Source organism: Castanea sativa, chromosome 3, assembly GCF_040712315.1.
Source record: "Castanea sativa cultivar Marrone di Chiusa Pesio chromosome 3, ASM4071231v1".
NCBI classification, from domain to species: Eukaryota; Viridiplantae; Streptophyta; class Magnoliopsida; order Fagales; family Fagaceae; genus Castanea; species Castanea sativa.
In genome coordinates this window covers 9,355,133-9,427,221 of record NC_134015.1, presented here as the reverse complement: position 1 = coordinate 9,427,221, position 72,089 = coordinate 9,355,133, and the positions used below count along the sequence as shown (strand labels likewise).

Here is a 72,089-nt window from a genome sequence, read left to right as displayed (position 1 = left end):
CTTTGGAGAGAAGATCAAAAGCATATTTAGCTTAGGAAAGATAGTATCCATCAGGGATGGAGGTAACTTCAAGCCCAAGAAAATAGCTGAGAGTGCCTAGGTCTTTCATCTCAAAATGCTGACTAAGGAAGTGCTGAAGAGAACGGATACCTGCAGAATCATCTTTAGTAATAATCATATCATTAACATAAAGAAGAATAAGAGTGATACCAGCAGAGGATCTTCGGACAAAGAGAGCAGTGTCATGAGGACTCGAAGTGAAACCCTGCTGAGTAACAACTGAGCTAAACTTTTCAAACCAAGCTCGAGGAGCCTGCTTGAGGCCATAAAGAGCATGGTGAAGGCAGAAAACTTGACGACCTGAGTGTGGATAGCCAGGGGTGGTTGCATGTACACTTCTTCTTGGAGGTCTCCATTAAGGAAAGCATTCTTCACATCCATTTGATAAAGAGGCTAGCGGCGAATAGCAGCCATAGCAATGAGACATCGGAAAGATGTAAGGCAAGCAACAGGAGCAAATGTTTCCTCATAGTCAATGCCATACTTTTGAGTAAAGCCTTTGGCAACGAGGCGAGCCTTGTACCGTTCAACAAATCCATCAGCCTTGGTCTTGATCTTGTAAACCCACCTACAACCCACTACAGATTGACCAGGAGGCAAATCAACCATATCCCAAGTGTAATTCTCATGAAGGGCATCTAGTTCTTCGTTCATAGCTTGCTGCCAAAGAGGGTCAGTATGGGCCTCACGATAGGTGTGAGGTTCATAGAGGGTGGCAAGAGCAAAAGAGTAGTGATAATCAGTGAGATAAGGGGGAGGAATGCTTACTCGAGTGGAACGGCGAAGTTTAGGACCAACAGGAGACTCAGGAGAGGGTTGTGCCATAGGATCCAAGACAGGAGGGTCATATACCGGGAATAGAACCAGAGATGAGTCGTCTGGAAAGGCAACCGATGTTGAAGAATCCTCCACAGGTTCAGGATAGAAAGGAAGGAAAAGATCATTAAAAATGAGAGACTCTGAGGAAGAGGACGTAGGAAACTGTTGAAGACTCATGAAAGGACGATGTTCCCAAAATTCAACATGACGGAAGACACGAAGACGATGAGAAATAGGATCATAGCAGCGAAACCCCTTTTGAGATACACCATAACCAAGGAAATAACAGAGACGAGCATGAGGCTCGAGCTTTGTTCGTTCATAAGGAGGAAGAGAGACAAAGTAGGCATAACCAAAAACCCAAAGAGAGGAGTAGTTAGGAGTTTGACCATAAAGAAGGTCGAATGGTGATTTGTTGTGTGCAGTTGGTGAAGGAATACGATTAATGGTGTACACAGCAGTGAGTGTGGCCTCACCCCAAAAATGAGAAGAGTGCAGACAACATCAAGAATTTGACGATGTTTTCATTCTGCACAACCATTTTGTTGAGAGGTGTAAGGACAAGATCGCTGAGGAAGGGTACCATGACTATCTAAAGAGGAAGGGTACCATGACTGTCTAAAAAGGATAGGAAAGATTTATCATTATATTCTTGAGTATTATCTGATCGAAAGACTTTGACGGTGCAATTGAACTGTATTTCAATCATTTTATGAAATGTTTGGTAAATCGACACAAGTTCAGACCTATGGTGAAGCAGATAAATCCAAGTATATCAAGAAAAATCATCCACAAATATGACAAAATATTTTGATCCCTTCTCAGTGGGAATAGGTGCAGGACCCCAAATATCATAATGTATAAGATCAAAAGGTGCAGAAGAAAAGGAGTCACTATTATTAAAGGGCAATTTTGTTTGTTTGCCAAAATGACAAGAAGTACAATCAAAACTTTGAAACTGAACTAGACCTAAATGACCTTGAGAGGCTAACAACTGAAGACGAGATAAGGATGGATGACCAAGACGAGCATGCCATAGATCAGGTGAGAGGGTAGCAGTGGTAGCAGCTGCAGAAACAACTTGTGAAGGAATCTTCAAGTCATGAATCTCAAACATGCAACCAACCTTACGGCCTGTCCCAAGTACTTGACCTGTCCGGGGATCCTGCACATCCACAGTTCCACACCATGATTAGTAAATAGAAGATCCACGCCTAATTCACAAAGTTGACCAACAGAAAGTAAATTGAGGGATAACTTTAGGATATGAAAAGTGTCACTAAGGGATAAACAAGGAGAATAGATTGTTCCTTTATGACTAACATGCATAGGAGTTCAATCAGCAGTGTAAATGGTGATTAGATGTGCTAAGGGCGCCTTATCAGAAAATTGGGATTCATCAGGAGTCATATGGTTACAACATGTAGTATCAAAAAACCAAGGTTGTTTACCTAAGGTGACAGAAAGAGTAGTGGAAGTGCGGGATAAAACCTGTTGAACAACTGCCTTTATATCAACCGTAGTAAGTGAGGAAGCTAAAGATGGACCTGTAGGAACTGATGGATCTGAAGGACATACAGCAGCTGCCCAAGGAAGAGGAGCTTTATTTTGCTATTGCACAAATTTTTGCAGTTTGAGACAAACTGAGATGTCATGGCCTTTGGCACGGCAAAACTCACAGCAAGTACCTTTGGAAGACTGAGAGGTGGAACATCCAGAGTTTATTTGTGGAGGAGCAGTGAATGTAGCAATGGGAGTCTGTGGAGATGGTGTAGCCAATACATGATCAGATGATGACATATGATGAGAAGGCCGACGGTTCTCCTCAGAAATGAGCTCCTTGACTGCAGCATCAAGAGAAGGAGTAGGCGACTAGCTAAGCAGAGAAGCCCTAGTAGGCTCAAAATCCTCATGTAAACCCATCATGAAGTGCATAAATTTACGACAATCTCGATAGTTGACAAAGAGCTCAATGTCCTTAGAACACACTAGTGGAGGATCTGCAGTAGAAAGTTGTTCCCATATAGTAGAAGTCTGAGAATAATAATCAAAAATAGACTGACTTGTCTCTTGGCGCATTTGATAAAGCTTTGTTTTGATTCAATGTGGAACTCCAAGCTTGAATCATTAGTACAATTATAGCGATCGGCCAGAAATTTCCAAGCAGCCTCAACAGTCTCAAGACGAGGAAAAAGATTATGAATGGAGGGAATAGAGGTATTGATAAACCAAAACAAGATCTTACTCTGAATACTCTCCCATTCCTCTAGGCGCTCTTCATAATCATTCGTTGTAATAGCAGTTTTGGAGACATCTTCAGCAGCTGTGGCTTTGGACTTCGGGTTTGGTACTGGCTTAGGAATTGAACCAGTCACATATCTCCATAGTTTATGACCCTTGAGGAAGATAGTCATATTTTGAGACCATGCATGATAGCTAATGGGACCATCCAACATAATGGTGATAGGACGTATGATATCTTGATCATTTTGTTGAGCCATAATGAAAAAAATGACCGAAAAATGGGATTTGGAGACCTCAAATGCAAAAACGGAGCCCAAAATCGAAATCTATGCGAAAAACTAAGCAAGACAGGTACTGTTGAAATTTTTTGACTTTGGTCAAAGTCAACGGTTTGGTCAACGTGTGCTGACATGGCAGTGTGATGTCACCCTAGGGCTAACGTGGCAGTTCGTGAAACGGAGCAGGCGTGTGGGGTGCGTAGAGGCGCGTGACGGCATTGTCCTAGCGCGTGACGACGCATGTGAGTGGCTGACGGTACGTGGAGCGCGTGCTCGTGATGCAGAAACTTCAGCCAGCGCGTGTGGGCGTATGGGAGGTGGTTTCTAGCAACGCTTTGTTGGGTTTTGCTCGGGATCGGAAGATCTGTCAATCTATGCCTTGACTTTGGCAGTTTGATCAACAAAACTCTCGAAATCCGAGTGTTCTAGGGGTTGTGGGCATGAAGGTGAGGGCAGCGGAAGAACGCCAGAGATGCCCATAGGAACCAGAAAGTCAGAGGAATGACTTTGATACCATGTTAACAATATAAAGTGAGAGAGAAAGACTGAATAGTCTATATATAGATGTGTATATAACAATGTACAATAGAGAGCCTTATATAGGCTAGGTATGTGTGTAGTACAAGTAATATGAGTGAACTACAAGTATAATATACTGGGCTAAGCCCAATGGGCTAAACTAGTCTAAGCTATACACTAACATATAGAAAGTGAAAAAGGAAAATGCAAGGTAGTAATCAATTTGGGCATAATTGACTATCAAACTTTGTTTTGAATTACTTTTTTGCAGGGTTATACACGTGGGTTCTTTGTTCTACTATTATCTTCTCATACTGGTAATCAAAATGACTACTTTTGTGCAGTGTTATTCACGTTGTCTCTATCTTTAGGAATTGAATTCTAGTTCACTGCATTGGAAAAAAAAAATTCAGCGTGCATGGCACGATTTTAATCATGGATTTATGGAATATATATATATATATATATATATATATATATATATATATATATATATATAAAGATAATATCTCTAAATGTTTCATAAATTGAACAAAAGTTGTGTATCAAGAACTGTTAATCAAATTCAATTGTAAAACTATTATAAAAAGAAGTGTAAGTGCACAATTGCACCTGGACCCAAAGACAACTACAGGCTCAGGCCCAATGAGCCTTAAACAATGAAATTTGTAGAGTGTGGGCTTGAAATCTAGGTTAGAGGTACTGAGGACTTGATAACAGGCTAAAAGTTACAAACACTTGTAAATGATAAACGACAATTGCAAATAGACCTCCTCGGACGTAAGCCGAGGACTTTCCCTGTATTATTTCTCTTTCTTTCTTAAAGATTACAATTCTTAATTTCTTTCTTCGTTACAGACTGCCCCCTTCTTTTTGGCCTTCGCCCCCCTTAAATACTTCTTTCCCTGATGCTTTTTTGAACAGTGACTAGAAGTTTCAGCCCTACTGTTTAGGGTCACTTCCCCATTAATGCGGCCAGGGAGGTAGGTGCAGAGTCTTTAATGTGGAGGTGGCAGCCTTTGCTCCTGATATTTTCTCTAACACTAGTGCCTCTAGAAGGTTCAGGGTTTCCCCCTTTTAACCAACAGTCCTTCCAGAATTCTGTCTCGCCTTTAGTAGTGAATCTCCAAGTTCTCTTGGATTTGTCTGAGGAGAAACTTGCCCTCGGCTGTATCCTCGGACTCTCGGCGTATGGGCCGATTCGTAGTACTAATCACTTCTTAGCTCAAGAGCAAATCGGCCCTCCTTGCTAGAGCCCAAAGGCCCAAATGCCCACTTAGGTCATTTTACTCCCCACAATAGCCCCTCAAAACTCTATTTTTCAACATCCGAGGAGAAAAAAAAGGGTTTTGATCCGACGAGAACTTACCCCACACGTTTTGTAAATAACCACGCGTGTGGAGATCGTTTCGCGTTCCATTCGATGCCACTTGGCGGTTTCACTTTCAAAAACGCGCGCATTTATTACCGTAAGTTACATCTTGTCCCCCACGTTCAACGGTGAGATGAGCATCCAATGGCCCTTGTTACTTCATGAAAATTTGGGCAGGACAAATGTAATTTCGAGCCCGCTTCCCGCACGTTGTGACGCTTCGGGAACCTGCGCCTTCATTTAATTCTTCAGAAGCTAATCCCATCAAAACATCAGTAATCATCTTTTCTCTGCAGAAAACCGTGGAAACTCGCACCACTTCAAACTTGTAAGTTCCTACTCTTTTTCTTTAACCCATTCTCCTCGGATCCTGTCCTCGGCTCTCATCTTAACCATTCTTTCTCTTCAAACTTAGTCTTTCGTTCCTTTCTGATGGGTAAATTTAAGTGTCTAGTTGACACCGCCGCTGGGATGGAAGGTTTTAGAGCCAAGTATCGCATTCCCAGTGACGTAGGTTTAAAATACTGCCCGGCGGAAGCCGTGGCTGGTTCTAGGAAAACCGGAGAGGTCATCATCCCAATGGTCGCCTTCGTAGAAGGTGGGATGACCCTTCCAATGAAACCCGTAACCAGGGAGTACCTTCGCAACCACCGGTTGTGTCCGATCAATGCGCCCCCAACGTTTTTAGAGTTTTAGGTAGCGTCGACGCTCTAAACGAGCAGATGGGTCTCAACCTTACCTGGCACGACATTGTTTTCATGTACGAGTGCCATAAACTTACCAATGTAGGTTATTACATCAAATCCCGTTCCAGCGTAGTTAGGTTAATCTCCTATTTGCCCAAATCTAATAAAGGCATGAAGGATGACTACCTCATCGTCTCTAGCAACTGGCACGACGGCCCCCACTACCCAGTTGAGTGGGGAGATCCAGGTGTGACACCTTAGGATTTAACTTCCCACCACATAACTCCCTCTAACATCTAGAAATGTGCATTTGCATTTACTTGAGTGTCGAACTTTAATTTATTACATGTTCTACGAATCTGACCATGTTTGTTTATTTTGATGTCTTTCTTTGCAGATAAGCAACTCATGCGCCCACGCTTAAGCCACTGCTACGTTGCAGATTTGAATCGCGTGTTACGCTCCGAGGTGTTCGTCAGCGAAGATTTACAACTTAGAGCGGCTCATCTGATACTAGGCTACGATCCGATATCCTCGGACTTCTAGGAGATAGAGAACGCCATCATTGCCGGTGACCGGCGGCGTAGGAGGATTCACGTAGCCAGACCACACTTCCTGGCCGACCACGACCTTCCTGACAGCCCTAACACCATACTGTACTCACAACCGATTGCTGCGGTCCCTCTTGCTACACACTCCCAAGCAACTGTTATCCCAGAGGAGCAGGTGTCCTCTTCGAACACGTTGGACGAGGAGATAGATCAATTTCAACTCGAGGACGCCCCACGACCTCGTGGAAGCCCGTTCGTTGTTCTTTCCGACGAGGACGAGGAGCCAGCCGAGACCTCTGAGATCGCGGGCCTAGTGATAGCACATCCAGAAGACAGCTCCATTGAGGAAGACATGGACGAGCTTAAGGGCCTCATGACCGCGAGAGGCGCGAGAGTGGCCAAAAAGGGCACGAGGGGGTCCCAAGTTCCCCTTGCCTTGTCACCACCCCCTCCTCCAGCCGACCCCAAGCCTCCAGCCGAAGACCCAAAGAAGAAAAGGAAAGTGGAAGCCGAGGGGGCGGGTGGTAAGGACCAAAAGAAGTTGAAACAACAGCCAGCGCCGGCCTAGTAGCAGAAGCTGGATAAGGGTAAAGGTCGGGCCCGCTCAGTTGAGAGTGGGGAGATCAGGGACCTGGCCGAGGTGCGCTGAGCACCGGCCACCTAGTATCCTAACTTGAGACTGGACGGCGCACCCATTCCTTGCCACTCCAGTATTAGGGCAATCCAACAAGGCCACGCCCACCACTTGGCCGAGGCGTTAGAGCATCCTCTTCTGCTGCCCAAGGATATGGAAACCTTGGAGAAGATGGGCTAGCCTCAGCTGTTCCTTTCATTAAAAAGGGATTTAGCTCTGCTAAGTTTCACCCCACACTCGTATTCTAGATTCTTTCGTAACCACTTTACCGTATTTAACCTCCTGACATCCTTTGCAGGCCATCCAAGAAGTTTTCGCGGCCGAGAAGTTCGTGGAGGATTCTCGGAAGCGCGCTGGGATGGAGTAAGAGCTAAGGCAAGAGGCATAAAGGTCCCTAAGCCAGGCCCTAGCAGAGAATGGGAAGGTCACATCGCGGCTAGCCGACCTAAAAAGAGAGAGGGATGGTGTCGAAGCCAGTTTGAAGACGATGGAGGGCCAAGTGGAGGGGCAGCGTAAGCTTCTCCGCCAAAAGGATAATGAGCTCGCCCAAGTCCAACAGGCACGCTCTGACTTGGAAAAGGAGCTTACGCGGGCGAAGGAGGAGGCTCGTACCCACAAGCACGCACTGGAGGCCGCGAAGAAGGCCAGTTATCAGGAGGGGTGATTAGAACACAAGAACAGTTGACAGAGGCTTTTGCGGCTTTGTGCTGAGAGTACTGTCAACAGGTTTGGGGAGAGGCCATGAATGCAGCAGGGGTTCCTCAAGCTTCCGAGCTGAGGAAGCCCGAGAACATTTGGCTTCCCCTAGACATACAGGAAATTGAAGACCCTCATGTTGTTGCCTTTCCTGCCCTTCCTCCTGTCGTGCAAGAGCTTGTTCCTGATCCTACAGAACCTGAAGGTTCCCATAAAGAGAAGGACGAGTGTGGTGGTGCCGAGAAGGAGCAGATTCAAAACGTGGAGCCCCTTATTCCTTCAACAGACAAAGGGAAGCAAGTCTTGTCTACCTTTGAGCTGGAACTGAAGAGCACTGAGGCTGGCAGCAGCTCCCTCCAAGACCCCCCTCCCCTAGCTTAGGGCCTAGTATAGGAGCTTTCTGTACTCCCCCTTTTTTCTTTGATGTATATAATTAATGAAGAACAGTTTTATTCAACTTTCATTCATGTTGTCTTTGTTTTACTTTATTCTTTTTGTGCTTGTCATGAAAGTTCTTACTAATAAATAGTTAAAGGGAGAACAGAATAAATAAGTCTAACTCCACTAATCAAACAACTATAACTTCAAAACAGCCGTATAACTTTTTTTGGATATTAAAAAATGCCTTAGTAAAAAAAAAAGAACTCATATGATGGTTAAACGTTGGTAATTTGAGATATCACTTTCAGTAGGATGTAAGGTCCGAGGACCATTCCTTACAAAAATTTGTTTAGTACTTAAAGATGTAGAACTTAAGATCCAAATTAATGAATGGTAAGATATTGATTTCCACAAAACGTGTAATATGAATAAGAACAGTGACAAGATATTAAGAATAGTAACTTCAAATGTTAATTTCCCCAAAGTAGGAGGTTCGAGGACCCGGCATAACTAAGGTTCTGTTTAACAAATGACAAGACATCAATTTCCACAAGGTTTGTGGTCCGAGGACTACACTTAACCAAGTTTCTGTTTGATTCTTAAGAATAGTAACTTCAAATGTTAATTTCCCCAAAATAGGAGGTCCGAGGACCCGGCATAACTAAGGTTCTGTTTAACAAATGACAAGACATCAATTTCCACAAGGTTTGTGGTCCGAGGACTACACTTAACCAAGTTTCTGTTTGATTCTTAAGAATAGTAACTGCAAGCCCCTGAGGTATTTATAACTTTGAACTGCTAACTAACAAAAGCACACTTTATTAATAATAATACCTTCGAAGGTTATTTACATTCCATGGGCGTGGTACAATTCTCTCATCTAAGTCAGCTAGCCGATACGACCCTATGCCTGCTACTGAAACAATGCGATAGGGGCCTTCCTAGTTTGGTCCTAGCTTATCCCAAGCTGGGTTCTTAGAAGTGCCCACAACTTTTCTTAGTACGAGATCCCCAGGCGCGAGTGGTCTTAGCTTCACGTGGGCATCATATCCCCGTTTAAGCTTCTGTTGATAATAAGCCATTTGGACCATAGCCGCCTCGCGTCGTTCCTCAAGTAAATCAAGATCTTTCTCCAGGAGGCCATCGTTATTCTCCGTGCTAAAAGAACTCGTCTTCAGGGTGGGAAAACCAGATTCCAGAGGTATGATCGCCTTGGCCCCGTAAGTCATAGAGAATGGCGTTTCTCCCGTGGACCTGCGCGGTGTAGTCCGATACGTCCACAGAACATGTGGGAGTTCTTCTATCCACCTGCCTTTCGCATCGTCCAACCTTTTCTTGAGCCCACTGACTATGACCTTGTTGACGGCCTCGGCTTGCCCATTTCCCTGAGGATAAGCTGGGGTGGAGTATCTATTTATGATGCCTATATCACCACAATATTTCCTAAAGGCCTTGCTATCGAATTGAACGCCATTGTCTGAGATAAGTGTGTGTGGTATACCGAATCTAGTGACGATGTTTTTCCAGACAAACTTCTTGGAATCAACGTCTCTGATATTTGCTAAGGGCTCGGCCTCAACCCATTTAGTGAAATAGTCTGTCCCCACGAGAAGCCACATTTTGTTCCCTGCAGCCCTCAGAAATGGCCCCACTATGTCCAATCCCCACTGTGCAAAAGGCCAAGGACTGGAGAGAGGGTTGAGAGCCCCTCCAGGTTGATGAATATTAGGGGCGAACCTCTGGCATTGATCACATTTTCGAGCATAATCCTGAGCCTCCCTCTGCATATTGGGCCACCAATAACCTTGAGTCAGAGCTCTGTGGGCTAAGGATCTTCCCCCGATGTGGCTCCCACAAATCCCTTCATGCAGTTCTTCCAGAAGTTCTTCCGTTGATTCAGGGTGCACACACAACAAGTACGGTCCTGAGAAGGATCGTTTATACAGTTTCTAGTCCTCGGACAACCAGAAACGTGGCGCCTTTCAACGTATCTTATTTGCTTCAGACTTGTCCTCAGGAAGGATGTCGTTCTTAAGAAAAGATATGATCGGGTCAATCCAACTAGGCCCGGGCCTTATCAGATGGATGCGAGCTGCGTTGACAACGGTAAGAGTTGGCTCTAGCAAATCCTCGACGAGGACAATCCTGGGCAAACCCTGAGCCGAAGACGTTGCCAGTGTGGCCAAGGAGTCTGCATGGGTGTTTCCGCTCCTAGAAATGTGAGCTAAGACAAAGGAGTCAAATTCAGTTTGCTGACGCTTGACCTGGGCCAAATATTCCTGCATTCTTGGGTCCCTAGCCTCCATGGTCCCCGTGACCTGGCCGACCACTAACTGAGAGTCCGAGAACGCATGGACTTCCTTTCCACCCATCCTACGTAACATGTTCATGCCCACCAAGACTGCTTCGTACTCGGCTTCATTGTTAGTAGCCGAGAATGACAGCCTTAGAGATTTTTCGAAGACAATTCCCTCAGGGGATATCAGGACAAGTCCAATGCCAGACCCTCTCTGATTAGCTGCCCCATCAACATACATTTTCCAAGTCGGAAGTGCTGCGGCTGTAATAACACCAACTGATTTTCCATCCATGTGTGCTTCTTTCAGAGTTTCTTCTAGCAATGGTTCGGTAAACTTTGCCACCAAGTCAGCGAGGACCTGTCCCTTCACCGAGGTACGAGGCTTGTATTTAACGTCAAAGGCTCCCAAAATGGTTCCCCACTTTGCCACCCTGCCAGAGTAATCGGCGCTGCGTAACACCGCCTTGAGAGGCAATTGGGTCAGAACCATCACAGTGTGAGACTGAAAATAATGAGGAAGCTTACGCGTGGCATGAACTATGGCCAGAAGTGCTTTCTCCAAGGGTAGGTAGCGCACCTCGACCTCATTCAAAGACTTACTAACGTAGTAAACCGGTCTTTGCACCCTGCTTTCATCCCTTATAAGGACCAGGATGACCACATGGACGGCCACTGCCAGATAAGCAAACAAGACCTCGCCCGTCTCGGGGCGAGACAAAATGGGTGGCCGAGAAAGATATTGCTTAAGCTGTTGGAAAGCTAACATGCAGTCCTCGGTCCATTGAAACCCTTTCCACTTGTTCAACAACTGGAAGAAAGGACGGCACCGGTCAGCTGACCGAGATATAAATCTGTTCAGTGCGGCAATCATTCCGGTCAATTTTTGGATTTCCTTCGGGTTCCGAGGCGGCTGTAAATCCTGAATAGCCTTGACCTGCGCTGGGTTCACCTCTATGCCTCTATGGGTAATCATATATCCCAAGAACTTTCCAGATCCCACGCCAAAAGAGCACTTTGAGGCGTTAAGGCGCAGCTTGTACTTCCTCAGCACCTGGAAGGTGTCGGCCAGATCTTTCACGTGTGAAGGTATTGTCTTACTCTTCACCACCATATCATCCACATACACCTCAATAGTCTTCCCTAATTGCTGTTCGAACATTCTGGTCATCATTTTTTGGTAGGTAGCCCTAGCATTCTTCAACCCGAACGGCATGACCTTATAGTGGTAGTTCCCTATTGGGGTAATAAAAGCAGTCTTCTATTGGTCCCCTAATGCCAATGGAATCTGATGGTAACCCTGGAAGGCATCCAAAAAACTCATACAAGGGTGTCCGACAGTGGCGTCCACAAGCTGATCAATACGCGGCATTGGGAATGAATCCTTGGGGCAGGCCTTGTTCAAATCCGTGAAGTCCACACATACTCTCCACGTTCCATTCTTCTTTTTGACCACAACCGTATGCGCCAACCATTCGGGGTAGAAAACTTCTTTAATAGCCCCAGCCCTCTTGAGTTTGAGCACCTCTTCCTTGACAACCTCGGAATGCTCTTTGGATGAACGCCGAGGTGGCTGCCTTCTCGGAACAATGGCGGGGTTGACATTTAAATGATGACAAATGAAGCTCGGATCTACGCCCGGAGCCTCGTAAGGATCCCACACAAAAACATCAATATTGTCTTTCAGAAATTCCAACAACTCCATCTTCTCCTAGTGTGGCAAACATCTTCTCCAAAATAAATCAGGGTACATGATAGCTGCACCGCTACCCTGATCAATCATCACCCTCCTTACATCATAATTCCCTATCCTAAGAGTAACTACAAGAGCATCGTCATGGGGTTGGATAGTCCCCACCTTATCCTCCTCGAAAAATCCCAAGACGGGCAAATTCAGCTTCAACCTCTTCGGCCTGTTGCCTGACTCCTCGGCCTGAGGATGAGAAACTACCATCACCCTGGTGGGACCTGAGCCGGTCCTGCCAGGTGCAGCAAAAATAACATTAATTGTTCCCAACGCCGGCCGAGACGAATTATTCCTCTGATTGTTTGAGCCGGATTGACTGCCCTGCCCGCTAGGTTGACACAAGTGCTGCTTCAGTTTTCCTTCACTGACAAGCTGCTTCAAGTGGTTCCAAAGGGTCCGACAATTCTCGGTAGTGTGGCCCACGTCCTGATGGTACTGACAAAAGAGGTTCTGATTCCTCTTCGCAGGGTCTCCTGCCATCTTACTAGGCCACCTGAAGAAGGGCTCCTTACGAACTTTCTCCAGTAATTGGTGTACTGGTTCTCGGAACACAGTGTTCACGGCCTGAGTTGCTGCCAAGCCAGATTGACCGATGTAATCTCTCCTCGGCTTGTTGTTGTGGTATCTGTCCGACCTGAAATCCCTCCTCTCCTGCGGGATAACCTTCTCCTTACCCTTTCCTTACTGCTGGTCTTCCTCTACTCTTTTGTACTCGTCAATACGATCCATGAGGCGACGTACGCTGCGGACGGGCTTTTTGGTCAAAGACTTTCTCAAGTCGTGATCAGTAGGAAGACCTACCTGAAAGGTATTGAGCGCCACCTCATCAAAGTCACCATCTATTTCATTAAACATCTCCCAGTACCGGTCGGAATATGCTTTCAACGTCTCCCCTTCCCTCATGGTCATGGATAGCAACGAGTCCAATGGCCGAGGTACTCTGCTACACGTAATGAACCGCGAAGCGAATGCTCTAGTAAGCTCCCCAAACGAACCTACAGACCCCGATTTAAGGCCGTTGAACCACCTCATAGCAACAGGTCCCAAGCTAGAGGGGAAAACCTTACACATCAGGGTCTCGTTATGAGAGTGCACCGCCATCCTCTGGTTAAAGTGACTCACGTGCTCCACCGGATCAGTCCGGCCATTGTAGATGGTAAAGGTGGGCTGGGTAAACCTCCTAGGGAGCCTCCCCTTCTCAATCCTCCGTGAGAATGGAGATTTGGAGAGTTGGTGCAACGCCCGACTCATAGCATCGTTCCCCAAGCCCCTGGAAGGGAGTTTCTTGTGTCTGCGAGCTGGCTGGTCGTCCTCCTCACAAGAGGACATCGCGCTGGGGGGTAAGCATGACCTAGAGCTGTAACTACCTCCTCGGACCTCCCTTGAAGAAGGACTAGACGAGGACGGTGAAGGCCTACGTCTGGCACAGCGCAGCTTTCTCTTCAAACGACTAATCTCCTCCTGCATGGCTTTAGCACCATCCTCATGGGTGGCGCTACCCCCGCCATGAGTATGGCTAGCCCTGGGGTATTCCGTATGGACACTTCCCTCACGATCCCTTCGACGCTCAAGACGCTCGAAAAGATCCTTAGGTTGTGATCCTTGAGACTCTGCATGATGTGAGCCTAGGCCTGCCATAGTGTCCCAACTCCTTCTAGACTGGATTTCCCACAGACGGCGCCAATTGTAAGTGCAGAATTGCACCTAGACCCAAAGACAACTACGGGCTCAGGCCCAATGAGCCTTAAACAATGAAATTTGTAGAGTGTGGGCTTGAAATCTAGGTTAGAGGTACTGAGGACTTGATAACAGGCTAAAAGTTACAAACACTTGTAAATGATAAACGACAATTGCAAATAGACCTCCTCGGACGTAAGCCGAGGACTTTCCCTGTATTATTTCTCTTTCTTTCTTAAAGATTACAATTCTTAATTTCTTTCTTCGTTACAGACTGCCCCCTTCTTTTTGGCCTTCGCCCCCCTTAAATACTTCTTTCCCTGATGCTTTTTTGAACAGTGACTAGAAGTTTCAGCCCTACTGTTCAGGGGTCACTTCCCCATTAATGCGGCCAGGGAGGTAGGTGCAGAGTCTTTAATGTGGAGGTGGCAGCCTTTGCTCCTGATATTTTCTCTAACACTGGTGCCTCTAGAAGGTTCAGGGTTTCCCCCTTTTAACCAACAGTCCTTCCAGAATTTTGTCTCGCCTTTAGTAGTGAATCTCCAAGTTCTCTTGGATTTGTCCGAGGAGAAACTTGCCCTCGGCTGTATCCTCGGACTCTCGGCGTATGGGCCGATTCGTAGTACTAATCACTTCTTAGTTCAAGAGCAGATCGGCCCTCCTTGCTAGAGCCCAAAGGCCCAAATGCCCACTTGGGTCATTTTACTCCACACAAGAAGTATACCTTAGAATTAGTTAAGAGTGTGGGATCTAATTAACTCAACAGGTAAAATTTCTTGTCAGATGAATAATAGATTTGTGGTTCAAATTTCACTTACATCAAAACTGATTAGCGTTTTGACTTGATGATAGAAAACAATTATCATAAAGCGAATACTATAAATTTAAATTCTATTATATCTATAAAAATAAAAAGTAATAATGAAAAACAATTAGGTGAGATATCTGCTTATGATAACCATGAGTTTTAAACTTTTATTATATTGATGATTATAGATAGATAACCTTAAGTGACCTTCCATCATGAAATATTGATAGAATATGAATGCAAGCTAAATAATAAGATATAAATTATTAAATCTTGTATAAGAACCATTGATGACAATTGAATCGCACAAGCCAGAGTAAAAAAACTCATTTATAGAATAGTTAATATATTCTTTCTAAAAAAAATAGTTAATATGAATTAGATAAGAGTAAGAGAATTATAGATATATAATTCATAACCGGTTATTATTTTTTAGAATTTAATTCTATCAAAACTTATTATAAAACACCATATGGCATTTTCTAGTTTAAAAAAGAATGTTGGGTTAGTATGTGATTGATGAAAAATTATTATGTACTCCCGGAGTATCATAAGTGTGTACTCCCTCCTCTCACATAAATGGTGGGTCCCACTAATTAAATTCATGGTGGGACCTACCGTTTATATGAGAGGAGGGAGTACGCATTTATGGTATTCCGGGAGTATCTAATAATTTTCCGTAATTGTATGATAGTGTACTGGGTAAAAATTAATTGAACTCAACTACAACTTATTTTGTAACATATTTTGTTTTCTAGATTGAATAGACTCACTGTAGTTCCAAAAAGATAAGAGGTTGTTTGGTAACGTTGTTTGTATTTTTTAAAAATACGTGTGAGTAAAAAAATGTATAAAAATACGTGTAATTTTGTTTAAAAACTGAAAAATATTACTTAAATCACCCTGCCAAATGAACCCTAAATGTCCATAAAGAGCCTAAAGCACCTCCCAGCATAAATGTTTATAAACAGCAATATATATAGATATATATATAAAAGAATCTCCCAACATCATGTCATTGAAATTAATTATGATGAACGGTGGCATGAATTTTTCGAAACTATAAATCTTGAAGTCCTTTTTTTTCTTTTATTATCGTTTAATCTCTCAATATTACGGTTATAGCATGGGATTTTTTTATATTTTGTTTTAAGATACTAAAGGATTTGAATCTATACTACAGTATCTTCGTACGGACCTAATGCATAGAGTGTGTTATATGTTTTACAACTAGTGGACGACCAGTCAAAGGAACCAAAATTAGGGTTAGAAAATTACATCCTCTGCACTTTTGTCTAGGAGACTTTGACTATAAAAGCTAGTCGACGCAACATTTAATAAATTGATTGAAAGTGACCATAAAGGCATATTATTGTCCTTGAGAGGTAGAAGAACTAGTCAACCTAGCTTTCATAATGTGATATTCATATACAATGTAACTTATATTATGATCCCTTTAATTACTCAATTATTTTAGGAAAAAAAATTATGAGAAATTGAAACAACGTAAAAAAAAAAAGTTATATTTTTATTTTTTTCATAAATTTTTTTAAAAATAATTTATTAATATATGTCATAAAAGTATTTATTAGTAAAATTTCTTCTATTATTTTATTATTTGTTAGCAAATTCAATTGATATGGGAAGAAGTTTCCAAGAAAATTAAGTGGGGTCACATCACATCTTCAAAACTTTTGTCTAGAAGACTTTGTTGGAAAAGTTATTGTCTGCCAAAATTTTAGATAGAGATAGCATTTGACTGATTTTAGATGATGACCAAAAAACTACATTATTTTTGTGTAGTGTTGTTCATAATACTTCCAATATTATCTACTTATTATACACACTTTACTATTGGTTCTAATATTTACAGATAAGTAAGTTTTGGTCCTAAGGGAGAGGGAAAAAGGAGATTAATTCTCATGTTAATATTATTTTGGCGAAAAACTCATTTTAATCCTTACATTTTTACGCGATTTCCACTTTAGCCCCTAACTTTTTTTTTTTTCACCGATTTTAGTCCCTATCCTAGAAAACGCGTCTCGTTTTAGTCCCTGACGTTACATCAGAGACGAAAATTGCACAGTTGACAAACGGAAAAAAATTAAAAATATTAAAATAATGCTACTGTGTCCACGTGGCTTTTCACATCAGCCTCTAAATTAAAAAAAAAATCAATTTATTAATTTTAACTAAATAAAAAAAATTAAAAACAGAAATAAAAACCAAACCCAAGAACAACAAATTAAAAACCCAGCAAAACCCAACAAGATCAACAAAACACAAACCTAGCAAATTTAAAAACCAAAAAATTAAATTCAAACCCGTATTTCAACTCTTGCTAAATAATTAACATAGTTATATATTTTGAAAATCTAACTATTATTAATATTCATAATATGTACATTGAATTTCATTCAAATCAAATTTTAATTACTATTTGATCTTTAAGCGAATTTTTTATGCATAAATATTTAAGATTACAAAAACTTAAAATTTAAACATTTGATCATTGATCTTCTTGAATTTTTTTTTTTCAAAATTCACATGTAATAAAAAAAATATAAAGAAAACTTAAAAATCTAATTTGAAGAGAAAATTTGTCTGAATATAGTAACTTCCAAAGCGTGTTACATTTGATATGTGTTATTCACGTTACAAATTTACTTTTGATATATCTATTATCTTTGGTTTCTTTGGCGGGGTAAGAATTTTTATGATTTATTTAGTTTAATCACTTAGAATTTATAGTAGAATCTGTTGGTACTCAATAATAGTATTTAGCCCTAACAAATAATATAATCACCACAAAATCACGATCAACAAAATGAAAATCCAATTAGATAATTCCTCCTGTAAGAACTATGATTTTCGCTCAAGAGATTGGTCTTACATCAGTATTTCTTGAGGGAGATTCAAAGGTGATCATCAACTCATTACGAAATAAAGAAAATTCTTTTGCATCATTCAGCCACCAATTGGAGATGCAAATTAACCTTACGAAAACCTTCAAAAACATCAGCTTTTAATATGTATGATGATAAAGTAATTATGTAGATCACAATCTTGCTTGTTATGATAAACATGTCACAAACTCACAAGTTTTTCTGTGTGAATGGATAGTGTTTCTCCATATTTTAATGTGGTAATTTTAGCTAATATGACTATTTTTTCTTAATAAAGTATACAGTTTCAATCTCAAAAAAGAAAAGAAAAGTATATGCTTCGTTGTTAAAATTTGGAGAAACATTAACTATCATCCATTTAATATTTATTTAAATCACAGATATAGGTTTCTCACAATTTAAAAAAAAAACAAAAAAACAAAAATATAGGACACCACAGAAATATGCTATTACTGTTGGGCTTCGACTTAAATCTTTATTTACAAATTTTTAATATACACCTTTAAAATTTGGGGTAATTTTATATAGAGATCGGCAGAAATATGATGATGTCAACTTATTAACAGTGAAGATACGGTAGTACCAAGTACCAACTTATTATTCATAAAAATGTATTAATATAATTTTGTTCTCCCATTGATAATTATGTTGCCGTGACAGACGGTCTAGGGGTCAATTGCTATATAAACATTTTATGATAAGCCATTGCCAATTATGTTTCACAGACTCTCACCATTGATTTATACTTATTGTCCTAGCTAGTGGATCCTGCCCTGCCCATTTTGGAATTTTCAGTACGAAGTCGAAAGTGGATTGGCCATCAGGATAAAGGATTTTTTTTTTTCCTGGAGTTATTAGTCCATTGATTAAAAAGTAAAAATTGGTTAATGGGACTTGAACCTATACCACAGTATCTTCATACCTAATGCATAGAGTGTGTTATATGTTTTACAATTAGTGGACAACCAGTCAAAGAAACCAAAATTAGGTTTAGAAAATTACATCCTCTTCACTTTTGTCTAGGAGACTTTGACTATATATAAAAGCTAGTTGACACAATATTTTAATCAATTGATTCTTCACTTTTGTCTAGGAGACCTTGAATATAAAAGCTAGTCGACACAATGTTGTAATCAATTGGTTGAAAGTAACCATAAGAATATATTATTATAATCCATTTAACAGGTTCTGAGCATTCATTAATCAACCATTTTAGGAAAAAAATTTATGAAAAACTAAAATAACGGTTAAAAAAAATTAGCTTTTTTTTTCATACAAAAATTCCTAAATGGTTTATTAATAGATATCCTTAGGGCATTGGTTTGAAAATGCCTTTCTATTATTTTATTATTTGTTAATATTTTTGTTAGCAAGTTCAATTGATATGGGAAGAAGTTTCCAAGAAATTTAAGCGAGTTCACATTACATCCTCAAAACTTTTGTCAAGAAGACTTTGTTAGAAACGTTAGTCATGCATTATGATCTTTATAGTCAATATATTGTCTGCCAAAAGGTCCAAAACTAAGGCACTGAAATTTTAGATGGAGATAGGTTTACAATTTTTCGATTTAGAGAAGAAAAAAAAAGAAAAAAAGGGAAGCTTTTTGACTACAAGATTCACGTGTAAATTAAAAAGAATAAATGGTTTTCACATTTCAGACTTTGATTAGAAAAGCTAGTCTGTCGACCACAATGAATGAATGCATTGAAATACTTTAAAGATAGAAAGTGGAAAAGGAAAATGCAAGGTAGTAATCAATTTGGGCATAATTGACTATCAAACTTTGTTTTGAATTACTTTTTTGCAGTGTTATACACGTTGGTTCATTGTTCTACTATTATCTTCTCATACTAGTAATCAAAATGACTACTTTTGTGCAGTGTTATTCACGTTCTCTCTATCTTTATGAATTGAATTCTAGTTCACTGCATTGGAAAAAAAAAAAATTCAGCGTGCATGGCACGATTTTAATCATGAATTTATGGAATATATATATATATATATATAAAGATAATATCTCTAAATGTTTCATAAATTGAACAAAAATTGTGTATCAAGAACTGTTAATCAAATTCAATTGTAAAACTATTATAAAAATAAGTATACCTTAGAAATAGTTAAGAGTGTGGGATCTAATTAACTCAACAGGTAAAATTTCTTGTCAAGCGAATAATAGATTTGTGGTTCAAATTCCACTTACATCAAAACTAATTAGTATCTTGACTTGATGATAGAAAAAAATTATCATAAAGCGAATACTATAAATTTAAATGCTATTATATCTATAAAAATAAAAAGTAATAATGAAAAACAATTAGGTGAGATATCTACTTATAATAACCATGAGTTTTAAACTTTTATTATATTGATGATTATAGATAGATAACCTTAAGTGACCTTCCATCATGAAATATTGATAGAATATGAAAGCAAGCTAAATAATAAGATATAATTATTAAATCTTGTATAAGAACCATTGATGACAATTGAATCGCACAAGCCAGAGTAAAAAAACTTATTTATAGAATAGTTTTTTTCTTTTTTGAGAAAGTATTTATAGAATAGTTAATATATTCTTCTTAAAAAAATAGTTAATATGAATTAGATAAGAGTAAGAGAATTATAGATATATAATTCATAACCGGTTATTATTTTTTAGAATTTAATTCTATCAAAACTTATTATAAAACACCATACGGCATTTTCTAGTTTAAAAAAGAATGTTGGGTTAGTATGTGATTGTATGATAGTGTACTGGGTAAAAATTAATTGAACTCAACTACAACTTATTTTGTAACTTATTTTGTTTTCTAGACTGAATAGACTCACTGTAGTTCCAAAAAGATAAAAGGCCGTTTGGTAATGTTGTTTGTATTTTTTAGAAATACGTTTGGATGAAAAAATATATAAAAATATGTGTAATGTTGTTTAAAAACTAAAAAATATTGCTTAAACTACCATACCAAATGATCCCTAAATGTCTATAAGGAGCCTAGAGCACCTCCCACATAAATGTTCATAAACAGAAATATATATAAAAGAATCTCCCACCATCATGTCAATGAAGTTAATTATGGTGAACGGTGGCATGAATTTTTCGAAACTATAAATCTTGAAGTCCTTTTTTATCTTTTATTATCGTTTAATCTCTCAATATTACGGTTATAACATGGTATTTTTTTTTTTTTTTTAAGATACTAGATTTGAACCTATACTACAGTATCTTTGTACCTAATGCTCAGAGTGTGTTATATGTTTTACAACTAGTGGACGACCAGTCAAAGGAACCAAAATTAGGGTTAGAAAATTACATCCTCTTCACTTTTGTCTAGGAGACTTTGACTATAAAAGCTAATCGACGCAACATTTTAATAAATTGATTGAAAGTGACTATAAAGGCATATTATTGTCCTTGAGAGGTAGAAGAAAAGCTAGTCAACCTAGCTTTCATAACGTGATATTGTATACAATGTAACTTATATTATGATCCCTTTTAACGGTTTTTTTTTTAGCATTCATTAATCAATTATTTTAGAAAATAAATTATGAGAAATTGAAACAACGTAAAAAAACAAAAAAATCAGTTATATTTTTATTTTTTTCATAAATTTTTTTTTAAAAATAGTTGATTAATAAATGTCATAAAGGAATTTATTAGTAAAATCTCTTCTATTATTTTATTATTTGTTAATATTTTTGTTAGCAAATTCAATTGATATGGGAAGAAGTTTCCAAGAAAATTAAGTGGGGTCATGTCACATCTTCAAAACTTTTGTCTAGAAGACTTTGTTGGAAAAGTTATTGTCTGCCAAAATTTTAGACAGAGATAGCATTTGACTGATTTTAGATGATGACCAAAAAACTACATTATTTTTGTGTAGTGTTGTTCATAATACTTCCAATATTATCTACTTATTATACACACTTTACTATTGGTTCCAATATTTACAGATAAGTAAGTTTTGGTCCTAAGCGAGAGGGGAAAGGGAGATTAATTCTCATGTTAATATTATCTTCTTACACTCACTATTTATTCCTTTTAAATGAAATTACTGATGGGATTAGAGAAAGACTAATAAGAAGAAACTTCCTATTCTGTTAAGGACAAAGTTTAGTTACAAAATTTGTTATAACCTAAAGCTACAACACAACCTTACTCAATATCTTTTTATTAAAGGTGAATTTTAACAAATCCACCATTGGATTACATTTTTTTTTTCATATATCCTCCATGCTTGCAAAATTTCTAAAAAATTAAAGATTAATAACTATATCATTAATAAAAATTTTAAATTGCAAGTTTTTGTAGTTTAAAATTATACATAAAATATAATCTATTAGATCTTATAGTAAATTATATCTAATTGGCACAAAATTTGACATGTGTATTAAGAGTGTAAAGAACATACAATCTAACGATTAGATTTTTAAAATATGTAAAAATATTAATGATAGTGAGTAAGGTTGTAAGCTTAAGCTATAATCAACTAGTGTGTAAACATGTGCTTATACACAAATACATCTAAAATATTTATTTATTACATGCTTTGGTAATGCATCTTATAATAACATGCAAATTAATTTGAAATCCTTAAAATACCTTAGAACCAGATATGAAAGGATTATGCTCTAATATGATCTTGAAAAAGTGAGCAACCTGCAATTAAAAAAGGAAATGTTAACAGATGCCCTTAGGGTAATGGTTAATAATCCATTTAAAGAAAATTTTTATGGGAAAAGATAAAAAAAAAAAAAATTAATGTTTTGACAACTTTTTCCATTTCACATAAAAGTGGTGTCAAAACTTTCCTAAAATGAATTGTTAACCATTACCTTAAGGACACCCATTAGCATGTCCCAATTAAAAAATTTGTGAGGAGTCTTCTAATACAAAAAAGTGTCAATTGAGTTATAAAACTCTTGACAACCAATAAAAAAACATGTTTTCAATAAATAATTGTGTTTAAAAGTACGGCTTTTAAAGTTTAAGACCTCTTATTGGAAAAAATCATGAAGAAGTGAGCAAACTATAAAATTAAAACTTACATAAAAGTGCTAAATGAGCTATAAAAGTATAAAACACTTGACAAAATAAAAATCATATTTGAAACAGATAATTGAAGAAGTATGGCTTTCAAAATTTTTAAGACGTTTTATTGCCAAAAAAAAAAAAAAAATCCTGACTCTAATATTGCAAACCCCTTCAATTACTAAATTTGTAGAGTTACGAGGAAAGAGTTTTTATTTTTTATTTTTTTATTTAATGTATATTAGTAACATTTATTAATGTTTATCACTCAAAAGCTGGTCATATTTGATATTAGTAACATTTGTCAGATGAACAACTTCACAACCGTGTATAGAAAGCAATTCCAGTCAATACTCATAGATTCAATTATTTCAGGCCTTTCAAATCAATATATTTAAAGCCCCATTTATCATATATATATATATATATATATATATATATATATATATATATATATATATATATATATATATATATTTAAAGCCCTTGAAATCCAATTCGATTTAAACCACAAAAAATAATATAAATATCCAATTACCTTAGGCTGCGTTTGTTTCGACGGTAAACGGTTTCAGGAAATGGTTTTCCGCGTTTTCGGGTGTTTGGCAGGTGCTGAAAATATGGTCAAACGGAAAATAAGAACAGTTGACTGTAAAACTTAGGCCTCTGACCCGGAAATTCGTTTCCACTTGTATTTTACCTTCAAATGGGAATTTTCCAGAAAATTGAGAGACAGAGCACGAAGAGAGAGAGAGAGAGAGAGAGAGAGAGCACGAAGAGAGACTAGAGAATGCGAGTCACGCCCCAACCCGCGCCGGCGAGTCGCGCCCCAACCCGCGCCGGCGAGTCGCGCCGTCGCTTCTCTCTTCGTCGAACCCAGTCCCGGCGAGATCGCGCCTTCGCCTTTCTCTTCGTCGAACCCAGTCGCCATCGCCGATCACGATCTCGCCTTCGCCATCGCCGATCACGATCTCGCCTTCGCCTTCGCCGCGCCGCACCGGCACGATCTCCCCTTCGCCATCGCCAGTCGCCTCTCTCTCTCTCTGTCTTCGTTCTTCGTAGATCACCGATTTGGGTTTTGTTGATTTGTTAGAGAAAAATTGATGATGAGATTTTTTTATTTTTGGGTTTTGTTGAGCTGTATCGTAAGAATTTGATGAGTTTTTTTTTGTTTTGGGTTTTGTTGTTCATGATATTTGTTTGGAAGCCGAGAAAATGTGAGAAAATGTGAGCAACAAATACAAAATGCATTTTCTATAATATTTTCAAGATGACAACCAAACACCAGAAAATATTTTCCAAAATATTTTTTAAAATGTTACCAAACACCTAAAAATATTTTCTTTTCCCGAAAATATTTTCTTTTCCTGAAAACATTTTCCAGAATTGCTTTACTGTTGAAACAAACGCACCCTTAGTCCTTTCAATTTTTTGTGTGTATAAATATCCTCACATATCATTAGTTCTTTATCTGCCCATAACACTTAAGCCACCCAATTTTCCATTTACTTCCTCTGCTGAAAACATGTGGAAAATGAATCAATACCTGCCCTTATTCCTTATTGCCTTTTGTTTGTTCTTCACTTCACATTCTCAAACCACTTCTAATACTTCCTCTCAACAACGTTGCCTCCCTGACCAGAGCTCTGCTTTGCTTCAACTAAGACAAGAATTTGTGGAAAAGAGAACCTATCCTGATGATTACTATGGTGTTTCATATCCAAAGATGAAGTCTTGGAAGGCAGATAGTGATTGTTGTTCCAGCTGGGATGGGGTCACATGCGATGCACACAACGGCCACGTCATTGGCTTAGACCTCAGCAACAGCTGGCTTTGTGGGCCTCTCAAGTCTAACAGCAGCCTCTTCAGGTTGCGCCATCTTCGAAAACTCAACCTTGCCCTCAACAACTTCTCTTCCTCCACCACAATTCCATCTGAGTTTGGGCAACTTGTGAGGTTGACCCATCTTAACCTCTCTTGGTCCTTCTTACATGGCCGAATCCCGTCAGAAATTTCATGGCTCTCCAATTTGGTCTCACTTGATCTCTCTTTCAATTATTTTCAATACTTTGTTGCTGCTGGTTATGATTATAAATATTTGAAGGTCAGAAGAAATGATCTGGAAGCATTTGTCCAGAACGTGACATATTTGAGAGAACTTCATCTAGACTATGTGAACATCTCATCGTCACTGCCTCAATCCCTTGCAAATTTGTCTTCCTTGACTTCTCTTTCTCTACGTTACTGCAATTTGCTTGGCGAATTTCCCTCAACTATTTTCCTATTGCCCAAGATACAAGCCATTGATGTGTCAGGTAACTACATTCTCACTGGTTTTCTTCCCAATTTTCAATCTGGTAGTTCCCTAAAGCAATTGCGTCTTTCCTCCACGAATTTTTCTGGGGAATTGCTCGATGCAATCGGGAACCTTAAGTCCTTGAACTTTTTGGATCTTTCTCAAACCTATTTTTCCAGGGAATTACCCAAATCAATCGGCAACCTTGAATCCTTGAGCCATTTGGATCTTTCTCGGGCAATTTTTCTTGGGGTATTGCCCAATTCAATCGGCAACCTTAAATCCTTGAGTCATTTGGATCTTTCTAGTACAAATTTTCATGGGGAATTGCCCAAATCAATCTGCAACCTTAAATCCTTGAGCTATTTGGATCTTTCTAGAACAAATTTTTTTGGGGAATTGCCCAATTCAATCGGCAACCTTAAATCCTTGAGCCATTTGGATCTTTCTTGGGCAAATTTTTCTGGGGAATTGCCCAATTCAATCGGCAACCTTAAATCCTTAAGCCATTTGGATCTTGGCTCCACAAATTTTTCTGGGAAACTGCCCGATTCAATCGGTAATCTCAACTCCTTGAATTATTTGGATCTTGGTCATAGTAAATTTTCAGGGGAAATTCCCCCTTCTATTGGGAACCTATCACAGCTTACTTATCTTCCTCTCTTTGAGAGCAATTTTCATGGTCAGCTTCCATCCACATTAGGAAATCTTGCAAAACTCACTTCTTTAGATCTTCGCAATAGCCTTTTCTCTGGTCAGCTTCCATCCACATTAGGAAATCTTGCAAAACTCACTTCTTTAGATCTTAGCTATAACCTTTTCTCTGGGAGAGTACCATCTTCACTGGGAAATCTTACACAACTAGAAAAATTACTCCTTTTAAATAACAATTTTGAAGGCAAGTTCCCAATTTCACTAACAAATATTACCAAACTCATTAGAATAGATATATCAGGAAACCACTTGAAAGGGTCAATCCCATCGGAAATAAGTAGACTTACTAATTTGTCTTCCCTTTACTTGTCTCAAAACTCACTCACAGGGGCTATCCCCTCTGTTTTGTATACAATGCCTTCATTGTATGTACTATTTCTACATCAAAATCAGCTTACTGGCCCTCTCCAATTCCAAAATATCTCTTCTTCACAATTAAATTCCCTGGCATTGGGTGGAAACAAATTGGATGGACCGGTTCCAAGGTCAATTTCCAATTTTACTAAGCTACAATTGCTACATCTTTCTTCAATCAAGCTAAAGGACAAGATGGAGTTAAACATATTCTTCCAGGTTAAAGAGCTTCAATCTCTCTATCTTTCAGGTAACAATTTGTTCGTTTCAAAAGAAAATATCAATTCAACCCACCACAAATTTTTAGACTTGTTGTTGTCTTCTTGCAATTTGCGTGAATTCCCTGATTTCCTAAAAGCCCAAAATGAATTGAGTGCATTAGACCTTTCCAACAACAAAATTGAAGGTACAATACCCAAATGGTTTTGTAATGTTGGAAAAGAGACGCTACAATTCCTGAATCTTTCTTTTAACCTTCTCAGCGGTTTTGAACAACCGCTAAAAGTTCTTCCTTGGAAATTTATTCAATATTTAGATTTACGTTCCAACATGTTGCAAGGATCACTCCCAATTCCCCCATTGTCTACATCATTTTTTTTGCCTCAAACAATAATCTAACCGGAAAAATCCCTCAAATGATTTGCAACGTGAGTTCCCTCCAAGTCCTTGATATATCTAACAATCGGTTGAATGGTCACATTCCACACTGTTTGGGTCACTTCAGCAGCTTTCTTTTAGTATTGAATATGAGGAACAATTGCTTTCAGGGAAGCATACCTAAAACATTCATAAAAGGATGTACATTGATGACATTGGACTTCAGTCACAACCAAATACAGGGGAAGATTCCACGATCCTTAGTGCAATGTCGAATGCTGGAGGTCCTAAATCTTGGAAATAACAACATGAATGATGCATTCCCCTTTTGGTTACAGTCTTTGCCAGAATTACGGATTCTTGTCTTGCATGCAAATCGATTCCATGGCCCTATTTGGAATCCTCATACCAGGTTTGGCTTTTCCAAGTTGCATGTCATCGACCTCTCTCACAACAATTTCTCTGGTAGGCTACCTTCAGAATACTTTAGAACTTGGAATGCAATGCAAATGGTTCCTGCCAAAGATAAAGCACAACCAGAATACATGACAATTCAATCAAATTATTATTATGAAGACTCAATGACAGTGGTGAATAAGGGGATAGAAATATTTTTGGTAAAGATCTTGACCATCTTCACGGCTATTGATCTCTCCAATAATAGGTTCTATGGAGAAATTCCGAATAGTGTGGGAAACTTAAAGGGACTAATTGTACTCAATTTATCGAGCAATAGCTTCATGGGCCATATCCCTTCATCGTTAGGGAACCTAATTGCGCTTGAATCTTTGGATCTTTCTCAAAACGAGCTCGCAGGTGAAATCCCTCAACAACTAATAAGTCTTACATTTCTTGAATATTTAAACTTGTCTCACAATCAACTTGTTGGTCCAATTCCACAAGGTGGACAATTTTGGACATTTGAAATTTTCTCTTTTGAGGGAAACTTAGGATTGTGTGGCTCTCCGTTGCCAAAGAAATGTGGAAATAATGAGACACCAACTTGTGAAACAAGCCAAGAATCATCAATAGTAGAAGGATTTGATTGGAAAGTGGTTGTGATAGGATATGCTTGTGGATTGAAAATTGGACTAGTTATTGGGTATTTCACCACCTCAAGAAGGACAGTTTGGTTTGTGAGAAATTTTGGAGTGCACTTACGCAGTTGAAGATGAAGACAAGTAGAGGCAGTTACTCTAGATTTGTAGTGATTTTAATAATTGTATCTATGTGTGTAATAATATGGATCATCACCATCAACCACTTCATGGCCCTGCCTATCCGTGCCCTTGATATCTCTTATAGCACCTTCCAAGGTACTCTACTATCCCTCTCAAACGACGCCATATAATTCTTCTTCTTTTTGTAATTTTTTTAAATGTTTATTATTTGTAATAGAATCCATAAAAGGAACTGAAACTCATTTCACAATTTTGGCTTCTTAGAATATGATATATTGATTTTGATTTCATTGTAGGTTCTAAATGCATATTATTAATATACATTTTTTGGGCAAAAATACAATAACCAAGTAGAAATTTTGTTATTTTAGTTTCTCAACTTTTAAAAAACTGTCATTTTAGTTCTTTTGTACATTGTGAATAAAAGACCACTGTTAATTTTTCTAAAACAATGTTGTTGTAACTCATTTTCTAATGCTTCAAACATGAAATGGTTTCATTTTAAAAGTTATCAGCTTTTTCAAGCCCCAATGGATAATAGGACTAAAATGAGAACTTTAACGGACCTATATTACAAATTTTAATTTAATTGTATTTTTACCTTTTTTTTTTTTTTTTTAAGATTATACTTACTCTTACTGTTATTGCTAGGTTAGATGGAGTAGAGTAATGTTGGCGGGAAATTGGCTGCATTTATCAAAGATGAAGTTCTGTCATCCAATAGCAGACACTTTCTCACCATGAAAATCTGATCATATTAGTCCGCATAAACATCATATGGATAAGTTGACTTGCATGCCTACTGATTTCCAGGTTATCTTTTCCTCTCATGTCTATGCCAAATGTTTTTGGGATGGTTGTAAATATTTGTTTGATGCTCATAATTATGTGATAACCATCAATGATGTGTGAATTTACCATTAGGCAGACCCAAGTTGTGATGCATCTTTAAGTTCACCAATTTGGATATTGTCGACAATTCCAGCTGATTGGATATGTTAATTTCCTAGTGAATTTGAGGCTTCCTCACATCATGATATTTATTGCAATAAACATCAAAGTGTCTTTGAACTTGAGGGGGATGCTTCCATAGACTATTTGTTTGACTTTGCAGTTATGTGACATAAGTTTTTTAAGATTCTCTTCATAGGTTAATGTGAGAATTGATCTTTTGGGTTTTGCAGACTTTCATAACCAGTTGTTTAAAAATTATTCATCCCTCTCACAAATTCAAAAGTGAAAATGGTTCAGTCACTTGTACTAATATCGGAGGTCAGTTTTAGTCATATCCATTTCCTGCTTTTTAAGAGTTTGTTGACATTTTATACTGTTCAGTCATTTGATGAATTTCTCCTTGGTGTTCTAGGGGCATGAAGGACTGGACTGCATGAGGTGATAAGGCCTCCTGATCTTTGCAAACCACCTCCACAATATGTTTTTAAAACTCTCTCACTAGGTCTTGAATTTGAGAACAAACTTATTGAATTGTGTGGTGAAGCAGAAAACACTCTGACTCTCACTCAATTTGAGAAAAATGTAAAGTTAAAGCAGTCAATGATATCGTCAACTGATGAGGGAAATTTGGTTGTACTTGGACATGTTAACCCTAACAATATAGGTGGAGAACCTTTGGAGAATGCTAAAGAAAAAGAAATAATTGGATCCTTGTGACCACAAGTTTCAACATGTGAAGAAGATGGTCCAATACTCATTGAAGGGAGGGATACAAGTATTAAAACATTGTCAATTGATGAAATGCTGTCATCTACAATTATTGAAACATTAGATCTAAAGGTAATGCCTCGTGAGGTTGCGTGTTTATCCTGTTCGATTTTGGGCCTTTTCACTTTTAAGCATAACTTTTCTTTTGACCATGTGACATGATAAGGTCCTTTGCTATTTTATGGTATTGGAAATGGAAGCTGCAATATTGTCTTGACTGCCTTTTAGTTTCTTGTAAGAGTTTTCATAAACCTCTCTCTCTCTCTCTCTCTCTCGGACTAAGATATTTAGAACTCATGTAATTGTACCTCAATGGTGTTTGTTTGATTGGTGAAGTGGTGTACAAAGTTTACTAGACATCACTTATGCGTTCTTAAAATCCATGTGTTTTATTTAGGTTGCAGATAAGGAAGCCCTCAGTCTTCTACGATGGCTAGCCACCTCTCAGGCTACTAAAGATATAAATTCCAATGATGAACTTACACATGAGACTGCTCTGAGTCCTTTGTTGCTTGCAAAAACCATTGATAAGGTACTGGAGAAGGCTAATATGGATTATGAGAGCAAGTCTCAGAAGGAGTGTCAAGACATTCTTGATTCAATTGATGACTTGATTGAATTTGAGGGCCTTAAGGAGAGAGCTTCTCATTGCTCTGATCAGAATCATTCTTCTATTTGTTCATTAGAGAGTTCATTCCACAAGTAGATTGCTCCGTGGATGATCTATTCTCAATTGCTTGTGCTGGATGAACAGGAAATTCATCCAAAACATAAATGAAGAATGAATTTGAAGAGTCTTCAGAGTTCCAGTTGTCCCATGATTTTGGTGCTAGGCTCACCATTAAGCACAAAATAAAGGAATCTAAATGAAGTTCATTTCCATTTTCCATGATGCAAAAGGAGAAGAATGATTTAGAGCCTGTTGGTCTCCACATAATTGATGCATGTGTTCTTGAAACTAAAGATCCTGTAGGTACAAGTTTTTTGACTGGCATTGAGGTAGGAAATTGTGGAGATAGTTCTATGAAAAGTCTAGATACATATGTTCTATATTGAGTCCTTCAATTTGAAGAAATCTCATGCAGGCCAACAAAAAAATTTCCATAAGGCTTATAAGCTTAAAGTAGCACATGACTACTAATTCTGCAGCTTCCATGGGCCATTCTCAAATTTACAATGTTAAAAAATCTGATTTTGATGTGACTCCCATGGCTATGGAGATATTTTAGCAAATAGATGTTGCTTCAAGTTGTTTGCAAACAGGTGTGGTTGAATGTGAAGTGTCTGGTGCAGATTGTTCCATGTATGGAAGTGGCCATAAAGTTGAACCATCTTTGGGGTGGGTACCTGATAAATCTTTTGAGAATCTTGCCAGGGGGGAGGGGGGTGTTGTTTTGGTGGTGATTGATCTCATTTGTAGTGCATTTTTTATAATATGTCTGACCGACTTATATCTTTTTCTTATTAGGGACAATTTTTGATGATATTCTCCCTTTCTTTGAGGGTAACTGTCCAAAGAAGCGAAAGTTATGGACAGTCACACTAGAATTAGTGGCTCTGATTCTGATCAATTTGTCTTGGGCAACCTTACTCACTGTCAAAATGATGGCTCTTACTTGTACCTCTTAACACCGGTATTATCACCTGTATACAGATGGCTATCCTGTGATGACAAAGGTTATCTAGAACTAGTAGATTAATTAATTTTTAAAAAAAAATTCTGTTTAAGACATTAATTAATTGTATTCGCTTCCTATTATTTATTTTTAAAAATTTCCAATGATTTAACCTTTTGGTTTTGGATTTTCAGATGCTTCTCGAGGTAACAATGTAGCATCAGTGAAGCCATAGCTTTTGAAGGTAGTATTATTTGTGTGATTTATATGATTTCTAAACTATCTTATGAGTTTCATATGTCGCCCGTAAAGTCTAGAATTGAGCAACCAACATCTTGACATCACTCAAAAGTCCAAATAGCCAGTTTATGTTCTAATTTCCATCAAAGTAGGGGCAAATTATTATACAGTGCAACCCCCCTGGGGTAAGAAAAATGAAGAAGATACAACCAAAGATCTCTTCACCCTTCAGCTTTTGTTTCTCCTTTGGGTTCATTGATTTGCTATTAATTCAATGATTTTTGGAATGATAAGGCGCTTTCCGAAGTTTGGGTGAGAGTAGGGGATTGCTTGCTCAGTTCTAAACTTTAGGAAAATATTGTAACTTTAGGGTGAATGTTTGCAAGCTACCCATGCTCTTTTATGGGAAGCATTACTTCTGCATTTGCAAATGAGAAACTTCTTATCTATTCTGTGACACTTTGCTGGTTCAGCTAGAAGTTTGATTGATTCACAAAGTTCTTTGCCTGATAATTGTGAGAAGACACGAAGCTTTTTCCCTAATGATTCCAAGAAGGATATGCCCGAATCTAGTTCTGGATCTTGTGCGAATCCTATTTTGGAGCATTTGTATCATGAAAACCCCAAAAACCTTAATGTGGAAAAGAGTGCATTTGGTGATGGGATGACAATGATAATGCAGTGTGGAGGAGGTATTGCAAGAGAAAAATCACGCTCTAATGTCTCAGATTTCAGGACCCTGCAAGCATTGGTGGTGGACAACAATTGACACTGTTAAGTATAAAGGCATCAGACTTTTTTTTTTTTTTTTTGCAAAACTAGATGTGCTTTTCTAAATTATTTTCAAAATATATGTTATCTCAAACCTAAATTCCCCTGGTTTTTTTTTTTTAGAACATTCCCATGGGTTTGCATGCTTAAAGTTTTTCATGATTATTCAAAATACTCTTCTATATTGCTGATATAATTGTGATATAATACAATTGTGATATACTTTGCATTTGAAGGCTGTTCTTTTTAAGTAGGGAATTCATACTTTCTCATGCTTAGCACTTGGAAATTTGGTCATTCAGACGATAAGTATTTGAAATTATCCTGAATCAATTTAGTTATGGTATGAAAATATAGCACCATCTTACCTTTGCCAACATCAAGTGTCAAATCAACTTGATAGTATTTCATGATCAGGGAGAGTTAAAGAGAAAAGCTTTGGCCTCTTGGTCTTTTCTAGGAATATGATTGAACATTTCCTTCCTTTTGAAGTTGTTTGGTGATGAATTCACTTCCTATAAGTTTAAACCAGTAGTTTCTTATCAAATTATGCATTGTCAAATATTAATGTATTAGTTTCTTTTTCTTTTTTTTCACTTATGTGTATCACCGGAGTAAGGAAATTTTCAATGCCTATTTAAAAAATTATTCATGGTCTTTCTCTTTCCTTGGGAAATGTATTGGATTATAAATCCATTGTGGTGTGTCTTGGTATACTGAGACTTATATTGTAGAAGAAAATTAGTGCTCATTCATATGATTAAGAATAATTTCCTCCCACTTTTGTTGCTTTCTAGAACCGCATAATTAGAACTTTTTTTCTGCTTGTCATTGCTCTTGGATCAAATGATCTGTCTATAAATTATCTCTAACAATCTTATAATGGAAATAGGCTCAAGCAAAATCTAGAGGAGATCTCAAACCTATTCCTTGATTTGATGCCATCAATGCCAAAATGATAAGGATTCCATTCCTAAAGTTTATGTGCTTTTGTGTAGTAAAATTGAAGCTTTTAAAGGTATGGTTGATGATAATCAAATCAGGATTTCATGTAATTTTTCCTTCCACTGCTTGTTTTGTGGTGAGTGAGTTGATGTTCTAAATTTTTTGTAATGCGGGCAATTGTTGATGGATCTGGAAGTGAAAAATTAACTAATATGTTCTATGCTTCATATGTGCTGGAAATGTGAATGTAAGAGAATGGAATAACTAAATCTTTTAATTAAAATGCATTTATTTATGGCTTTTGACCTTTCACTAGTGCCAGTGAACTCTAGCTCAATGGCACTCCCTTCTCATGTAAGATGGGTGAAGGGTGACATCGTGAGTTTACAACATAGTGTATAAGTAACTTACCAATTAAAAATTAAATACAATTGAAGTAAAGTCCACTTAACTAATTTTTCAGTCATTTTTACCCATAAACTGACTTTGGTGCAAATAGTGACTTTTATTTCGTTACCCTCAAGTCAAATTAAGAATGGGAGGTGACCATGTGAATGTCACATGGCCACTAAGGGGTAATACCCATACTCATGACCCTGAAAAAAATAAAATGTTTCCCTAAATTTTGGTAAAAGTTGGATGGGTGTTGGTGTCTTCATGTTTAATTGCAATGGACAGAATTATTGGGAAAGAAGAAAACATCTACTGCCTGGTATCTTCCCTCCTATTCCTTTTCATGAAGATCTATTTTCCTTCCTCTCTTTTTAATTCTTTTTTCCTTGGCCTAGTAAAAGTATTAACTATTTGTAAAAGGAGGGGAAAAGTGAGCAATAAATAAGAATGAGGGGAAACCATACAGCTAATGTTACTTTCTAATGTATCACTCACCCTGCTTGAATGTTCCTCAACATTCATCGTACCATGTGTGTGTATGCTTGTGATTTTTACTAGTTGGTCGCTTTTGGTTTTTATTTATTTTGACCAATTAGATCATCTGGAAATTACCTTGTCAGTTAAATTTTGTTGGGCTATTTTTACACTTTTTTCCTTATATCATAACATTTTACAACATAAAAATGGAATGACCTATTTAAATGTTGTGATCTACACCTGACTATGTATGTTGCTGCCTCCTGGAATGTTACAGTTGGTTTGGACTACTTCGTGGCCTTTGTCATAAACATTGTTTTATGCATTCATTGTTTTCTTTTTATGGAAGATCACTATTTTTAATCACTTTTCATAATCGTCATATATTTACAGGATTTCTAGATGGAATATCTGACTGCAAGATGTTGGTTTTCTCTGAGAAGTACTTATGTAGTCAATTTATGAAGATTGTCTGCTCATCTGACCCAGATATTATAATGGGTTGGGATATTCAAGGTGGTTCTCTTGGTTTTTTGGCAGAAAGAGCTTCACATCTCGGAATTGGTTTACTCAATAATTTTGATGGATCATCAGGTTGCAAAGTTTCTTGATAGCATGCAATATCTCCAATTTTTTTTTTATTGGTCCTTAGGTTTAGAACAAAGCTCCATTTGTTCATTTTGTTTCTATAAACACGACTTAATTATGTTCTTTTTTTTTGGAGGGGGGAGGGGGTTGATGGTGATTTACCTCATCTTGTAGTGCATGTTTTATAGTATATCTGACCAACTTATATATATTTTTAATAGGAACAGTTATGGACGATCTTTCCCCTTTCTTTGAGGGAAACTGTCGAGAAGTGAAAGAAGTTGTATACAGTCATGCTAGAATTAGTGGCTCTGATTCTGATCAATTTGTCATGGGCATCCCTACTCAATGAAAGGTAATTTACTTTAGTATTATTTGTGTAATTTCTATGATTACTAAACTATCATCTTGAGTTTCATTTGTCCTCCCTAAAATTTAGAATCCAGCAACCAACCTCCTAACATCACTCAAAATTCCAAATAGCCAGTTGTTGTTATAATTGTCATCAAAGTAGGAGCAGATTATTGAAGAAATGTATCAACCCCTCCCCTCCCTCACAAAAAAAAAAGAAAAAAAAAAGATACGAGATACAACCAAAGCTCTCTTCAGCTTTTTCTCTTTCTCAGGTTCATTAAATTGCTCTTAATTCGATGATAAATGGAATTGTAAGGCGCTTTTCGAAGTTTGAGTGAGATTAGGGGGTTGCTTGCTCAATTTAAACTTTAGGAAGATATTGTAACTCAAGTTATATTTTATGGTGGATGTTTGCAAGCTACTCGTGTTAATTTGTGGGAAGAATAACATCTGCATTTGCAAATGAAAAACTTATTATCAATTCTATGACACTTTGCTGGTTCAGCTAGCAGTTTGATTGGCTCTCAAAGTTCTTTGCCTGATGATTGTGAGAAGGCACAAAGCTTTTTCCTTGATTGTTCCGACAAGGATATGCCTGAATCTGGTTCTGGATCTCATGTGGAGCCTATTTTGGATCGTTTGTATCATGAAAACCCCAGAAACCTTAATGCAGAAAGGAGTACAGTTGGTGATGGGGTGACGACAATAATCCAGGGTGGAGGAGGTATTGCAAAAGAAAAATCATGCTCTGATTCCTCGCATGACATGTCTCAGATTTCAGGACCAGATGGGAAATCAAAGCCTACTCCTCTTAGTCAAAGTGGGTTTCAGGACCCTGCAAGCGTTGGTGGTGGACAACAATTGACATTGTTAAGTATAGAGGTATTGGACTACTTTTTTTATTATAATTTTTATGTTTGATATTTTTGCAAAACTAGATGTACGTTTCTAAATTATATTCAAAAGATATGTTATCTCAAACCTAAATTCCCATGGCTTTTTTTGTTTTATGTTTTTTGGTGAACATTCTCATCGGTTTGTATGCTTAATGTTTTACATGATTATTCAAAATACTATTCCATATTTCTGTACACATAAATATTTACAATTCGATTATGATATACTTTGCATTTGAAGGTTGTTCTTTTTAAGTAGGGAGCTCATACTTTCTCATGCTCTTAGCACTTGGAAATTGGTCATTCAGACAATAATATGACATTATCCTAAATCAGTTTAGTTTTGGTACGAAATTATAGCACCATCTTACCTTTGCCAACATCAATACTGTCAAGTCAACTTGATAGTATTTCAAGATCAGGGAGAGTTAGAGAGAAAAGCTTTGGCTCTTGGCCTTTTTCAGCACTATAATAGTACATTTCATTTTCCTTCTGAAGTTGTTTAGTGATGAATTCACTACCTCTGATTTTAAATTTGTAGTTTCAAATTTAATGTGGTTAGTTTGGCAGGAACGCAATACCCGCACTTTTGAAGACAATGAGAGAACATTAGATCATCTAAAATCTCTACTCTTTGGTACTCTGTTTCTTTGGGCTTGTATTTGGGGGTGTACGAATTGTATTTCTTTATCTGATTTTTTAGTCTATATTTCCTTAAGTTCTTGATTATATTGTATCTATTTCTTATTCAGAGTGCTCACCATCGTGAACATGATATTCAATTTTTTCAATAAAAGTCTTCTTACCTATCAAAAAAAAATTTGTAGTTTTATCAAGTTTAGCTTTTTTAAAATCTTACTTTTTCTCACTTTTTTGAAATACAAGTATACTTTTCACACTTTTAGCAAAAAAAATTCAGAAAAAAGCTAGATAAGTTGTTCCCAAACAGACACCAAATTATGTATTGTCAAAAATTTATGAATTAGATTTTTTTTTTTTTTAATTGGTATAACTTGTGTGTATCACTGGAGTAAGGAAACTTTCAATATCTACGTGAAAAATTAGTCATGGTCTCTCTCTTTCCTTAGGAAATGTATTGGATTATGAATCCATTGTGGTATGTGTTGGTATATATTGAGACTTAAATTGTGTGTTCATTCATATGATTAAGAATCATTTTTTCCCACTTTTGTTGCTTTCTATAACCAGATAATTAGAACTTTATTTATGCTTGTTTTTACTTTTGGATAAAATCATTTTTCTATAAATTTTCCCTTACAATTTTATAATGGGAATGGGTTCGAGCAGAATCTAGAGGAGATCTCAGACCTGATCCTCGATTTGATGCCGTCAATGTCATAGCTCTCGCTATTTAGAATGATACGGATTCCATTCCTGAAGTTTATGTGCTTTTGCGTAGTAAAACTGAAGCTTTTAAGAGGTATGGTTGCTGATAATCAAATCGAGATTTCATGTAATTTTTCTGTCCTTTGTTCTTTTGGTGTTGAGTGTGACTTGATGTTTTAAATTTTTGTAATGTGGACATTTGTTGATAGGTCTGGTTTGCAAGTTGAAAAATCCACTCATATGTTCTATTTATTGTGCTGGAAATGTGAACATAAGAGAATGGAATAGTAACAAACCTTTTGATTAAAATGCATTTATAGCCCTCAAATTTTCACTAGTGCCAATGAACTCTAGCTCAATGTCACTTCCTTCTCATGTAAGAATGGGTGAAGGGTAAGATCCTGGGTTTACAGTATACTGGGTGTATAGCTAACTTAATAGTTAAAGAATAAAATTAAGCCCACTGAACTAAATTTTCAGTCAATTTTACCCAAAAGCTGACTGAGGTGCAAATAGAGGTTTTTATTTTGTTACTCTCAAGTCAAATTGAGAATGGGGGGTGACCATGTGAATGTCACATGGCCACTAAGGGCACCTAAGGGTAATACCCATGCCCATACCCTTGAGAAAAATAAAAGTTTTCCGTAAATATTGGGGGTTGGTGCATTTTAGCCAAACATCTTCATGTTTATTGCAATGGACTGAAATATGGGGAAAGAAGATTGTTATTATTATTATTTTTTTAATGTTGGAATAAGATAAGAAGATAACTTCTAGCACCACAACAAAGTGTGTTTTGTTTGTTGCTTCTCTTTAATTTGAAGGCTAGGGGGCTGCTTCCGTTTTGTATCTTCCGTCCTATTACTTTGATGAAGATCTTTTTTCCTTCCACTCCTTTTAATTCTTTTTCTCTGGCCTAATAAAATTATTATCCATCTGTAAAAGAAGCGGAAAAGGGGGCAATTAATTAGAATGAGGAGAACTCATACAGCTGTCACAGCTATTGTTACTTTCTTATGTACCACCTTGCTTGAATGTTCCTTAAATAACATGGATGGTACTATGTGTGTGTACACGCTTGTAATTTTTACTAGTTGATCGCTTTTGGTTTTTGAGTTAAATTTAGGTGGACTATTCTTACACATTTTTTTCCTTATATTCATTACATTTTATAGCATAAAATTGGAATAACTTGTTTAAATGTTGTGTTGTGCACCTGACTATGTATGTTGCTGCCTCTTGGAATGTTACAGTTGGTTTGGGCTACTTTGTGGCCTATGCCATAAACATTGTTTGATGCCTTCATTATTTTATATTTTATGGAAGATGGCTATTTCCTAGTTGCTTTTTATAATCTTGGTTTATTTGCAGGACTCTAGATGGAATATCTGCCTGCAAGATGTTGGTTTTCACTGAGGAGAAGTACTTATTGAGTCACTTTATGAAGATTGTCTGTTCATCTGACCCAGATATAATAATGCGTTGGGATATTCAAGGTGGTTCTCTTCGTTTTTTGGCAGAAAGGGCTTCACATCTAGGTATAGGTTTACTCAATAACATATCTCAAACACCATCTGAAACCAAGATAGCTGCTAGAGATTTAGATATTCCTGAGAAAGGAATTTTTGATAACTTAATTCCTGAACGGTTAAATACTGATCCTATCATACTAGAAGATGCCATTATTGAGGATGAATGGGGTCGAACTCATGCTAGTGGTGTTCATGTTGGTGGTAGAATTGTCTTGAATGTATGGCGATTGATGCGTGGTGAAGTTAAGCTTAATATGTACACAGTTGAAGCAGTAGCCGAAGCTGTGCTGAGGCGAAAAATTCCTTCATTTTGTCACAAAGTACTGACAAAATGGTTTTCTTGTGGTCCTGGACGAGGAAGATTTAGATGTATAGAGTATTTTATAGAAAGAGCAAGATTGAACCTTGAGATAATGAACCAACTTGATATGGTAGGATACCAAACTTTGTCGGTTGAGTCATGCGTTGTTGTCTTGGTAGAGGTGTATTTGTCGTGTCCTAGCCTGGTTAGAGCTTCTATTGTGTTGACCAAAGTCTTTCTGATATTCTTAGTTCTGAATTTAATGGGTTTTCTTTTTTTAATTGTAAGTTCCTGCTCGAATTATCTTGATATGTGTTTTTGCAGATAAATCGAACATCAAAACTTGCTCGTGTGTTTGGCATTGACTTTTTCTCAGTTCTCTCTCGAGGTTCACAAAACCGCATTGAATCCATGTTTCTGAGATTGGCACATACACAAAATTATCTTGCTATATCCCCAAGAAGTCAACGGGTTGCTTCTCAACCCACAATGGAATGCCTACCACTTGTGATGGAACCAGAGTCTGGATTTTATGCAGATCCGGTTGTTGTTCTTGATTTTCAGTCTCACTATCCTTCGATGATAATTGCATACAATCTTTACTTTTCTACATGCCTTGGAAAAGTTGCTTCTTCAAAGGCAAATACACTTGGGGTTAGTTCATTTTCACTAGATCCTCCTGTTCTAAAGTGAGTGAAAAATGAGATATTACTTACTCCAAATGGTGTTATGTATGTATCTTCAAAGGTCCGTAAAGGCATAATGCCCCGTTTATTAGAGGAAATATTATCAACTAGAATAATGGTGAAACAAGCTATGAAAAGATTGTCCCCCTCGCAAAAAATTCTTCACCGAATTTTTAATGCAAGACAGCTTGCTTTGAAGCTGATAGCAAATGTAACATATGGCTATACAGCTGCTGGATTTAGTGGTCGCATGCCTTATGCAGAGCTTGCAGACAATATTGTTCAATGTGGCCGTAGTACTCTTGAAAAGGCAATTTCATTTGTGAATGCACATGATAAGTGGAAAGCTAAAGTTATTTATGGTGATACTGACAGCTTGTTTGTCCTCCTCAAAGGATGCACGGTCAAAGAGTCTTTTCGAATTGGGAATGAGATTGTCTCTGCAATCACTGCTATGAATCCAAACCCAGTCACTTTGAAAATGGAGAAATTATATCATCCATGCTTCCTCCTTACTAAGAAACGCTATGTTGGTTACAGTTATGAGAGCCCAGAACAGTCTGAACTTGTATTTGATGCTAATTAAAGGCATTGAGATAGTACGCAGGGATACATGTGGAGCTGTTTCCAAGACACTGGAGAAGTCGTTGAGACTCTTTTTTGAACATCAGAACACTTCTGAACTTAAAGCATATTTGCAGCGCCAATGGACCCGGATTCTATCTGGCAGGGTTTCTCTTCAGGATTTTGTTTTTACAAAGGAGGTTCGATTAGGTACCTACTATACAAGGAGCTCTTCATCTCTCCCACTAGCAGCAATTGTGGCCACTAAAGCGATGAGAGCTGATCCAAGGGCAGAACCACGCTATGCAGAGCGAATACCATATGTTGTAATCCATGGGGAGCCAGGGGCCCACCTCATTGATATGGTTGTGGATCCATTGGAACTTTTGGCAATGGATTCCCCCTTTAGATTAAATGATTTATATTACATCAACAAACAAATAATCCCTGCTTTGCAGCGGGTATTTGGACTTGTTGGAGCTGACTTGAACCAGTGGTTTATAGAGATGCCCCATCCAGTCAGGGAAGACTTTGCTAAACACCCCTTCTTTGCTCCAAATGCACAACGAACCAGAATTGATTATTACTATCTCTCAAAACATTGTATACTTTGTGGTGAGTTGGTCCAGGCATCAGCCCATATTTGCAATCAATGTTTGCGAAAGGGAGCTTCTGTTGCAGCAGTTGTGATTGGAAGAACTTCAAAATTGGAGAAAGAGATGCAACACCTTGCTGCTATTTGTCAACATTGTGGAGGCGGTGACTGGGTTGTGGAAAGTGGAGTCAAGTGCACTTCACTAGCATGCACAGTGTTTTATGAGAGGCAGAAAGTTCAGAAAGAACTACAAAGTCTTTCTTCCATTGCTGCCGATAAAGGTTTCTACCCGAAATGTATGGTTGAGTGGTTTTGAGCACTAGTCATTCCAACATGTGCTTCGATGTTGGGAATTGAAAAGAAGGATTTTCCTTCTTCAATATTCTCCACTCCGCACTTTTCTCCATTGTTTGAATGAGGTTACTGTTGTACTTGTTCATACCTTCTTCTTTACTTAGTCCTGTGTTGTAAGTTGTATTTTGTGTTTTTTAGGTGATTAATCATATGTTGTATATAGCAACAAAGAAGTCTGATGCCCAATGTAATCCTCTATTTTGCTGTGATGTTAACACCGTGCCTTGCTCATACAAGAAAGTGGTCAATGCTACTAACCCACAATACTTATGCACTGTTTGTTTGTACTTATATATAGCAACAAAGAAGTCTGATGTCCAATGTATTTTATGCTCCGTTTGTTTCATTGGAAAATTGTGTGAAGATGGTTTTTGGCATTTTTCAGCATTTGATAGTTAAAAAAAAAAAAGATAAAAAAAAAAAAAAGTGAAAAGAAAACTATCATTGATAAACAGAAAAAGTATAACTAAATAAGAAAAAGGAGGAGATTATTTTTGACTTATTTAAGGTTACTACCAAAACATAGAAAAATGATTAGTTTTATAAAAAATATTTTTTCAAGATGACTCATTTTTGTAGTTTTGATGATATTTATGTAGTAGTTTGCATTTTTATTTTCAAGCGGTTCATGGGTATTTTTGGGCTGAATGGTAAAGTATTTCAGAGTGAACACAACAATCATTAGAAAGAAAGTGTGGGTAGAAAAACAAGTATGCCATGAAGCCCTATCATTTAGCTTGTCTAGTATGGCCCTGGAGATGGTTTAAGCTCTGTTCATGTAGGTCTCTCTCTCTCTTAGCACAAACCAGCCTAGCCTTGATAAAATTTGAGACCCAAAATTAAATTCATTATTCTTGTTAGAAAGGAACCAAAACCTTCAAATTTTAAATTGACTAAAATGTCAGTTAAGCTTAACATGAACACTCAGTTGATTATTCTTGAATATAAGACATTTATGAGTTGGAAATTGGAATCATTTATCATCTTGGTCAACAAGTAAAAGGCTCTTAGAAATATATACACAAAAAATTACATCTAGGCTTTTATATATATAAGCATTTATAATTTAAAAAATAGAACTGGGATAAAGAATGAAAATTATTAAATTATTAAATCCAACATTCCTCTCAACATCAAGATGTGTGATACACACCAGTGAATCTCACTTAATCTAGAAGAAATATGACAATTGAATGAGATATCACCCCTTTGGAATTGGGTGTAGATGGAGGAGAAATGAATTTTAGTGGGTATGTAGGACAAATTATTCTACACAATTCTCTCACAATCTCACATGAGTGCGCATAAGTACCAAACTACCAATACCATTATATGACAAGATGTTGTAATACATATTAAGATTCTATAAAGGACAAAGTTTCTCTCGAGTCCAAACTAAAAAAAAAAATTAACATGATTATATATATTGAAAATCTAGCTATTTGATTATATGTTCTTTATGTTTTTAACATACATGTCAAATTTTGTTCAAATTAGATATTAATTATTATTTGATAAATAAACGTTGTTTTTATGCACAATTTAAGACTAAAAAACTTGAAATTTAAACATTTGATTGATGATATAGCTATTGATGGATTTGCCAAAATTCACATCCAATAAAAATGGGAGGGGGGGGGGAGTTTGAAGGATTTGGAGAGAAACTATCATTCTCTAAAATTCTTATAGTAACTCTAGTATGGCAATTAAAATCTTATACATTACGTATTGAAATAAGTGGATTAGTATCTACCTTATAATCAAAATTCAAAGAAATATTAATTATCACCACTTTAATATTTCTTTAAATTATTAACTGGGCAAAATTCAGCCATTTATTTCAAAATAGATGGATATAATTTTAAACATTTTATGACATATTTACTCTAAAAACTCTTGTTACCCCAATCATCCCCTTAGAAGTTTTTACACTTTGTTTGGAAAATGGGGAATAGGAGGGAAGAGAAGATAAATGAAGGAAAGAGTAACATTTCCTTTGTTTTGCTAGCAAGAGAGAAGAAAAATAAGGAAGAAATTGAATCACTTGGGCCCACACTTTAGTTTCTCATTTCTGCTTAATTTGGGCAAAAATTGAGAGAAACACAATTTTTTTTTTTTATAAAAAATTGCAGCAACAAAGTTTGACTTAGAAGTGCTTGAAAATTAAAAAATTCTCCATTAGTTTGTATTCCTATTTTTACTTCATAAGGGTATAAAAAGTTAAATAAATAAATAAATAACAAATATTTTTCTTTTCATTTCTCTTCCTTGCAAACCAAACAAAGTGATTCTTCTTTTTTATTTTGTCTTTCCTTCCCTATTTCCAAACACATACAAGAGAAGCAATCCTTTCTTTTCCCTCATTTCCAACCAAACAAAGTGTCAAGGTTTTCTATTTTTTTTTTAATTTTATCTTTTTGGGTTATGGTTATATAGAGGTGAGATATCTCATACACATGTTATACAGAATATCATTTCTCTCCACAGCCACAGGGTTTAAGCTTTTACCTCATTTTTCGGTCATCAGTATCACTTCCCTCTTTCTCATTCATGCAGAGGGTTTTAAGATTTAACACTCTTTACCTCTAAAAACCCCTTAAACCCCCATTTCTTCTCTTTCTCACTCTCAAATGGCACAAACCCCATTTTCTCTCCTTCTCCTAAGACGCCTTTCTCTCTCCTCCCAAAACCCCAAACCCCCTCTCCCTTTCTCTCTCCTTAAACCCTTTTCTTCTTCTTCTTCTTCAGACCCTCCTTCTCCTCCAAAACCCTCCTCTCTCTCCGCCCGCCTCAGCTTCGTCTTCGACCAAATCGACACCATCGAAAAACAGCAGCAGTCCCTCCTCTCCCAAAAGGACCAAACCCTCCAACGCATCCGCGCTTGGCGCCAATCCAGAAACCCCCAAGTTGACCACCCACCTCATCCCCAATCGCAACTAGGGTTGGGGATTGATAGCAGCAGTGGTAATGCCGATTTGGGATTGGAGATTGCGAATGAGAAGGTGAAGAAGAAGTAGGGGATGGTGGTGGAGGTGGTGCATCCATGGCCTGAGTGGATTGAGCTCATGGAGAGGTTGGTGGGGCAGAATTACTTTGATCATAGGAGGAAGGATGAGGACAGAATGGTTAAAGAGCTCGGCCACGACGCTTCGGAGACGGTTGCAGTTGAAGATGAGGATTTGGGGATTGATTTTAAGGATTTCAAGGCAGTGCACACGGCGTGCATCAATTTTGGGAAGGACCGGTTCGATATTTTGAGGTTTGTGGGTACAAATGTTTTTGTTTGGAATATGAAATTTTGAAATTTTTTTGGTGTTTGGTTTGAAAATGATTTTTGTGTGTGTTATGTTTGAAGAAATTATTTGAATGATAAGGTTATTATTGACTAAGTGAGCATTTGGATTATGAATAGCATTGGTTTAGTCTATGCGAATGTTGAATTGTGCAGAAATGGATTTGGTAAGGAGTTCAGGTTTTCTTTGGTTTTGTAAATTTGGGTTTTGAGTGTTCTGTGGAAATGCTTTTGTGGGTTTTTGGTTTATGGAATTTTATTTATTGATTGGTTGATTACTGTTGGTTTTTATGAATCATATCGAATGGCTTTATACTGTGATCACCTTTTAGGAAAATGATCATGATGCTAATAAGTTTCCTTTAGGTTGATTTGATCCATTCCATGCTTGCTGTCGCTAAAAGTAACCATGCTGTTTCTTGTGGCAGTTAATGTAGGAAAAGAGACAATCCCAGCTTTTAAGTCTTAGAAGTTTGATGTTGTTCATGAAATAGAACTACTTAAATCATATAGATCAAAGTGAGTTTCCACTAGTTCAGTCGATAAAGTTTTTTGTCATCAGTCATCACACATTAGACTTGAGATTGAATCCCGCTTACACTAGGGGTGAGGGTTAAGGGAAGGAAGAGTTCTACCACCTCTTCTTTGTCTCACAGAACTAATGATCCTTCGAATGAGACCAAAAGAAAAAAGCCGTACTTCACTTTTTCCACAACCAATTTGAAGGAAAAGTAAAAGGATGATATGCCCGTTTTAGTTGATTAGTGTTAGACTGAGGTACTGAACCCACTTAAGTGCCCAATTTATTTTCTAGGACTCTATTAATGCATGTGATGGATAGCAATAAAGAAATTAATACCACTTTGCTTTGCAAGTACTGAGACAGAAAATTTTATCTATGAAGATGAAGACAAGTAGAGGCATTTGCTCTAGATTTATAATGATTGTAATAATTTTATCTATGTGTGTAATAATACAAGTTTTATTGAGTTTAATTAAATAATTATAGTGATTGATACAATTATATTTAAGTGTACAATAAATAACGCGTATACTCTACTATTAATATTGCATTGATGTCCATCACCATAGTATAATACAAATCACTAAATCACATCTACAAATAAGGAAGTAAACCACAAGGGATAATCTAGAGTCGTGACCATTGTTAGAATCTTTGCATATGTTAAGTTTTAAGTTTGAACCTCCATGGACAACATGTGACACAGTTCAGACCATTTGGGTAAATAGCAATTCTCTCCATGGACAACATGATAAGAATTTTTTTTTTTGATGAAATAAAATAAGAATAATAATCCCATATATATATATAATAATAATAATAATAATAAGAGGAGGTTAGAGTGTCATTTTCAAATATAGAAGGGGGTTTTTAACATTTCCTAAAACCTCATAAGATGTTAGTGTAATTTATTATTAAAAATAAATTCCACCAGTGGACTATCGAGAATTTAACAAAAGAAATGTGGACAAAATTGTTATATACACATTCTCTGGGATTACAACTCTGCAATAGTGTGCCAGAGAAGCTTTCAAGTTAATATCATAACTGCCTGTCTCTCTAACTTGCACCAAACAAATAGAAACAAATTTTAATTTTCCCTGGATAGCCCCCAAATTCAAAACCTTCCTTCCTCCTCCTAGGCTTCTATTCCATTCCCGGAAGCAAGTTCTCATGGCATTCCTGTAAATTCAAAGAGATTCAGGGTCATATAAACGCCTTCAGTGTGAGGATCTTCACCATCAACCACTACATGGCTCCGCCTATCCATGGCCTTCATAACTCTTATAGAACCTTCCAAGGTACTCTAATTTCACTCTCATTTCACAATTTTGGGTTCTTTGGATCTGACATATTGATTTTGATTTCATAGTAGTTGCCATATCTATCTATATATATTATGAATATTCATTTTTTTTGGGCAAAAATACAATCTCCAAGTTGAAATTTTGTCATTTTAGTTCTTCTTTTCTGCCCATTGTTAACTGTTAAGAACTTCTAATGTCACAAATGTAAAACGGTGTCATTTTTAGAGTAGTACTAGGAGGGTGACCTCCTAGGAAGTCCTCGTGTTGCACCCTTTTGTTATGAACTAAAAAAAAAAAAATTCGCATTTTTAAAACTCAAGGTGTTGTTTTGCATTAGCAACTCTTCAGAGCATTTTTTTTTTTTTTACAAATGCTCATTTTGAACCCATAGCAACTCCATGTAGTGTTTTTTACAAATGCTCATTTTTATAATTTTAGTGGTGTAATTGTATTTTTACCTTTTTGTTTTTAAGATGAATTTTATACTTATTGTTAGAGATGTTATGGAAAAAAAAGGTTTAAACTTGTTGTCCCCGCACTTACTTGCAGAGCAAGCATACTAATTCTATGTTAGTCTAGGGTTAAATTAAAATTGGTTTCTCTAGTATATACCTCTAAAATTGTCAAAGCAGAAACATTTAAAAAAGGAAAAGTCTATGAACTTAGGATTATGAGAAAAAAGTAAAGATGGTGTGGACTGGGTAAGGGTAATATTAAACTATTTATAACTGCACAGATTGTAGGGAAGAATTTAATAATTCCTAATGCTTATAATACTAGGTATAATAGAATTTTATTTAATTTTTTTAATTAAAAAAAAGTATTTGAGAACCCCTGAAGACTCTTGCACACTTTGCTGTGGTGAAAAAATGTTTAATTTAAAATTTAGTTATTCATTTTTCCCAGGAACCAAACATAGAGCTTGGAAAATGGTATTTATAGAAATGTACAATATGTGCTAATTTGCTTCTCTAAGTGGACTCTTGAATTCTTGAAGGTGGGAAAGTGAGTGAGGTTCCTGTTATAAGAATATATGTTTCTACACCTTCTGGTCAGAAGACTTGCTTGCACGTCCATGGGGTAAGATCATTCCTGTTTTTCTGGCGTCTTATTGAATGATATCAAGAGCTTGGATTCGTCAGTGTTCCTTGAATACAGTAGTTGAAGTAGGCATATCAAAGTTTATGAAGCTATATTTTTCTCCTTTTGGTTATGTTTAGAAAATGGAGGGAAAATTAGGACATGCGTTTTCTTCTTTAATCTCAAAATTTAAGTCCCGCCCACTTTGAAGTGAAATTTGGTGGGACTTAGAGTATATTCCAAATCCATCTTTCATTTTTCTCTCTTTTCAATCGCACAGTGGAAAAATACATTTCTAAAAAATTATCTTCTTTTCCATTTTCTGGTGGTGAATCAGCATTGTGCTAGAGGTGAGTCCAAAGGGTTCTTCTTTAGAAAGGGTCCCTACATTATCAAGAAAAAAAAGTTTGAAATAACAGAAATCGCATGATATGTAAAGCAATAATTCATGTGTAGCAAATAGTAGTACGTTAAGCATATGAAAAGTGTTTGAAATTTACTCTTCCATTCTTTCTTTATTACTACATCATTATTCTTGACTAAATTACCCATATTTTTTTTGGAGGTTTTACCCTATTTATATGTGCCCTGTGGGCAGATGTATCACTTCAACCACACTAGGATGGTAGATAACATTTTTTGAATTTAGCCAATGGAATAAAAATTGGATTTATGTAGCTGGTCCTAGTTAGTCAGGATCAAGTGTTTTTTTTTTAGTTGATATTGTGAATTTGTGCTATATTTCATATTTATGTCTTAATTTCATTTTGCACGTGATAATTCTCTTCCATCCTAATGTGAAATTAAGTTTGCCTGTCCTAATGTTAAAATGTGCTGTGCTTTTTGTTGTCTGGTTTTCCGCTTTATCTATGCTTTAGATATGATTCCTATTTTAAATTTCTGAGTTTATCCTTTTTCTTCTTAATTTGCATAGGTGATGCATACACACATGCTGTTTCTCTTGCTCTTGAGAAAGCTTTGAAGGTATGCTTGGTTGCAACAGGTTTTGTTCTAACCTCCGTGCTGTTTGTAATTGGTCTTTTTGGAATTCATTGCTGATCCTGTAGGTATCAATTGTATGTTTTTGCTTTGGTCTGAACTCTTACAGCTTAAAGGTAATGCTGGTTCAAAGCAACAGCATGTATGTGGTTGCAGCCTTGTCTGAGCAAGGAAATTTTATGGTTACCATTCATCTGAAGAGCTTTTTGTGAAAATAGATCTGTACCCAAACATTATACTATCTCTCTTAGAGTTCTCTTATATACATATAATAGTTAAGAGTATGTTTATTGAACACCTTGACAAAGATATAGCTATTATCCACATGTTGTCTCCCATTCTGCCAATCTTCTTTTGGTACACTTCCTGAACCTTTGACTGATGCTCAGTTGTTTTTTGGAATCCTTTTTTGGTTCTCTTTTTTATTTTTTCTTTTTCATCAACCCCTTTATTGATTCTTGCTCACTTAGTGGAGCTTTTTTCCTTTGCCACTGCTCTTTCATGGCATTTTTATTATAAGTTCTATCATGGCATTTTCATCTTCTGTACTATACAGAGATTCTTTACTTAAAATGCATAGTTGTACACCTAAGGTTTGTGTTGTAGACTTTTAAGAGTGATGTATATTAACCACTGCCCTTCTTTCTAAAGTTGCAACTAATTGGTTGGTATATGCTGTGACTTTTGCAAGTTAGATTAAGAAAATTATTGTTTGTAAAAGTTTTTGTGCTGTTCTTGATAGAAGTTTACAGCCCCATGAATTGCATATTCCCTTTATTCTTCAATTTCTGGTAAATGCATCCCTACATTTGAATCATTGAGGGTTTTGTTTTTGGGAGATGTCCAATAAAGAACAAAAATGTGGTTCCCAAATGAATCTTGGTTTGTAAGATACTTAGGATATGGTTATTTTTTATCATGAGAAATGCTAACATATTCACCCACTAGGAAATTGGTAGTATGGTGTGGCTGGGTTGGCAACATTTGCACACCTGAGAACCACTAGTTTGTGTTCCTCACTAGACATGTATGAGGTGAGTCCCATTGTGATGCATGTTGCTGACTCCTGATTGAGATTCATTATTGTGCAATGTTTCAACACTTCAATTCATTTTTTTTTATTGATTTACATTTTATAAGATCTAAGCTTTTCTTTTTGTTAGATTGGTTGTAACTTGTATGGGATGGGCCATATGCATTTATCAAAGATGAAGTTCTGTCATCCAATACCGGACACTTGCTCACCGTGAAAATCTGATCATATTAGTCAGCATATGGATGAGTTGACTTGCATGCCAACTGAAATCACTAATGATGCGTGAATTTTACCAATAGGCAGATTCAAGTTGTGCTGCATCTTAAAGTTCACCAATTTTAGTTTCTATGATATTTCCAATGGGCTCATTGGACATGGCAATCTTCTTTTGAATTCAAGGCTTCCTCACATTATGATGTTTATTGCAATAAACATCATAGTGTCTAGGAGGAGTATGAAATGACTGGAATGTGTGAGTTGGCAGTGCCTCCTGATCTTGGCAAGGCATTTCCAGAAGACGTTCTAAAATGTCTTACTAGGTCTTGAATTTGAGAATGAACATATGGAATTGTGTGGGGAAGCAGAATCATCTGTAACTCTTGACTCCATTTGAGAAAAATGTAAAGTTAAGGCAGTCCCTGACATAATCAACTGATAGGGTCATCGCCAATGCTAATTCTAATTCTGTGCGGTATCAGGGTTTAGGTCAGATCCCGTGGTTTCAAGCTTTTTTGTTTGCAATCTGGTTGGTTTGGAAAAGCAGGAACCAATTCTTGTTCAAAAACAAAAACTCGAATCCTAGCATTGCTAAAGAGATCTTAGACCGGGCCTTTGAATTTACCCACTGTGCTTGCATTGCTCTGGCCAAAAAGAGGATGATTATAAAGAGCATCCGTTGGGAAAAGCCGTGCAATGGATGGATCAAACTTAATACGGATGGATCATCCCTAGGGAACCCCGGTATGGCTGGTAGGGGAGGTTTAATCAAAGATGAGAATGGTGACTGGGTAGTTGGCTTTGCAACGAAAATTGGGACTGCTAGCAGTTTTATGGCTGAGCTCTTGGCCCTTCGGGATGGACTCGTTTTATGCTTACAATTCCATGTTCAAGCAGTCATAATTGGGATGGACACCAAAATTATTATTGATGCTCTCTCCTCGCATGCTAAAGCCAACGCTATTGTATCTTCTATTATGGACAATTGCCGACAGTTGGTTGCTCAGATTCCTCAGGCCAGATTCAACAATGTCTACAGGGAAGCGAACAAATGTGCAGACTTCCCTGTAGACTTTACTGTTTTTTCAAGTCCCCTTGTGGACCTTTTTAATATTTGGGAGGCTGATGCCCGTGGCTTGTGCTGTAACAGGCTGTGCCCTGACCCTTCTTTTGCTGCTTGGTGTTTTAATTTAATCCCTTTTCTACCCCCCCCCCCCCCCCCCCCCCCCAAAAAAAAAAAAAAAAAAAAAAAAAAACCTGATAGGGGAAATTTATTTGGACTTGGACATGTTCACCTAACTGTTGGGAAAAACTACCAACTTCTTGGCGAGACCAAAGTCTTCCTCAATATTGTCAACTAAGTGTGAATTTACCAACACAAAGGTAATGGAGGTTAGACACAACAAATACTGAGCCTATGCTAGCAAGATATGCAATATGGAATCTAAAAGATAAATGATCAAACACTTCGAAGGCCTACACAATGCAAACTCAAGAATTACTCAGTTCAGCGCTAAGCCTACATCCACAGGTCAAGCCCCAAATAATCCACTATAAACAAAAAGTTCCAATGGTCTTTTACTCAACTTTATAGTACGACTTGAGTCTACACAACAGACTTGGAGAAATGCAAGGTTAACTCTTTAGGAACTTTACAAACCTAAATCCACCACAATGAAATCTTCCAAACATCTAGTTGAAAGAAACCCCAAACATCGTTGAGACACTTGCTTCAACAGGTTTCAATGGCCATGGAAGGAGAAAGGTAAAACTCACATCCAAACCCTTGTGTCTTTCTCTCTTTTGTGTATTTTACCCTCTCTATGTTTTGCTGCTGTGCTCTCTCTAAAAAGGCTTGAGAACATGGGCCAAATAAACACTAATGGAGCCCATATGGGCCTGGACCTAAAAGGCTCAACAGCGTAGATGGAGAACCTTTGAAGTATTCTAAAGAAAAAGAAACAGCTGGATCTTCGCTACCATTACTTTCAATATTTGATAAGGAAGATAGTCCAAAACCCACTGAAGGGAGGGATACAAGTCCATTATTTGGAGCATTTGATCCAAAGATCATCACGAGTTTGCTTGTTTTTCCTCCGGGAGCATTTACACTCCCAAGCATTTTGGTGCAGTTGTGGAGGTTTTAGCTAATTAATCATGTGAAACAAATCAACAATCCATTTAACTAAGTATGCTTATTTAATTAGTAATTAGTCATTGGTCTAAGTCAGGGTCATGTGAAGAATTGGCTTCTTTCATATTGTGGCCAAATAAATTTTGCATCTCTCCAAACTCTGAAATTGGTTAAATCTTGTGATAGACAGTGTGACTTTTTCAATAGCTGCATATGAATGTATTTAATAGAATGAGCTATCCTATGATAGAAATTGCTATAGATACTACAATTTAGCTGTGGATAGTGGTGAAAAAATGGATGTTCTATCTCTCAGAAACATTAAAGCACCTTAATATCGTAGCAAGTTCTACATTCTCTGAGTTTCTATGATTTTGTACCACTAGAACTAAAACTATTCTGCAAATTAGTACCAAATTGTTTTGATTAGGTCCTCTCTTTAAATGAGAGGGCCAATTTTCCATTGAAATATCTGCTTGTCGTAATTAGATCTATCAATAATTTGGAAATTGGTTACCAATATAATTACCCATGACTCAATTTTCCATCTCCTATACTTGACAAATTTCAACTCATTCAGGGTCACTGAGAAGGATAGGGAAGAATCTCCTAAAGAGAAAAGAGCTTCTCATTGGATGTATGGATATAAGGCTTAGAGGGAGGATGAAAATTGAGGGGGGGTTTCATTCCATCCACAAAAACTTTTGTCAAGAGGACTTGCAGAAAAACTAGTTAATATGGTCTTTGATGTCAATACATTATTTGTCAAGATTAAGGCACTGAAAATTGTAGATAAAGATAGAATTTGACGCATTCTTTCTATTATTGGTGCATTGAGATTTTCGTAAATAATACCTTATATATGATGTTCCTCAACATTTTGTGTTGTGTGTAGAGAAACCTGCCCTAGATGGGATTTTGGTAGATAAGGTGATTTAAGTAATAAAACATATCATTTCCTAAATCAACATGTTGCCTTGGAAAACCACCAGAGATGGAATTGTTCGAAACAAAAAACCATAATGATGGTCGTATTATAAAACATACCATTTCCTAAAAAAATTTGCTGCTCTCTAATATGATCTTAACAAAGTGAGCAAATTGCCAAAGTACTTGTAATGGTTATTGAGTGTTAAAGTATGGCTTTAAAAATTTTAGGCTTAATTAGTGCAAAAAATCTCGACTCTAACTACAACAATCCCCTCTAATTACTAAATTTGCAAATTCATTACTAGAAGGGTTTGTTGATATGGTATCCTTCACCTACAAAAATATTCACCTCTAATCTCACTTTGAATAAAAACAAGATTCTTTAAGTCATTTGTATATACATTTTATTTTATGTTCCTAATGCCTATCTTCATTGTCAAGGGTCCTATAACTAGAGTTCAAATCCCTTCTTTCTGATTGTAATAACTATCAGATTATTAAATAAATAAATAAAAATCTACATTCATTACTTTGATTTACCAAATGATAATGACTCTTAATGTGGTAACAAATTTTGCATTGTCTCAAATGTCTAATTGCAAATACAACGACATTCACTGATTCATGACTAGGTCGTCCTTTAGAATATGAGGAACCATCTTTGTTTGAATATTCCTCCTTTGCACTAATTATTTGATAAAAGAATTTGAAAAGGTCCTCTTATAGAAGACAAGGGACCATCTCAGTTTGATGTCATGATTCTCTTATAGTTATTTGCTAACTAGTTTGTAGCCTCATGTATATACACGGATACAATTAAAAATAATCAAAATTATACGATTCAAATTATACTATTTTTTTTAGAAGATACTCAAATTATACATAGAATTAGTTTATACTTTTTTAAAACTATACATTTCTAAAATATGTAATGGTTTCTTATTTTATATATATATATATATATATATATATATATATATATATATATGATTTAGAATTTAATTGGTTTTAGACTCTTCGGTTTTGCATCCAATAAATCACTTGCAAATTTAAAATTTAAATGGACAAGTGGCAGAAAATTGGACTCCAATTGAAATCAAATTTAGTATCTAATTGGATTTGAACTCTTCTTTTTTTACACTCAATAATTCACTTGGTGCAAAATTAAAAATTAAATAGAACACATGACGTAAAATTGAGAATCCAATTAAAATCTAATTGGATTTTCTCTGAGTTTTGGATATTAATATATATATAGATAAGAATTTGGAAATTTTTATGGGAGTTTATCAAATAGAAGGCCTAAGTCAATTTTCCGTCTCCTACACTTCAAGGTGACAAATTCAAGCCCAGTCAATTTAGTCCCTCCAAATGCCAAGATAGCAAAAGATTCTCCTTATAGAGAAAAGGAAAAGGAGCTTGTCATGGGAAGTATGGTCTATGGAAGTATGAATAAGAACAAGAGAGAGGAAGAAGATTGATTGGGGAGGATGTTACCATGAAAATAAAGCAGAGTTACATCATCCTCAAAACTTTTATCAGGGCGGCTTTACAAAAAGCTAGTTAATATATTGTCTGCCAAGATTATTAAGGTATTGAAAATTCTAGACAGGGATAGCTTTAGAATAATAAAATAGTAGTAACAAAAAAAAATTCAAATTATAATAATTAATGCTTACTTTTTGTATTTTCTAGTAAACTTGTTGGCAAAAAACAATAGGTGTATATTAGCTTACTCGTTTTCTCATATTACATCTGTTATATATATATATATATATATATATATATATATATATATATATATATATATATAAAAGGTAAACAATGTGGGAGAAGATAGGTAGAATTCAAACCATAGATATAAAATGCCGTAAAAAATGCCATTACACTTGATTTTTTTTATTTTTAAATTCAATAAATGCAACAAATTGTCCTTGCTGGCCATTCCATCAAGATAGTAAAAGAATCACCCATTGCTTGGGAAGGACGCCATTTTAGAGATATAACATCATTGAAGGATATGAATGAGGCTAGACGAGGGGGATGAGAATTGATGGGTGAAAAACTTGTCAAAGAAAATAAATTAGGGCTAGAAATACTTCCTCTTCACTTTGGTCAAAAAGCTTTTAGTATAAAATCTAGTAAGCATGACATTTTCATCAATTTATTATAAGTGTTTGTTAGTGAGACGTACAAAAAAAGCTAGTCAATTCAACACCTAGCTATCATAAGTTCATAACATGATTTATATTTTCTTATTTTACGCTCTCTTTGATAATTAGTCCTTGTATCACACGGCATAATATGATGTAGAGTTTTTTTTTTTTTTTTTTTAAAAAATTTAGTAGGAAAACCAAGATGAGATGTGGTTTTGACATGGAACCATGGGCATTGGAATGCCACGTATTAGAGTTTGAGAGAGAATTTTCTTTTTTCTTTTTTCTAATTCTCATTAAAAGAAATGGATAGTGAGTGGTTTTTTTGCTCACCTAGAGGGCATTATATAGAATTTAGAAACAATTAACACATTTTCAATTTTTTAACTGGTAAATGCTTTTATCTATATATGTATATATATATATATATATATATATATATATATAAGCCGAACTGTAACATTTATTATTATTATATTCATGTTTTGCCACTTCATCCGCCATGCCATTAGTTACATAATCATTATTTTTCTTTTTTCTTTTTTACACATTCATCTTGGGCGCTTTTACACATTTTCTAGTTTTTTATTTTTATACATTCATCTTGGGCATTTTTAACTTTATATTTTACATATTCATTTACTTTAATTCATATATTTATAATTAAACCAAAAAAAATCAATGAATAAAAAAAAAACAATGTTTATGCATATCTATTTGTACTATATATAATAATAATGGAAGTTTTGCAATAAATTTTACAAAGATCTTTTTGCACCACATCATTAGCATATTTTCTTTTCTTTTTCTCCTCCTCACACTATTGTAAAGGGCTGTACTATTTATATTATTGTGGTCACTTGCAAGAAAATTTAGACATGGAAGAATCTCCTATACTTAACAAATTTCAGTTCATTCAGGGTGACCAATTATGACAGGGAAGAATCTCCTGAAGAGAAAAGAGCTTGTCATTGAATGTATGCAAATAAGGCTGAGAGGGAGGATGAAAATTGAGTGGAGGTTTCATTACATTCACAAAAACTTTTGTCAAGAGGACTTGCAGAAAAGCTAGCTAGTTAATATGTCTTTAAGTCAATACATTATCTATCAAGATTAAGGCACTGATAATTATAGATAGAGATAGAATTTGACTCTTTCTTTCTATTATTTCTGAATTGAGATTTTCGTAAATAATAGCCTATCTATGATGTTCCTCAACATTTTGTGTTGTGTTGTGTGGAGAAACCTGCTCTAGATGGGATTTTAGTAGATAAAGGTGATTTAAGTAATAATTATGGTGTATGGAGTACTTTATTTGGATATAAAGAAAACCATTTCCTAAATCAATATGCTGCCTTGGAAAACCATAAGAGGCGGAATTGTTCGAAACTAAAAATCATAAAGATGGTTTTATTATAAAACATACTATTTCCAAAAAATTTAGCCGCTCACTAATATGATCTTAACAAAGTGAGCAAGTTGCCAAAGTAGAACTTACTTGAAATGATAATTGAGTGTAAAAGTATGGCTCTACAATTTTTAGGCTTCATTAGTGCAAAAAAATCTCGATTCTAACTACAACAGTCTCCTTTAATTATTAAATTTGCAAGTTCATTACTAGAAGGGTTTTCTGATATGATATTTGTATTTTGTCACCTACCAAAATATTTACCACTAATCTCACTTTGAATAAAAAGGAGATTGTTTTACTCTTTTGTAAAAACATCTTATTTGATATTCTTAATGCCAACCTTCATTGTCAAGGTCCTCCTATAACCAGAGTGCAAATCTCTCCTCTTTGGTTCTTTTAACTATCAAATTATTAAATAAAATAAAATAAAGAAGTCTACATTCATTACTTCGATTGGCCAAATGATAATGACCTTTAATGTGGTAACAAATTTCGCATTGTCCCATATGTCCAATTGCAAATACAACGATGTTCAATGATTCACGACTAGGTCAACCTATACAATATGAGGAACCATCTTCGTTTGAATAGTCCTCTCTTGCACTAATTATTTTCTAGCAAGAATTAGGAAAGGTCCTCTTATAGAATACATGGGACCATATCTAATGTCCTAATTCTCTTGCAGTTATATGCTAACAAGAATTTGGAAATTGGTATCGGAGTTTATCAAATAAAAAAGGCCTAAGTCAATTTTAGGTCACCTACACTTCAAGGTGACAAATTCATTAGTCCCTCCTTCCAAATGCCAAGGTAGCAAAAGATTCCCTAATAAAGAAAAAGGAAAAGAAGCTTGTCATGGGAAGTATGGATAAGAACAAGAGAGAGGAAGAAGATTGATTGGGGAGGATCTTACCATGAAAATGATGCAGAGTTACATCATCTTCAAAACTTTTGTTAAGAAGGCCTTACAAAAGGCTTGTCAATATTTATTGTCTGCCAAAATTATTAAGGCACTGAAAATTCTAGATAGCTTTTGAATGATAAAATAGTAGTAACAAAAAAAATTTCAAATTATAATACATACTGCTTACTTTTAGTATTTTCTAGTAAACTTGTTGGCAAAAAACAATGGGTGTATATTGGTTTACTTGTTTTTTACTTTTTTTCATATTACATCTGTTTCATTTATTTATTATTTTTTATGGTAAATAGCGTGGGAGAGGAGAGGTGGAATTCAAACCATAGATATAAAATGCCATAAAAAAATGTCATTGCACTAGGAACTTTTTTTTTTTTTCTGTAATTCAATACATACAACAAAATTGTCCTTGTTGGCCATTACTTCAAGATAGTAAAAGAATCTCCCATTGCTTGGGAAGGACGCCATTTGTTAGAGATATAACATCATTGAAGGATATGAATGAGGCTAGACGAGGGTGATGAGAATTGATGGGTGAACAACTTGTCGAAGAAAGAAATTAGGGCTAGAAATACCTCCTCTTAACTCTTGTCAAGCAGATTTTAGTATAAAATCTAGTAAACATCACATTTTCATCAATTTATTATAAGTGTTTGTTAGTGAGACGTACAAGAAAAGCTAGTCAATTCAACACCACTTAGCAATCGTAACATGATTTATATTTTCTTATTTTACGCTCTCTTTGATAATTAGTCTTACATATTAATATGATGTAGAGTTCTTTTTTTCTTTTTTTTTTTAATTTAGTAGGAAAACCAAGTTGAGATGTGGTGTTGAAATGGAACCATGGGCATTAGAATGCCACGTATTAGAGTTTGAGAGAGAATTTTTTTTTTTTCTTTTCTAATTCTCATTAAGAAATGAATAATGAGTGGTTTTTTGCTCACCTAGAAGACGGCGAAAATGGGCAAATACCCATTTCAAGCAAAAAAAAAGGGCAAATGCCCCCTTTCCCAAACTAATTAGGGAAATGCCCCTCTTTTGAAACTTGATTTTTTCAAAATCGAGTTAAAAAAAAAAATTAGAGCCCTATAGTAACGTTTTAAGGAGTCTATAGCGACGTTTTAAGGACTTATAACGGCGTTTTGTAACTCGAGCTCCATGATCACCACTATAGGCTTCTTAAAATGTCACTATAGGGCTTAATTTGATTTTGAGAAAAATCAAATTTCAAAAGAGGGGCATTTCCTTAATTAGTTTGAGAAATGGGACATAATGCTGTCTTTTTTGCGCGAAAATGGCATTTGCCCATTTTGGCCCCTAGAAGGCATTATAGAATTTAGAATCAATCAACACATTTTCAAGTCAGCTGTACAACTACAATTTAATCAAGCTCCATAGACATAGACAGACATGGAGAACAAAAGCTAGATTTGAGACCTTCAATTTAATCAAGCTCCTTAGACATAGAGAACAAACACATCTGAAAATAATCGATATGTAGGAAAAAAAAAACATTAAAAAAAAACCCTTTCAATTCAATAACTTGACACCATATAATAAGAAACAGATGAACACCTTCACAACTGTGTATGGAAAGAAATTCAAGTCAATACTACTGATAGCTCCTACGATTAAATTATATCATTCCTTCCAATTCCAAATAATATATTGACAGTCCCTGAATTGAAATCCAATTATTTTCAAACCACAATAAATAAAAATAAAAATTAAGATAAACATCCAATTTCCTTTGTCCTTCCAAATTGGCACCCACTGTCTGCTTTTTATTCTGTATTTTTATTGGCTCTTTGTTCGTTGGAGTGAGATTAACGTAAATTTGCTTATATATATACACGTTTATTTGTGTGTGCTTGATTTTCTTGAATATTTGTTTTTATTAGCAAACCGAGCCTAACTTGGGGATATTGTAGATAACGTGATTATACCTACATATTCATTGTGGTGCATGGAGTATTGTAGGATTTGAATGTACGTAGCACAATACCTTTAACGTAATGCATATTGTATTATATGTTTTACAATTAGTCTGTTAAAAATAATGAACATTGCAATTTTTATGGTGTCAAGAATCACATAATGACTATGCATTACGGGTACCAAATTGCTAAAATAGATCTTTGTAATGCTAATAAGTTAACAATCACAATTAGTAAAATTTTTGTAATAATGTTTCTAACATCCCGACGGAAATATGACTATGTTGCAAATAAAACACATCAATTATTTTAACTCACAAAATTTGAGGGTAGGGGTGTGCATGGTCAGTTTGTGTTGAATAGAAGGTTTTTTCAACTCGACTTTATCAAGTTAGGTCGATGTGTTGTGCTTACATTTTTTGTTTCTAATTACTGATTCTCCTAAAAGGTTAAGCTATTAGGAGATAGTGAATTTATTCATTTAATCTAACAATATCAAGCTAACAAACAGTACAACGAAATACAAACAGACATCAGTTAGAAGCCTATATCAAACAGACATCACACAACCCTCTGCAGCAGTAGACACATAGCCAATAGCTAGAGCTGCTAAAACCAACAAGGCGCACAACAATGAACTAAAACTCATCCTAATTAAACATGAGATTGAATTTAAGCCCCAATCCAATTCAAATGAGATACATATATCCTCTGTTAAAACAAAGGAAGGAAAACATCCCTGCTAAACCAAATAGTCTCAGTAGCTCCTAAAAGATAAGACTCAAGCCGAGATTCAACCATAGGGAGCCTAGAGCACCTCCCAGCATAAATGTCCATAAATCTCCCAACATCATGTAATTGAAGGTATGATGAACGGTGGCATTGATTTTTTGAAACTATAAATCTTGAAGCCCTTTTTAATCTTTTATTATCGTTTAATCTCTCAATATTACGGTTATAACATTTTTTTTTATAGATATCTACTAAAGGATTTGAACCTATACCCCAGTATCTTCATACGTAATGCGTAGTGTGTTATAAGTTTTACAATTAGTGGACAACTTTTCAAAGAAACCAAAATTAGGGTTAGAAAATTACATCCTCTTCACTTTTGTCTAGGAGACTTTGATTATAAAAGCTAGTCAACACAACAGTTAAATCAATTGATTGAAAGTGACCATAAGGACATATTATTGTCCTTGAGAGGTAGAAGAAAAGCTAGTCAACCTAGCATTCATAACATAATATAGGTAACTTATATTAGGATCCCACTAACAGATTCTCTTAGAGTATTCATTAATCAACCATTTAAAAAAAAAAAAATTATGAGAAATTGAAACAATGGTAAAAATATCAGTTTTTATTTATTTTTTCATTAAACATTTCTAAAATAGTTTATTAATAGGTGTTCTAAGGACATCTGTTAGTAAAATCCCTTCTATTATTTTGTATTTGTTAATATTTTTGCTAGCAAGTTCAATTGAAATGGGAAGAAGTTTCCCTGAAGATTAATAGGGGTCACATTATATCTCTACAACTTTTGTCAAGAAGACTTTGTTATAAAAGTTAGCCATTATGGTCAATATATTGTCTGCCAAAATTAAGGCATTGAAAATTTTAGATAGAGATAGCATTTGACTGATTTTACCTATAGATGATGACCAAAAAACTGCATTATTTTTGTGTGGTGTTGTTCATATTACTTCCAATATTATCTACTTATTACACACACTTTACTATGGATTCCAATATTTTTAGATAAGTAAGTTTTGGTCCTAAGGGAGAGGGGAAGAGGAGATTAATTCTCATGTTAATATTATCTTCTTACACTCACTATTTATTGCTTTTAAATGAAATTACTGATGGGATTAGAAAAAGACTAATAATAAGAAACTTCCTATTCTATTAAGGACAAAGTCTAGCTACAAAATTTGTTGTAGCCTAAGGCTACAACCTAACTCATTATCTTTTTATTAGAGGTGAATTTTGACAAATCCACTATTGGATTACGTTTTCTTCTTATATCCTCCATTGCTTGCAAAATTTTTAGAAAATTAAAGATCAATAACTATATCATCAATAAATTGTTTAAATTGCAAGTTTTTGTAGTTTAAAATTATGCATAAAAATATAATCTTTTAGATCTTATAGTAAATAATATTTGATTAACACAAAATTTGACATGTGTATTAACAGTGTAAAGAACATGCAATCTAACAATTAGATTTTCAAAATATGTAGTAATGTTAATGATATTGAGTAAGGTTGTAACCTTAGACTATAACTAATTTTATACCTAAATTTTGTCCTTCTATTAATTTCTTTTGCTAATTGTTTGCCTTTTCTAAAATATTTCTTTATTACATGCTTTTGTAATGTATCTTATAATAATATGCAGATTAATTTGAAATCCTTAAAATACCTTAGAACCAGATTTGAAAGGATTATGCTCTAATATGATCTTGAAAAAGTGAGCAACCTGTAATGCAAAGAAAAACTGGCAAAGAGTTTTGTAATGCAAAGAAGTGTCAATTGAGTTATAAAACTCTTGGCAATCCAAAAAAAAAAAACCTATTTTCAACAGATAATTGTGTTTAAAAGTATGGCTTTTAAATTTTAAGACTTCTTATTGGAAAAAAATCATGACAAAGTGAGCGAACTACAAAATTAAAACTTACATAAAAGTGCTAAATGAGCTATAAAAGTATAAAACACTTGACAAAATAAAAATCATATTTGAAATAGATGATTGAAGAAGTATGGCTTTCAAAATTTTAATGCAAAAAAAAATTCCTGACTCTAATATGTAACTATTGCAAACCCCTTCAATTACTAAATTTGTAGAGTTACGAGGAAAGAGGTTTTTGATAGGATATTTTGTCACCTCAACAATCAAAAAATGCCACCGCTAAAATTACTTTTAAATAAAAACAACAATTCTTAATCCTTTTGAGAATATATATATTTGGCATTTGTAATGCTTAGGTCCATTACACCGAGAATACTTATTAATATTAGTAATATGTAAATATTGCAAACCCCTTCAATTACTAAATTTGTAGAGTTACGAGGAAAGAGTTTTTTGATAGGATATTTTATCGCCTCAACAATCAAAAAATGCCACCGCTAAAATTACTTTTAAATAAAAACAACCATTCTTAAGCCTTTTGAGAAAATATATTTGGCATTTGTAATGCTTAGGTCCATTAATTATACCGAGAGAAGTGAAAGATGAGGTTCAAATCAACGTATATAGACACAACAAATGATGTAATTATACATGAAATTTTTCTCTTTATCCACATGAGGTTATCTTAATTAAATTTCCATAACTCTATTAAAAACAAGGCTAAACATATAATTGTGCTCTACTTTTATGTCTCTCTCTTCCAAAAACAGAAAAATACATAAAAATACTAGATCAATTAAGATAATATATATATATATTCAACAGAACACTTATATCATGGAATTTCAAACTACAGGTAGGCAACTTAAATTTCGATCAAACCTCAGACGGATAAAGTGTTAAATTTCAAATCATAGATAGACAATTTAAATTTCAACTAAATCATTTATAGGTAAGTTGTGATTTGCCCAATTAATTTTATTGACAGATTTTTATATTTGTAAAAAAAATTTTGTCAAAACTTTTTTCATTTAGTTTATTAACAATTAGCCTAAGCACAATCTATTAACAATTTTCCTAAAAAGCCCTTGCTAACGTTATCCTTTATAAATTTATAATATTTGTTTGTCGGGAGACATTTTTGTCTTGTTTGTTAGGAGACATTATTGTATTTTAAACGTAGAAGAAAAGCTAGTCAAGTCAATAGAATCTAGCTATCATGATTCCTGACGTGTTCTATATTTTCTTATTTTACAGACTCTTTGATATTAGACAGTTCCTTTAATTTTTCTTATTTGATAGAATAACCACTCTGAGATGTGGTTTTACATGAAATCATGGGTATTGATTTGGAATGCCATTGAAAGATTTTTTTTTTTTTTTTTGAGATAAAAGATATAATTTTATTTGAGTAAGAGAACTATAACCAAATTACAAAGTCTGGCCATTGAATGAAATTTTTGTTTGTTTGTTTATGTAGATTATAATTTAAAATCATAGTCGGATTGCAAGAAGCTAACAAGCAAAAATTGAGATCAAAAGGCTATATAGATAGTAGAATTTTTAAAAATCAAAATTTATTAGTTTAAAATTATAATTTAGTAACTGGAATGTAACACAAAGGAAGGAATTTAGTTACAAAAAATCAACTAAATATTAAATGTTAGAGGGAATTTGTTTTTCTGATTATAAAAAGGATTGTCATCTTCATTATTTTTTTGATAATCTGTCGTCTCATATTTTTATGGTTACATAAAGGAACTTTTTAATCTAAAGCCTTCTAAGTATAAAGAACTTTTTAATATGTTATCACAATCGTGTATGAAAAGTAATTCCAGTCAATACTGATGACTCATAGATTCAATTATTTCAAACATTTTAAACCAATATATTTAAAGCTCTTGAAATCCAATTCGATTTAGACCACAAAAAATAATATAAATATCCAATTACCTTTAGTCCTTTCAATTTTTTTTGTGTGTATAAATATCCTCACATATCATTAGTTCTTTATCTGCCCATAACACTTAAGCCACCCAATTTTCCATTTACTTCCTCTGCTGAAAACATGTGGAAAATGAATCAATACCTGCCCTTATTCCTTATTGCCTTTTGTTTGTTCTTCACTTCACATTCTCAAACCACTTCTAATACTTCCTCTCAACATCGTTGCCTCCCAGACCAGAGCTCTGCTTTGCTGCAACTGAGGAAAGAATTTGTTGAGAGAATTTATTCTGATGAATATGAACCGTTTGATTACTATAATGGTTCATATCCAAAGACGAAGTCTTGGAAGGCAGATGGTGATTGTTGTTCCACCTGGGATGGGGTCACATGCGATGCACACTACGGCCACGTCATTGGCTTAGACCTCAGCAACAGCTGGCTTTGTGGGCCTCTCAAGTCTAACAGCAGCCTCTTCAGGTCGCGTCATCTTCGAAAACTCAACCTTGCCCTCAACAACTTCTCTTCCTCCACCACAATCCCATCTGAGTTTGGGCAACTTGTGAGGTTGACCCATCTTAACCTCTCTCGTTCCTTCTTACATGGCCGAATCCCGTCGGAAATTTCATGGCTCTCCAATTTGGTTTCACTTGATCTCTCTTTCAATTATTTTGATTACTCTGTTGGTGCTGATTTTTATGAAACATATTTGAAGCTCAGAAGAAATGATCTAGAAGCACTTGTCCAGAACATGACATATTTGAGAGAACTTCATCTAGACTATGTGAACATCTCATCGTCACTGCCTCAATCCCTCGCAAATTTGTCTTCCTTGACATCTCTTTCTCTGTCTTGGTGCATTTTGCTTGGCGAATTTCCCTCAGATATTTTCCTACTGCCCAAGATACAAGCCATTGATGTGTCAGGTAACAACAATTTCACTGTTTTTCTTCCCAATTTTCGATCTGGTAGTTCCCTAAAGCAATTGGGTCTTTCCTCCATGAATTTTTCTGGGGAATTGCTCGATGCAATTGGGAACCTTAAGTCCTTAAACTTTTTGGATCTTTCTCAAACCTATTTTTCCAGGGAATTACCCAATTCAATCGGCAACCTTGAATCCTTGAGCCATTTGGATCTTTCTGGGGCAATTTTTTTGGGGAATTGCCCAATTCAATCGGCAACCTTAAATCCTTGAGCTATTTGGATCTTTCTAGAACAAATTTTCTTGGGGAATTGCCCAATTCAATCGGCAACCTTAAATCCTTGAGCCATTTGGATCTTTCTTGGGCAAATTTTTCTGGGGAATTGCCCAATTCAATCGGCAACCTTAAATCCTTAAGCCATTTGGATCTTGGCTCTACAAATTTTTTTGGGAAACTGCCCGATTCAATCGGTAATCTCAACTCTTTGAATTATTTGGATCTTGGTTATAGTAAATTTTCAGGGGAAATTCCCCCTTCTATTGGGAACCTATCACAGCTTGCTTATCTTCGTCTCTTTGAGAGCAATTTTCATGGTCAGCTTCCATCCACATTAGGAAATCTTGCAAAACTCCCTTCTTTAGATCTTCGCAATAGCCTTTTCTCTAGTCAGCTTCCATCCACATTAGGAAATCTTGCAAAACTCACTTTTCTAGATCTTAGCTATAACCTTTTCTCTGGGAAAGTACCATCTTTACTGGGAAATCTTACGCAACTAGAAGAATTACGCCTTTCATATAACAATTTTGAAGGCAAGTTCCCAGTTTCACTGACAAATATTACCAAACTCATTAGATTAGAAATATCAGGAAATCAATTGAAAGGGTCAATCCCATCAGAAATAAGTAGACTTACTAATTTGTCTTTACTTGACTTGTATCAAAACTCACTCACAGGGGCTATCCCCTTGGTTTTGTATACAATGCCTTCATTGTCTATACTATATCTAGATCAAAATCAGCTTACTGGCCCTCTCCAATTCCAAAATATCTCTTCATCACAATTATATGCCTTGGCATTGGGTGGAAACAAATTGGATGGACCGGTTCCAAGGTCAATTTCCAATTTCACTAAGCTACGAGAGCTATATCTTTCTTCGATCAACCTAAAGGACAAGATGGAGTTGAACATATTCTTCCAGGTTAAAGAGCTTCAATATCTCGATCTTTCAGGTAACAATCTGTCGGTTTCAAAAGAAAATATCAATTCAACCCACCCCAAATTTTCATATTTGTAGTTGTCTTCTTGCAATTTGCGTGAATTCCCTGATTTCCTAAAAGCCCAAAATGAATTGAGTACATTAGACCTTTCCAACAACAACATTGAAGGTAAAATACCTAAATGGTTTTGTAATGTTGGAAAAGGGACACTACAATACCTGAATCTTTCTTTTAACCTTCTCAGCGGTTTCGAACAACCGCTAAAAGTTCTTCCTTGGAAATTTATTGAATATTTAGATTTACGATCCAACATGTTACAAGGGCCACTCCCAATTCCCCCATTGTCTACATCATATTTTTTTGCCTCAAACAATAATCTAACCGGAAAAATCCCTCGAATGATTTGCAACATGAATTCCCTCCGAGTCCTTGATATATCTAACAATCGGTTGAATGGTCACATTCCACACTGTTTAGGTCACTTCAGCAACTTTCTTTTAGCATTGAATATGAGGAACAATTGCTTTCAAGGAAGCATGCCTAAAACATTCATAAAAGGATGTATGTTGATGACATTGGATTTCAGTCACAACCAAATACAGGGGAAGATTCCACGGTCATTAGTGCAATGTCAAAGGCTAGAGGTCCTAAATCTAGGAAATAACAACATTAGTGAGGCGTTCCCCTTCTGGTTGCAGTCTTTGCCAGAGTTACGAATTCTTGTCTTGCGAGCAAATGGATTCCATGGTCCTATATGGGCCCCTCATACCGGGTTTGGCTTTTCCGAGTTGCATGTCATTGACCTCTCTCACAACAATTTCTCTGGTAGCCTACCATCAGAATACTTTAGAACTTGGAATGCAATGCAAATGGTTCCTGCTAAAGATAAATCACAACCAGAATACATGGGAAGTCAATCAAATTATTATGAAGACTCAATGACAGTAGTGAATAAGGGGTTAGAAATATTTTTGGAAAAGATCTTGACCATCTTCACAGCTATTGATCTCTCCAATAATAGGTTTGATGGAGAAATTCCAAATAGTGTGGGAAACCTAAAGGGACTAATTGTACTCAATTTATCAAGCAATAGCTTCATGGACCGTGTCCCGTCATCATTAGGGAATCTAACCGCACTTGAATCTTTGGATCTTTCTCAAAACAAGCTCTCAGGTAAAATTCCTCAACAGCTAATAAGTCTCACATTTCTTGAATATTTAAACTTGTCTCAAAATCAACTTGTTGGTCCAATTCCACAAGGTGGACAATTTTGGACATTTGAAAATTCCTCTTTTGAGGGAAACTCGGGATTGTGTGGCTCTCCATTGTCAAAGAAATGTGGAAACAATGAGACACCAACTTGTGAAACAAGCCAAGAATCATCAATAGTAGAAGGATTTGATTGGAAAGTGGTTGTGATAGGATATGCTTGTGGATTGATAATTGGACTAGTTATTGGGTATTTCACCACCTCAAGAAGGACAGTTTGGTTTGTGAGAAATTTTGGAGTGCACTTACGCAGTTGAAGATGAAGACAAGTAGAGGCAGTTACTCTAGATTTGTAGTGATTTTAATAATTGTATCTATGTGTGTAATAATATGGATCGTCACCATCAACCACTTCATGGCCCTGCCTATCCGTGCCCTTGATATCTCTTATAGCACCTTCCAAGGTACTCTACTATCCCTCTCAAACGACGCCATATAATTCTTCTTCTTTTTGTAATTTTTTTAAATGTTTATTATTCGGAATAGAATTCACAAAAGGAACTGAAACTCATTTCACAATTTTGGCTTCTTAGAATATGATATATTGATTTTGATTTCATTGTAGGTTCTAAATACATATTATTAATATACATTTTTTTGGGCAAAAATACAATTACCAAGTAGAAATTTTGTTATTTTAGTTTCTCAACTTTTAAAAAACTGTCATTTTAGTTCTTCTGTACATTGTGAATAAAAGACCACTGTTAATTTTTCTAAAACAATGTTGTTGTAACTCATTTTCTAATGCTTCAAACATGAAATGGTTTCATTTTAAAAGTTATCAGCTTTTTCAAGACACAATGGATAATAGGACTAAAATGAGAACTTTAATGGACCTATATTACAAAATTTAATTTAATTGTATTTTTACCTTTTTGTTTTTAAGATTATACTTACTCTTACTGTTATTGCTAGGTTAGATGGAGTAGAGTAATGTTGGCAGGAAATTGGCTGCATTTATCAAAGATGAAGTTCTGTCATCCAATAGCAGACACTTTCTCGCCAAGAAAATCTGATCATATTAGTCCGCATAAACATCATATGGATAAGTTGACTTGCATGCCTACTGATTTCTAGGTTATCTTTTCCTCTCATGTCTATGCCAAATGTTTTTGGGATGGTTGTAAATATTTGTTTGATGCTCATAATTATGTGATAACCATCAATGATGTGTGAATTTACCATTAGGCAGACCCAAGTTGTGATGCATCTTTAAGTTCACCAATTTGGATATTGTCGACAATTCCAGCTGATTGGATATGTTAATTTCCTAGTGAATTTAAGGCTTCCTCACATCATGATATTTATTGCAATAAACGTCAAAGTGTCTTTGAACTTGAGGGGGAGGCTTCCATAGACTATTTGTTTGACTTTGCAGTTATGTGACATAAGTTTTTTAAGATTCTCTTCATAGGTTAATGTGAGAATTGATCTTTTGGGTTTTGCAGACTTTCATAATCAGCTGTTTAAAAATTATTCATCCCTCTCACAAATTCAGAAATGAAAATGGTTCAGTCACTTGTACTAATATCGGAGGTCAGTTTTAGTCATATCCATTTCCTGCTTTTTAAGAGTTTGTTGACATTTTATACTGTTCAGTCATTTGATGAATTTCTCCTTGGTGTTCTAGGGGCATGAAGGACTGGACTGCATGAGGTGATAATGCCTCCTGATCTTTGCAAACCACCTCCACAATATGTTTTTAAAACTCTCTCACTAGGTCTTGAATTTGAGAACAAACTTATTGAATTGTGTGGTGAAGCAGAAAACACTTTGACTCTGACTCAATTTGAGAAAAATGTAAAGTTAAAGCAGTCAATGATATCGTCAACTGATGAGGGAAATTTGGTTGTCCTTGGACATGTTAACCCTAACAATATAGGTGGAGAACCTTTGGAGAATGCTAAAGAAAAAGAAATAATTGGATCTTTGTGACCACAAGTTTCAACATGTGAAGAAGATGGTCCAATACTCATTGAAGGGAGGGATACAAGTATTAAAACATTGTCAATTGATGAAATGCTGTCATCTGCAATTATTGAAACATTAGATCTAAAGGTAATGCCTCGTGAGGTTGCGTGTTTATCCTGTTCGATTTTGGGCCTTTTCACTTTTAAGCATAACTTTTCTTTTGACCATGTGACATGATAAGGTCCTTTGCTATTTTATGGTATTGGAAATGGAAGCTGCAATATTGTCTTGACTGCCTTTTAGTTTCTTGTAAGAGTTTTCATAAACCTCTCTCTCTCTCTCTCTCTCTCTCTCTCTCTCTCTCTCTCAGACTAAGATATTTAGAACTCATGTAATTGTACCTCAATGGTGTTTGTTTGATTGGTGAAGTGGTGTACAAAGTTTACTAGACATCACTTATGCGTTCTTAAAATCCATGTGTTTTATTCAGGTTGCAGATAAGGAAGCCCTCAGTCTTCTACGATGGCTAGCCACCTCTCAGGCTACTAAAGATATAAATTCCAATGATGAACTTACACATGAGACTGCTCTGAGTCCTTTGTTGCTTGCAAAAACAATTGATAAGGTACTGGAGAAGGCTAATATGGATTATGAGAGCAAGTCTCAGAAGGAGTGTCAAGACATTCTTGATTCAATTGATGACTTGATTGAATTTGAGGGCCTAAAGGAGAGAGCTTCTCATTGCTCTGATCAGAATCATTCTTCTATTTGTTCATTAGAGAGTTAATTCCACAAGTAGATTGCTCCGTGGATGATCTATTCTCAATTGCTTGTGCTGGATGAACAGGAAATTCATCCAAAACAGAAATAGAGAATGAATTTGAAGAGTCTTCAGAGTTCCAGTTGTCCCATGATTTTGGTGCTAGGCTCACCATTAAGCACAAAATAAAGGAATCTAAATGAAGTTCATTTCCATTTTCCATGATGCAAAAGGAGAAGAATGATTTAGAGCCTGTTGGTCTCCACATAATTGATGCATGTGTTCTTGAAACTAAAGATCCTGTAGGTACAAGTTTTTTGACTGGCATTGAGGCAAGAAATTGTGGAGATAGTTCTATGAAAAGTCTAGATACATATGTTCTATATTGAGTCCTTCAATTTGAAGAAATCTCATGCAGGCCAACAAAAAAATTTCCATGAGGCTTATAAGCTTAAAGTAGCATATGACTACTAATTCTGCAGCTTCCATGGGCCATTCTCAAATTTACAATGTTAAAAAATCTGATTTTGATGTGACTCCCATGGCTATGGAGAGATTTTAGCAAATAGATGTTGCTTCAAGTTGTTTGCAAACAGGTGTGGTTGAATGTGAAGTGTCTGGTGCAGATTGTTCCATGTATGGAAGTGGCCATAAAGATGAACCATCTTTGGGGTGGGTACCTGATAAATCTTTTGAGAATCTTGCCGGGGGGGAGGGGGGTGTTGTTTTGGTGGTGATTGATCTCATTTGTAGTGCATTTTTTATAATATGTCTGACCGACTTGTATCTTTTTCTTATTAGGGACAATTTTTGATGATATTCTCCCTGTCTTTGAGGGTAACTGTCCAAAGAAGCGAAAGTTATGGACAATCACACTAGAATTAGTGGCTCTGATTCTGATCAATTTGTCTAGGGCAACCTTACTCACTGTCAAAATGATGGCTCTTACTTGTACCTCTTAACACCAGTATTATCTCTTGTATACAGATGGCTATCCTGTGATGGCAAAGGTTATCTAGAACTAGTAAATTAATTAATTTAAAAAAAAATTCTGTTTAAGACATTAATTAATTGTATTTGCTTCCTATTATTTATTTTTAAAAATTTCCAATGATTTAACCTTTTGGTTTTGGATTTTCAGATGCTTCTCGAGGTAACAATGTAGCATCAGTGAAGCCATAGCTTTTGAAGGTAGTATTATTTGTGTGATTTATATGATTTCTAAACTATCTTTTGAGTTTCATATGTCGCCCATAAAGTCTAGAATTGAGCAACCAACATCTTGACATCACTCAAAAGTCCAAATAGCCAGTTTATGTTCTAATTTCCATCAAAGTAGGAGCAAATTATTGTACAGTGCAACCCCCCTGGGGTAAGAAAAATGAAGAAGATACAACCAAAGATCTCTTCACCCTTCAGCTTTTGTTTCTCCTTTGGGTTCATTGATTTGCTATTAATTCAATGATTATTGGAATGATAAGGCACTTTCCGAAGTTTGGGTGAGAGTAGGGGATTGCTTGCTTAGTTCTAAACTTTAGGAAGATATTGTAACTTTAGGGTGAATGTTTGCAAGCTACCCATGTTCTTTTATGGGAAGCATTACTTCTGCATTTGCAAATGAGAAACTTCTTATCTATTCTGTGACACTTTGTTGGTTCAGCTAGAAGTTTGATTGATTCACAAAGTTCTTTGCCTGATAATTGTGAGAAGACACAAAGCTTTTTCCCTAATGATTCCAAGAAGGATATGCCCGAATCTAGTTCTGGATCTTGTGCGAATCCTATTTTGGAGCATTTGTATCATGAAAACCCCAAAAACCTTAATGCAGAAAAGAGTGCATTTGGTGATGGGATGACAACGATAATGCAGTGTGGAGGAGGTATTGCAAGAGAAAAATCACACTCTAATGCTCAGATTTCAGGACCCTGCAAGCATTGGTGGTGGACAACAATTGACACTGTTAAGTATAGAGGTATCAGACTTTTTTTTTTTTTTTTTGCAAAACTAGATGTGCTTTTCTAAATTATTTTCAAAATTTATGTTATCTCAAACCTAAATTCCCCTGGTTTTTTTTTTTTTTTAGAACATTCCCATGGGTTTGCATGCTTAAAGTTTTTCATGATTATTCAAAATACTCTTCTATATTGCTGATATAATTGTGATACAATACAATTGTGATATACTTTGCATTTGAAGGCTGTTCTTTTTAAGTAGGGAATTCATACTTTCTCATGCTTAGCACTTGGAAATTTGGTCATTCAGACGA

The 72,089-nt window shown here is 35.8% G+C and overlaps 1 protein-coding gene, 2 long non-coding RNA genes and 3 pseudogenes across 3 annotated transcripts; all 6 read left to right on the top strand.

Annotated features, from left to right (window-relative positions):
- The first annotated feature begins 24,229 nt into the window (after positions 1 to 24,229).
- Positions 24,230 to 30,087, top strand: LOC142626867 (receptor-like protein 7). The gene is given in 7 exon segments (XM_075800575.1): positions 24,230 to 25,758; positions 25,831 to 26,663; positions 26,666 to 27,981; positions 29,031 to 29,118; positions 29,213 to 29,640; positions 29,735 to 29,802; positions 29,966 to 30,087. Coding segments are annotated over 3 exon segments (3,531 nt in total). The 3' UTR covers positions 27,835 to 27,981; positions 29,031 to 29,118; positions 29,213 to 29,640; positions 29,735 to 29,802; positions 29,966 to 30,087.
- LOC142628463 (DNA polymerase zeta catalytic subunit-like) lies at positions 29,089 to 30,624 on the top strand (annotated as a pseudogene).
- Positions 30,625 to 31,032: 408 nt separating this feature from the next.
- LOC142626868 (uncharacterized) lies at positions 31,033 to 32,205 on the top strand. The gene is made up of 3 exons (XR_012842678.1): positions 31,033 to 31,245; positions 31,379 to 31,428; positions 31,898 to 32,205. It is a non-coding gene; the product is annotated as an uncharacterized LOC142626868 (long non-coding RNA).
- Positions 32,206 to 34,256: 2,051 nt separating this feature from the next.
- LOC142628462 (DNA polymerase zeta catalytic subunit-like) lies at positions 34,257 to 50,888 on the top strand (annotated as a pseudogene).
- Positions 50,889 to 63,859: 12,971 nt separating this feature from the next.
- On the top strand, positions 63,860 to 68,078 carry LOC142626866 (receptor-like protein 7; annotated as a pseudogene).
- Positions 68,079 to 69,053: 975 nt separating this feature from the next.
- Positions 69,054 to 70,263, top strand: LOC142626869 (uncharacterized). The gene is made up of 3 exons (XR_012842679.1): positions 69,054 to 69,210; positions 69,305 to 69,372; positions 69,554 to 70,263. It is a non-coding gene; the product is annotated as an uncharacterized LOC142626869 (long non-coding RNA).
- The last annotated feature ends 1,826 nt before the right edge of the window (positions 70,264 to 72,089 follow it).